We start from the raw sequence: 65700 nt of genomic DNA, 5'->3' as shown, positions 1-65700 counted from the left end.
CCACTGCACTCCAGCCTGGTGACGGAGAGAGACTCTATCTCAAAAACAAAAACAAAACAAAACAAAACAAAAAAAAAACCAAAAAAAACAAAAACACTGGTTGGCCAGGCGCAGTGGCTCACACCTGTAATCTCAGCACTTTGAGAGGCTGAGGCGGGCAGATCACAAGGTCAGGAGTTCGAGACCAGCCTGGCCAATATGGTGAAATCTCGTCTCTACTAAAAATACAAAAATTAACCAGGCGTGATGGCGGATGCCTGTAGTCCCAGCTACTCGGGAGGCTGAGGCAGGATAATTGCTTGAACCTGGGAAGCAGAGGTTACAGTGAACCACGATCATCATTGCACTCTAGCCTGGGTGAGAGAGCAAGACTCTGTCACAAAAAAAACAAAAACAAAAAAACCCACTGGCTTGTTTTGAGGGATCTGTCCTGAAGCCCATGGGAAGAAGCAAAGTCTCGGTCTTCAAGTGAAAATCAGGTAGCAGGGTTATAAAAGAAATGATTTTTAAAATATACATAAGGGCTGGGCATGGTGGCTCACACCTGTAATCACACTTTGAGAGGCCGAGATGGGTGGATCACCTGAGGTTAGGAGTTCGAGACCAGCCTGGCCAACATGGCAAAACCCTGTCTCTACTAAAAATACAAAAAAAAATTATCGGGGTGTGGTGGCAGGTGCTTGAAATCCCAGCTACTCTGGAGGCTGAGACTGGAGAATCGCTTGAACCTGGAGGCAGAGGTGGCAGTGAGCTGAGATCAGTTGCACCACTGTATTTCAGATTGGGTGACGTTGTGAAACTCTGTCTCAAAAAATAAAAAATAGAAAAATAAAGTAGACATAAGAACAATTTCCTCTTACTTTGCCTCTACCAGTCCAGAGACCATGCTGGCCTCTTTTTTTCTTTTTTTGAGATGGGGTCTTGCTCTGTCGCCCAGATTGGAGTGCAGTGGCGCAATCATGGCTCACTCCAGCCTCAATCTCCTGGGTCGGGCAATCTTCCTGTCTCAGCCTCCCCAGCAGCTGGGACGACAGGCATGCACCACTGTGCCTAGCCACTATTAGTTTTTAGTAAGTGTAGAGAGCCCAGCATGGGCCAGGCCTGGTGGCCGATGCCTGTAACCCCAGCATTTTGGGAGGCTTCAGCAGGAGGATCAGTTGAGTCTAGGAGTTTGAGACCAGCCTGGGCAACATAGTGAGATCCTGTCTTGAGTAAATAAATAAATAAATATATTAACTGGGCATGGTGGCATGCACCTGTGGTCACAGTTACTCAGGAGGCTGAGGTGGGAGGGTCCCTTGAATCCAGGAGTTCCAGGCTACAGTGAGCTATGATTATGCCTCTGCTCTCCAGCCTGGGCAACAGAGCAAGACCCTGTCTCTAAGGCAAACAAACAATTTGTGTTTAAATGGTGACAATATCCACACTGACTTAGGGTCACTATAGATGAGGCATAGTTCTGAGTCGTTCCCTCCTCTGACTGTCACTTGTTAGGGAAGAAGTAGTTATTACCTTCATTTTATTTATTTTTTATTTTTTTATTTTTTTTGAGACGGAGTCTTGCTCTGTCGCCTAGGCTGGAGTGCAGTGGCTGGATCTCAGCTCACTGCAAGCTCCCTGGGTTTACGGCATTCTCCTGCCTCAGCCTCCCGAGTAGCTGGGACTACAGGCGCCCACCACTTCGCTCGGCTAGTTTTTTGTATTTTTTTAGTAGAGACGGGGTTTCACCGTGTTAGCCAGGATGGTCTCGATCTCCTGACCTTGAGATCCGCCTGTCTCGGCCTCCCAAAGTGCTGGGATTACAGGCTTGAGCCACTGCACCTGGCTATTACCTCCATTTTATAGGTGAGAAGACTGAGGCACAGGGCAGGGAAGCCTTAATGTAAGGTCCCAGAGCTGTAGGAAGTGGAGCTGGGGTGACCCCAGGACTCCTTTTGGAGGAAGACTCAGGAAAGATGCAGAATGTGTTTTGTTTTGTTTTTTTTTTTTGAGACAGAGTCTCGCTCTGTCACCCAGGCTGGAGTGCAGTGGCGCAATCTTGGCTCACTGCAAGCTCCGCCTCCCGGGTTCCCACCATTCTCCTGCCTCAGCCTCCCAAGTAGCTGGGACTACAGGCGCCCACCACCTCGCCTGGCTAGTTTTTTCTATTTTTTAGTAGAGACAGGGTTTCACGGTGTTAGCCAGGATGGTCTCGATCTCCTGACCTTGTGATCCACCCGTCTTGGCCTCCCAAAGTGCTGGGATTACAGGCTTGAGCCACCGCGCCCAGCCTTGTTTTTTTGGTTTTTTGTTTTTTTGTTTTTTTTTGAGATAGAGTCTTAACTCTATCACCCAGGCTGGAGTGCAGTGGTGTAATCTTGGCTCACTGCACCTCCGCCTCCCGAGTTCAAACGATTGTCTCCTGCCTCAGCCTCCCAAGTAGCTGGGACCACAGGCAACTAAGTTTTGTATTTTTAGTAGAGATGAGGTCTCATCCTGTTGGCCAGGCTGGTCTCAAACTCCTGACCTCAGGTGATCCACCCACCTCGCCTCCCTAAAGTGCTGGGATTACAGTGAGCCACGGTGGCTGGCCCAGAATGCAGTTATTCTAGTAACAGCACCTACTTCTTGAGTGCTTTCTGCCTGCTGATTCTTCTACATTTAAAGGCACTTGGCATCTGTCTGCTTTCAAAGCTCAGGGCAGTCCTGAAAGGTGAGTTCTGGTGTCTCTCTCTCTCTCTCCCCCTCCCTCCCTCCCTCTCTCTCTCTCTTTCTTTATGATGGAGTCTCACTCTGTTGCCCAGGCTAGAGCACAGCGGCGCTATCTCTGCTCTCTGCAACCTCCGCCTCCCGGGTTCAAGCAATTCTCCTGTCTCAGCCTCCTGAGTAGCTGGGACTACACGCACCCACCATCATGCCTGGCTAATTTCTGTATTTTTAGTAGAGATGGGGTTTCACCATATTGACCAGGCTGGTATTGAACTCCTGACCTCAAATGATCCACCTGACTCTCAAACTGCTAGGATTACAGGCGTGAGCCACCGGGCCCAGCCTGGTGCATTTCTTATTATCCATATTTGCAGTTAGACAAACTGACCCTCAGAGTGGAGGGGCTGATTGCTCAAGGTCTGTTTTCCATATGAATCCCTGCCTGGTATGTAGCTCGCTCACAAAGGAAGAAAAACTTTCTGCCCAGACTGGAAGGGCAAGGAGAAGCCTGTGTGGCCATGGGAGTGGAGGAAACAGCACAAAGGCTCAGAGGCTGGAAACTGCTTAGCCTGTAGGAAGAGCAGCAGGGAGGAACCCCAGGGCTGGAGCAGTGTGATTGAGGGGCAGGTGGCCAGAGAAATGGCAGAGCCTCCTACGCATGGGGTGACTGATGCGCCAGTGGTCTGCAAAAACAGAGCATCACACCTGTGCGCATGAGTGCTGCTGCCCCTCAGGGGGCCTTCCCTGCCCCTGCAACTAAACTCCGTACAGCCTGACACCCATCTTTCCTCAGGCCAACTTTGGTGTTTGTTGCCCCAGGAGTTGATGTACAGATGCCTCAGGACATGCTAGGAAGAAGAGAGACCAGTGGGGTGACTCATGGCTGAAATCCCAGCACTTTGGGAGGCCAAGGCAAAAGGATTGCTTGAAGGCAGGGAGTTAGAGACCAGCCTGGCCAACATAGCGAGACCCTGTCTCTACAAAAAGAGAGAGAATCAGAGAGAGAAGGAAAACTGTTTTCTTTGCAAATCTATTCCAATACTTTCATAGAGAAGAGTTTTAGTTTGCTGTTAACCTGTCTTTAATAATCCTTTAAGGACCAGCACAGTGGCTCACGCTTGTAATCCCAGCACTGTGGGAGGCCAAGGCTGTAGGATCGCTTGAGCTCAGGAGTTCAAGACCATCCTGGGCAAAATGGCAAGATCCTATCTGTACCAAAAAATAAAAATAAAAAATTAGCCAAATGCAGTGGCGTGCACCTGCAGTCCCAGTTACTTGACAGGCTAAACGGGAGGATCGCTTGAGCTCAGGAGTTCAAGGTTGCAGTCAGCTATCATTTACAAAGGTAGATTGAAATATTATTGGTAGGCCAGGTGCAGTGACTCATGTCTGTAATCCCAGCACTTTGGGAGGCTGAGGTGGGCAGATCACCTGAGGTCAGGAGTTCGAGGCTAGCTTAGCCAACATGGCGAAACCCCATCTCTACTAAAAAATACAAAACTTAGTCAGGCGTCATAGTGTGCGCCTGTAATCCCAGCTACTTGGAAGGCTGATGCAGAAGAATCGCCTGAAACCAGGAGGTGGAGGTTGCAGTGAGCCGAGCAAGACTGTATCCAAAAAAAAAAAAAAAAGTATTATTGATAATCGCTGCATTGAAGGCTGGGCGCGGTGGCTTACGCCTATAATCCCAGCACTTTGGGAGGCTGAGGTGGGTGGATCATGAGGTCAGGGGTTTGAGACCAGCCTGACCAATATGATGAAACCTTGTCTCTACTAAAAATACAAAAGTTAGCCAGGCGTGGTGGCATGCACCTGTAATCCCAGCTACTCAGGAGGCTGAGACAGGAGAATCGCTTGAACCCAGTAGGCAGAGGTTGCAGTGAGCCGAGATTGCGCCATTGCACTCCAGCCTGGGCAACAAGTACGAAACTCTGTCTCAAAAAAAAAAAAAAAAAAAGATAATCGCTGCATCTTACTGCCCGAGTTGCCACAAGCACACATAACATCTGATGGCGCCAATTCGACTGTCTGCACTTGGAAGATGGCACATTGGAGGCTGCACAGCACCACAAAACGGAAACCACACATGCACACAAAAATAAGACCATACGGCATTATGCCTAGTACAGAATACACCCTGAATTCTGTCACAATTCATTGTATGCAACATAGCAACAGAATCCTCTCGCTCTTTATGCTTATTTTTTATTTTTTTTTTTGAGATGGAGTCTTGCTCTGTTACCAGGCTGGAGTTCAGTGGTGTAATCTCGACTCACTGCAACGTCTTCCTCATGGGTTCAAGCGATTCTCCTGCCTCAGGCTCCCCAGCAGCTGGGATTACGGGCGCCCGCCACCACGCCCAGCTAATTTTTGCATTTTTAGTAGAGACAGGGTTTCACCATGTTGGCCAGGATTGTCTTGATCTCCTGACCTAGTGATCTGCCCACCTTGGCCTCCCAAAGTGGTAGGATTACAGGCGTGAGCCGACACGCCCGGCCATTAATGTTTTTTTAAATTTTGTGTTTCTAACTTTTAGGTTTGGGGGTAAATGTGAAGGTTAAATAGGTAAACACTTGTCATGGGGGTTTGTTGTACACATTATTTCATCACTTAGTACTGGGTATTAAGCCCAGTACTCAGTAGTTATCTTTTTGTTTTTTGAGATGGAGTCTCAGTCTATCTGCCAGGCTGCAGTGCAGTGGCATGATCTCAGCTCACTGCGACCTCCGCCTCCCGGGTTCAAGCGATTCTCCTGCTTCAGCCTCCCGAGTAGCTGAGATTACAGGCGCCCGCCACCACGTCCAGCTAATTTTTGTATTTTTAGTAGAGACAGGGTTTCACCATGTTGGCCAGGCTGGTGTGGAACTCCTGACCTCAGGTGATCCGCCGCCTGGGCCTCCCAATCCCAAAGTGCTGGGATAACAGGCGTGAGCCACCGCGCCTGGCCCCATTATTAGTGAATTTTAACAGTTTTCCATTTCTTCTGGCCGAACTGTTTACAATTATAATGCGAATTACGGATAATACTCTGATATTATTCCATGCCGTTCCGTTGTTGCCTACAAAGTTCGCGCTGGAAAACCGCGCAATTGCGTTACAAAAATAAAATAAAATAAATCACACAAAAGACACAATGTTTTAAGAAAGTTTACGAATCGTGTGCCGGACCGCGGGTTGGACAAGCTTGATCTAAAACTTCCAGGAATCCCTAGACAGGATCATTACTTCCCCTCTGCTCCAGCTCTGGTTGTGACTAGGTCTAGGTGTGTGTGTGGGCGGTGGCGTGGGGAGATGCTTCCTCTATCGGACTCCGAGGACGCGCGCCCGGCACAACCAGTCAGTGCCTAACGCGAGTGTATCTTGAGAGTGAAGGGATCAACAGCTGCCGGTCTGCGCCTGCGCGCGGCGGGGGCGTGGCCCGGGGCGGGTGGGCCCAAGGAGGCAGCCGGCAGCCGCGCGCGCAAGTGCTACTGGTCGCGTCGGGTCACGTGGGCGCGCAGGCGCAGCGCGGTGCAGCCCGTTCACTCACACAAAGCCCAGACGCGGAGAAAATGGCGGCAGGGGTCGAAGCGGCGGCCGAGGTGGCGGCGACGGAGATCAAAATGGAGGAAGAGAGCGGCGCGCCCGGCGTGCCGAGCGGCAACGGGGCTCCGGGCCCTAAGGGGTAAGTATCCCATGGTCCCTTGCCCGGAGTAAGGGTTCCTCTCCGCGGCCGGCGGCTCCGTTAGGTCTGTTGGCGGCCTAGCCCCGGCGCGGCCTCGGTCCCGGCTGTTCCCATACCGCTTGCCCAGGGTGGCGGCGTCTCGGGCCGTGAGCGGGGAGCCGGGGGAGCCTCCAGAATCGTTCCCTACCCCGGGCCTTGAGCCTCGGCTCCTTCAGTCCCTCCAGGCCGGGGCCAACCCCGTCGCCGAGGCCTCAGGCCCAGCCGCTGCGCATGGTGGTTGATGGCGCGGGCCCGGACGGCAGAGCCTCCGAGGCCGGCCCGACCGCTCCCTGGGAGGGTAACCTCGGAAGCTGGGTTTCACCCCCCAACCCCCTCTCCTCCCGGGGTCTGTTTTCCGATCCGTAACGTGGGGGGAGAAGAGGGGGTGCGCACCCGGGGTCTCGCGCGCAGTCACCCCGAGTCAACGGTAACCGAGCGGGGGAGGCGTCAGGAAGGGCCGCGAGGCCGGGTCGGGGGGCTCCCCTCCTGCCCCTCCCCTCAGTCCCCGCGCGCCGATCCCGCTCCGCGGGAAGTGCCTTCCTCGGCACAGCCCCCTCGCCCCACGCTCTGGCCCTGGCTCAAGTCCCTCGCTGCTTCCCGCTCTTCCCCGGGTGCGCCGCAGGTATTAGTGGAGAGATGAGATCTGCTGCTCAACCTTCACCCTCAGAAGCAGACACGAAGTCGAGGAAGGAATCTCCTTTTTCCCGTGTTTCTGGGGAAGCTGTTCTGTCATGAGGCGGGTTCATTTCCTTCCAGGCTCCATCAGCTTTTCGAGTCCTGCTCGGTGCTGTTTCACTTCTTGGCTTTTAAAAGTTTCTTTAAAGGGGGGAAGCATCGACTTGTGCCCCGGTGAAGCTCATTCATTCTGATTACAGACACGAGCGAGAGAGAGAGATTTTGGCTCCAAGATTAGCGGCCGGGAAGGGAGGAGAAGCCTGGGTACACATTGAATTTCCCAGACATTTATTTCATTGTGATAAAATAGACATAACGTAGAGTTTGCCATTTTAACCATTTTTAAGCTTACAATTCAGGGATACTGGGTGCACTGACTCAGTATGCTGTAACAGTTACTACTTGATGTCAAGAACTTTTTCATCATCGGAAACAAAGTGTAGCCATTAAATACTCCCTCCGTTTTTCCTTTCTGTCTGTGATTTTGCTCTCCTCATATTGTAATGTGTGAAACTTAGTTTATGGAGATTAAAAGTGAATGTGGTTGAGCACTTATATATTTAATTTTTTTCTTTGAGAAAGGGTCTCCCTCTGTTGCCCAAGCTGGGATGCAGCGGCACGATCACAGGTCACTGCAGCCTGGAACTCCTGGGCTCAAGCGATCTTTCCATCTCAGCCTCCCAAGTAGCTGGGATCACAGGCTCAGCACCACTATGCCCGGCTAATTTTTTTATTTTTTGAAGAGTCGGAGTCTCCGGGTGTTGCCCAGGCTGGTCTGAAACCCCTGAGCTCAAGCCATCCTCCTGCCTAGGCCTTCCAAAGTGCTGAAATTACAGGCGTGAGCTACTGTGCCCTGCGTACTTGAGCGTTTACGTTAATTGCGTTCCTTAAGTGCTAGCTATATTGTTAGATAATAAATCTGGAGAAAATTCTAGATTCTTTCCCTCCTTAGGTAGGAAGAAGTAAAATACCATGGTTACTGGCTCTTAGAAATGAAGAGAAAAGCTTCCTCTATTCTCAGCATTTTACTATTTAAAACTCTGGGAAGGAATGTGTTAATTTTGACTTTTTCAGCATCTATCTACGGAAGCTGGTGGGGTTTCTGAGGGTGGTATTTGGAGAGCTTTAAGATAAATTTACCGTATGCAGGAAGGAGTGCTGGTAGAACCTTGCTAGGTGAGAGGGTAAATTAATAGATTATAGCATCTGGGGTGCATTTCAAATTTTCCATTTTCCCCTGTCCATTTTCAAATAGTCTTTTTGTGACTGAGTCATTTTACAAATACATGTGGACTATTGGAACCTGCAAGTTGTAGAATAAAATAGCCCTTGTGAGAAAGAGCCTCATAGTCTCAAAGTGTAGTACTGGCTTCACAGAGGATAGTTTAGGAAGCTGGCAACACTTGGATATTTTTGATAGAGCCTGTGGAAAACTTTTTTTTTTTTTTTCATCACAAGTCTTAACAAGGAAAGCTCTTTAGAAGCCTACACGTCTGCACTCCATGCAGAGTGGAGAGGCCATTAACGTATTTGTAGTAAGGTAATTATGCTGTGATAGAAGTTAGTGGAGTTGCTTGGTAGAAAGAATGGAGGAGGTGACCCCCGCCACCTGCTGGCGGCAGGGACCTGTTCCTCCATGACAGGAAGACGTGTGAAAGTGGTGTAGAAGATGGTTGAGGAGAGGCAGAGAAGAGAGTATCCAAAGAGCAGAGATTTGAGTATATGCTTTATTAAGAACTGAAGTTGTGCTGCGTGTAGTGGCTCACACCTGTAATCCCAGCACTTTGGGAGGCTGAGGTGAGAGGACTATTTGAGCTCAGGAGTTCAAGACCAGCCTGGGCAACATGGTGAAACCCTGTCTCTACCAAAACGAAACAAAAAACACTGAAGTTGCTATAGCGTTTTAAGGTTGGAGCACTGGTGGCCAGCTAATGGGCAGTGAATTTAGATTTTTATCTTGAAAGCCCTTGAGAGACAGGAGGAAAATAGAAACTTGATTCTTTGGACTTCAGTCTCTACCAGGAGTGGAGTATGCACCAAAAATGCAGTGAGCTAGCGAGCTCCATCTGGGAACCCAGGTTGGAAATCTTGTTTTGCAGTTCCTTCTCTCCTGGGTGTGAGAAGAGGATTTGCTTAATTTTGATGAGAAATCTGTTGCATTTAAAGTCAGTCAAGATTCAGCGTTAGGGTATAGTCAGGGAAAAAAAAAGTTCATTTTAGGGGAATGTATAGGTTTTTAAAAAAAATTTAAATGTTGTATCATAAATAAATTCAATGACTTAGCTTGCTCCCCTTCTTGAGTAATTTTTATTTTTATTATTTTATTTTATTTATTATTATTATTTTTTGAGACGGAGTCTCGCTCTGTCGCCCAGGCTGGAGTGCAGGGGCGCTATTTCAGTTCACTGCAAGCTCCACCTCCTGGGTTCACACCATTCTCCTGCCTCAGCCTCCCGAGTAGCTGGGACTACAGGTGCCCACTACCACGCCTGGCTAATTTTTTTGTATTTTTTTAGTAGAGACAGGATTCCACCCTGTTAGCCAGGATGGTCTTGATCTCCTAACTTCATGATCCGCCCACCTTGGCCTCCCAAAGTGCTGGGATTACAGGCGTGAGCCACCATGTCCAGCCCCTTCCTGAGTAGTTTTGTGGGTGAATCAGACACAGATGGATTGGTTATTTTTAAAAATAAAAATAAGTATTTAGGGTTAGATTCCGGAGGAGGTACTGTTAGGGTTGACTCTGTTTTTACAATCAAGAAAACTTTGTTTTAAACAGTTAAATCCAGGTTCAGGAACTTGATCTAAAGACTCCAGGGGAGGTCATCCTGACTCCCAGGCAGCTTGCTGCTTTCATAATACTACCTTGGTAACCACTCAGTAAACAGTCATTTGAATTGTTTTATTTAAATCAGATTCTCTATACAATGCATTTGAGTGTTTGCTGTACTTAAAAAAACGATTGTTTATTCGGTGAAAAGGACTTTGGAGGCATGTCAGATTGTGAGCTCAAGATTAGAAGACAGGGTTTTGGATTATTTGAATGCATGCTGCCAGGTCTTTGCTTTCACTCTGCTCTTTGATTTTTTTCTGGTTAGGGAAAGAGATACTAGCCTGCGAAGATTAGCTTGCTTGTTTTTTTTGGGAGGGGTGGTTCTCCAGTGGGCTTCTCCATTACCATATTTTGCGGTCCTAGGGTTAAAAGCTAAATTGTCCCTTTGGTAGTTTATAATGATTGTAATGCCTAGGTTTTCTCAGCTTTGGCTCTGTGGTTGGCTTGTTTTAAAAGCTGAACAGTAGAAGGCTAGGAGTAAATCAGTCCGCCTCTCTACCCTTCTCGATAAAATTATTGGTAGAAAAATACATCATTGCGGCCCGAGGTGATGTCAACCTGTAATCAGCACTTTGGGAGGCCGAGGCAGGCGGATCCCGAGTCAGTCGAGATCATCCTGGCTGCTCTGGTGAGAGCAGTCTCTACTAAAAAAATACAAAAAACTAGCCAGGCGTGATGGCGGCGCCCTGTAGTCCCAACTACTTTCGGAGGCTGAGGCCGAGGAGAATAAAGTGAACCGGGGCCCGGAGCTTGCAGTGAAGGCTGCAGGTCGGCCACTGCACCTCCCAGCCTGGGCGGCAGAAGCCGAGACTCCGTCTCAAAAAAAAAGAAAAAAAAAGAAAAGCCACGGCATCATTACCTCAGTTACTGTGTGCCAGAGTCTTTTGAACGAGTCTGGCTCTGCCGCCAGGCTGGAGTGCAGTGGCGGGATCTCAGCTCACTGCGCTCCGCTCGAGGGTTCACGCCATTCTCCTGCCTCAGCTCCCGAGTAGCTGGGACTATGAGCATGCCCCACCACCTGCAGCCAGGCTAGTTTTTTGTATTTTTTTTTAAGTAGAGGCAGGGTTTTCACCGTGTCATGCAGGATGGTCTCTTGACCTCGTGATCCGTAGTCACCGGCCTCCCAAAGTGCTGGGATTACAGGCTTGAGCCACCGCGCCCGGCCAAGAGTCTCTTTTAAAGCTGTAAGCGTGTAGGTGGTAACCTCCATAGGACCGAGGCCTAGTGATGACATGGTGACCCTAGCTCTTAGCCACATGCAGTACTACTTCCCTAGATAAGCTGCTTTTTGTTATGCCATTCTTTGTTGATTGTCACAGTGTCCCTCTGAGCTACCATGCATACAGGTTGTGCTGGTTTTGCTGGTAAAGCACTAGAGATGGAAAGAGCTTGAGTCATGTGGGTAGCTCAGTGGTGGCCTTGGAGCTGGGATGGTGCTGTGAATAGTGCTCTCCACACCTTACATGCATTAGAGCAGCACAGGACTTAAGGGATTTCTGTGATGAGTCACTTTATATAAGGGATGGTTCCCACGCGGGCAGAGGGGTCCTTGTCCCTCAGGAGATGTGATCACAATTTCAGGGTATTGGGATTGCCGTTTCAAACTGCACTCGACCCTTGATTTAGAAACTTCAAAAGTAGTGAGTGTCATGCATGGGAACGGCATGAAGACGTTAAGAGAGTGTAGGCAGTCACTATTTGGTAGTCTTTTGCAGGTTAGAGGCACAATCTTTTTATTAGTTGGTTTTTTTTTTTTTTTTTTTTTTTGAGATGGAGTTTCACTCTTGTCCCTCAGGCTGGAGTGCAGTGTACTGATCACTGATTCACTCCTAGCCTTCTGCTGTTCAGGCTTTAAAACAAGCCAGCCAGAGCCAGTGTACTCCAGCTCCTGGGCTCAAGCGATCCTTCCACCTCAGCCTTCTGAGTAAATAGGACTACAGGCAGATGGTACCATGCCTAGCTAATATTTTGTAGAGATGGGGTTATACCATGTTGCCCAGGCTGTTCTTGAACTCCTGAGCTCAAGCGATCCACCCACCTTGGCCTCCCAAAGTGCTGGGATTACAGGCATTAACTGTATTTTTAATTTATTTTTTATTTTTTGTTTTTATTTTTTGAGATGGAGTTTTGTTCTTGTTGCCCAGGCTGGAGTGCAGTGGCGTGGTCTTGGCTCACTGCAACCTCTGCCTCCCTTTCAAGTGATTCTCCTGCCTTGGCCTCCCAAGTAGCGAGTAGCTGGGATTACAGGCGCCCACCACCATGCCCGGCTAATTTTTGTTTTTGTTTTGTTTTTGAGACGGAGTTTCACTCTTGTCGCCTAGGCTGGAGTCCATTGGCACAATCTCAGCTCATTTCAACCTCCGCCTCCTGGGTTCAAGCGATTCTCCTGCCTCAGCCTCTCGAGTAGCTGGGATTACAGGCGCCTGCTACCACGCCCAGCTAATTTTTGTATTTTTAGTAGAGACAGGGTTTGATCATGTTGGCCAGGCTGGTCTCAAACTCCTGACCTAAGATAATCCATCTGCCTCGGCCTCCCAAAGTGCTGGGATTACAGATGTGAGCCACCATGCCTGGCCTAATTTTTGTATTTTTAGTAGAGACAGGTTTCTACCATGTTGGCCAGGCTGGTCTTGAACTTCTGACCTCAGGTGGTCTGCCCGTCTCAGCCTCCCAAAGTGCTGGGATTACAGGCGGGAGCCACCGCGCCCAGCCAAAAGTTAAAAAGACTTGCAGAGTTAAGTTTTTATGTATACATATACGTGGACTAGAGAAGAATATTCCCCTAATTTTATCCTGAAGATAGTGAGAAAATAGGATTGGACATGTTAAAAAAAGAGCTTTTCAGGATATTACTTTTATACCATGACATAATCTAAACTTGAATATGTCTCTCCCCTCCCCTCCCCTTCTCTTCCCCTTTCCTTGCTGAGACAGGGTCTCCCTCTGTTACCCAGGCTGGAGTGTAGTGAGTGGTGCAGTCTTGGCTCACTGTACCCTTGACCTCCTGGAGCCAGGCTGTCTTCTTTCTGCGTTGCTGGGCACAGTCGTGCACCAACATGCCTGGCTAATTTTTTGTATTTTTTTGTAGGGACACGGTTTTGCCATGTTACCCAGGCTGGTTTCAGACTCCTGGATTCAAGCACTCAACTCACCTCAGCCTCCCAAACTGCTGGGACTACAGGCATGAGCCACCGTGGCCAGTCTGCTTGAATATGTGTCTTGAATGATATTTCTTTGAAGGTCATTTTCTACGAGTCTATCAAGAATTGAGTTGGTGGTGGTAGATTTCCAAAAGGGTCAATTTTTTAAAAGCTGGAAATGACAAGAGATAGTTCTAACCTCTTTACTGAGGAAACCTCTCAGAGGGAATGATTAGCCAGGGAAGGATTTGTTTGCAGAGGTGCTGTGCCCATTAAGCATGGTGAGAGCCGCTTTCTCAATGGTGAGTCATGTGATGTGGATTAACCCCAAACCAAATACTCAGCTTCTGTGGTTACATTGGGTAGTTGATTGGTAGCCATAGTATGCACCTGTGGAATATAGGTTAGACACTTTGTTACCTGCTTTGGCTATAATTAGTTATTTATACATTTGGTAGCTTATAGGTGAGTTTAAGCAGTCTGGTGAAAACAGACTGGAAATATTCATCATGGACTCTGTGTCAGAATGTTTTTTATTGTAAATCTTAAAGTATTTGGGACTTCAAAAGTAACAATATTAAAATTCATTTCCATCTGTGAATCCTCTGGTGGACCATGATGTGTAGATTGTGTTATGTTTTATGAGTTTTTCTAACACTTTCATCATCATTTTCCAGGAAAGAGTAGGAGATGATTTGGCAGATAGTTTGTTTGGCAGACTTTGGTGAAGGACTTTTCTTTTGGAGTAGACAAGTGGCCTGGGTAACAGTTGTAGTTCTTCTGTGGGGCCTGCTTTGTGGTGTGAAGCCAGTTTTGTGTACTCAGGTAGGTTGCGTTCTAGACATCTAGGGATTGGAGCTGCCATAACATCACCTTATCTGCCAGCCCGTGGGAAGGGAAACCTATTGATTGTGTACTGGTGTAGTTGAGATCACAGAGAAAGCTGCTTTCCTTGGTTTTACCTTGTGTCAAGTTGGGTGTAGCTCACACCAGTGATACGTTTGCTGGGATACCGCTTGGCACTCTTGTGTTTGGGGACTACACAAAGTTTCTGACTTTAAAGTTTTTCCAAGTAAATACATTACTAATTTTGAGACAGAGTCTTGCTTTGTCAACGAGGCTGGAGTGCAGTGGTGCAGTCATAGTTCACTGCAACCTTGACTCCCTGGACTCGAGCCATCCTCCCAGCTCAGCCTCCTGAGTAGCTGGGACTGCAGGTACACGACACCACACTCAGATAATTATTATTATTTTAAAAAATAAAGACAGGGTCTTACTGTGTCGAACTCCTGGGCTTAAGTAAGATTCTCCTGCCTTGACCTCCCAGAGTGCTGAGATTATAGGTGTGAACCACCACACCTGGTCTCCAGTGAATCCTTTTTTGTGTTTGTTTTGAGACGGAGTCTCATTCTGTCTGTCACTCAGGCTGGAGTGCAATGGCGCGATCTCGGCTCACTGCAACCTCCGTCCCCCAGGTTCAAGCGATTCTCTTGCCTCAGCCTCCTGAGAGCTGGGACTGCAGGCATGTACTACCACGCCCAGCTAATTTTTGTATTTTTAGTAGAGATGGGGTTTCATCATGTTGGCCAGGCTGGTCTTGAACTCCTGACCTTGAGTGATCCGCCTACCTCAGCCTTCCAAAGTGCTGGGATTATAGGTGGGAACCACCGTGCCTGGCCTCAAGTAAATAACGTTTTAAAATAGTAGCTTCTCCAGCTACTATCTGGTGTTTAAACACTACCTTTCTGCCAAGGAAGAAATTTATATCCCAGAATAAAGATCAGTCCTTCAGTTAAAGATACTTTTTTAAATCGTTAATGCTGTAGTCTTGGCTTTTTTTTTGTTTCCAGTTTTATCATGGATCACAAATTCTGCAGTAGAGCCTGTGGTCTGGGAGTCACTGGATTCTCACTGGCGGGACACAGGGCTCAGGAAGCAGAAAAGTGCAAAGCTCAGTTGCTTAAGAAACTTGAGGTGGCTTCTGGCTCCTCACTTGTTCCTGGTCAGCTCTCATCGGTGCCTACCTGTAGTCAGAGGGGTTGCGCTTGAGCTGGCAGCTGAGGGAAGAGCCCTGGCAACCAGTGCCCGGGCTTCCAAGTCTGATGGCTGCTACCTAGAGATGGTTGGTGTTACAGTGTGGTGGCTCCTAACACACAAAAGTAAAGAGTGCGACGGGGGAAGGCCGGGGGAAGGCCGTGCCAGAAAAGCAGCCACCCTTCTTTGCCAAAGGCAGGATTGTTTGCATGCTGTCTTCCTCCTCCCAGAGTTGCTCAGACTCGAGTTTCCCCGCTTCAAAGTAGTAGGGTTGTATAGGGAGTGGTTTCTTTCCCACCTTTTTGGATTTTTAAAAAGTGCTTAAAATATACATAAAATAGACCTTTTTTTTTTTTTTTTTTTTTTGAGACGGAGTCTCACTCTGTCACCCAGGCTGGAGTGCAGTGGCCGGATCTCAGCTCGCTGCAAGCTCCTCCTCTCGGGTTCACGCCATTCTCCTGTCTCAGCCTCCCGAGTAGCTGGGACTACAGGCACCCACCACTTCGCCCGGCTAGTATTTTGTATTTTTTAGTAGAGACGGGGTTTCACCGTGTTAGCCAGGATGGTCTCGATCTCCTGACCTTGTGATCCGCCCGTCTCGGCCTCCCAAAGTGCTGGGATTACAGGCTTGAGCCACCGCGCCCGGCCAAAATAGACCATTTTAACCATCTTAAGTGTGCAGTGAAGTATGGTGTTTTGCAGCAATCACCTCTGCCCATTCCTAGAACTTTTATTCTCATCCCAAATGAAATTCTGTGCTCAGTGTTGAATAACTTCCCATTGCTACCTCCCCCTAGGCCCGGGTAACCTCTGTTCTACTTTCTGTGTATGGATTTGCTTATCATAGGTATCTAATAAGTGGAATCGTACAATATTTGGCCTTCAGTGACTGGCTTATTTCACTGAGCATAATGCTCTCAAGGTTCATGCATGTTGTAGCCTTTGTTAGGATTGCCTTCCTTTTTGTGGCTGAAAAATCCATCCCGTTGCATGGATATTCCATGTTTTGTTTATTCCATTCATCTTTTGGTAGACCCTTGGGTTGTTTCTACCTTTTGGCTTGTATGAATAGTGCTGCTATGAACATTGGCATACGTGTATGAGTCCCTACTTTTAATTCTTTTGGGTATATACCTAGCAGTGGAATTGCTGGGTCACAGTAATTCTGTGTTTAATTTTGAGTGACCACCTAACTGTTTTCCATGGTGGCTGCATCATTTTATGCTTCCCCCCTCTTTTTTTTTTTTTTTTTTAAACACCATGAGAGACACTTATTTGTGAAGCTAAAATTGGTTGGGCCTGTATGTACTACCTCATATTTCCATTCCATGAAGTCTTGGAAATCATCCTTCTCTTTTCCTGTTTCTGTCTTGGAATTAACACACTTTGGTCAGGGAGTTGGCCTCACCGTTGTCTCTGTTATTCTCCATAGGAGTATTTTGTAAGCCCAGGAAAGTGTACTTTTCCTTGGGAATGCTTTTTGCCCCATGGAGCCTTTAGTTTGAATGTCTTAATTCAAAATCAACATTAATCTTGTCTTTGCTTTTTTTGAGACAGTGTCTCGCTCTGTTGCCCTAGGCTGGAGTACAGTAGGATGATCATAGCTTGCTGGGGCCTGAAACTCCTGAGTTTAAGTGATCCTCCCATCTCACCCTCCCTACTAGCTGGGAGTGCAAATGCGCCACCACACCTGGCTAAGTTTTATATATATGTATTTTTTGTAGAGACAGGGTCTTGCTGTGTTGCCCAGGCTAGTCTTGAACTCCTGGCCTTAAATGATCCCCCGTTCTTGGCTCCCAAAGTGCTAGGATGGCAGGTGTGAACCACCCCATCTGTCCAGTACTAGTCTTGTGTCATATGTAACTGTGTGTGGAATTGTAAACCTGGCAAATCGAATAATTGTCTTTCACATTGTGCTGACATATAAACCCTTTACCTTTTTTTCTCTCTTTTGAATTCAGTGAAGGAGAACGACCTGCTCAGAATGAGAAGAGGAAGGAGAAAAACATAAAAAGAGGAGGCAATCGCTTTGAGCCATATGCCAATCCAACTAAAAGATACAGAGCCTTCATTACAAACATACCTTTTGACGTGAAATGGCAGTCACTTAAAGACCTGGTTAAAGAAAAAGGTAATGGTACTGGTGATTGAGTAGGGTGAGAAGGTTGGTGTGTCATCTTTTCTGTGGCTAATTCCTTGGTTATTTTTGGTCAGTGGAAGCGGCTCTGGGTAGAGCATGTTCTTTCCAGGCTTAAGCGTGAAGCCCCCTTACCCCACCTCAGTTTTTTTTGTTTTGTGGTTTTTTTTTTGTTTGTTTTGTTTTGTTTTGTTTTGTTTTGTGGTCATGCCCCTGTGTGTCAAACAGGATGGTTTATACGGTCCTTTGGCCTACAGTTGATTTTACTGGTTTAGTATGGTTAATAAGGCTTCGATTAGGCTTCCGGGGAGCCTTTTTGTGTTGAAATTTTTTGAATTTTGCACACTAGGTGGGAGAGATTTTTCCTTTCTTTCCTTTTCTTTATTTTTTTCTTTTTTCTTTTTTTTTCTTTTTTCTTTCTTTTTTTTAAGCTTTTTAAGTTTCACAGGAAGATAGCTTGTTTAAAATTTTGTGGATGTCTTCCTGGGATCAAAATTTGGTAGCTGGACCTTTTGCTCCTCAGATTCCAAACTATAAAACATTAGCCTGTATTTTAACTATTAGGCTTTTTCCCCTCTGGGAAAAAAATAGAGTAGGTTGGCCATTGGAGAGCTCAAAATAAGGTATCTGCTTTGTAACGCGGTGCCTTAGGATGTGGATTGTCATAGCCTAGGTATCCACCTTCCAGCCGAGGGCAGAGGAAGCAACCAAGCTCTGCTGCCACCAGGAGGCCCGAGGAGGCCTGCCTCTGTGATCCTCACCCCCGTGCACACTGTGGTGTCCTCTCTCTCTCTCCTCCTTCCCTCCTGTGCTGCTGTCGTCTTCCTTTCTTTACTGATTCTTGGCCCTGCTGGTGGCACTTAGGACTAAAGAGACTGCTCAGCCCTGGTTTAGACAACACCGTGGTAGAGAACAATTTGTATATTGCCTTGAGACCCCCACCCCGACCTAGACTCAAACTACCCTTCATGGAGTCTTTGCATGACTGAAAGGTATTGGTTTTCTGGAGCATTCATTATGAAAAGAGATGTGAGCTTGATTTGTCAAATGATTTAACATTTCAGTGACTGAGATGCCCCGTGGATAGGCCATTTTGGTATGTGTACTGGTGCTCCCTGCATTGGGTTTTGAAATTATGAATGGCACTGCCATCATTGTCCCATCACTTATTTTGACCATGACATGCAAGAAGCACTAGGCACTGTGAACCTCTCCAGACAGTCACGCGTGCTGCTCCCACGTGGTATTTCTCCAGATAACACAGATGGAAAAACGTTTTGGTGTGAGATTGATGTGCCTGCCTTGATCGGCCAAATCATTCCTGCCATTGCTCCTAGGGCAAGAGTGCAGTTTCTTCTTTTTGTCTGAGGGCGTGTCATGCTGCATCCCAGATGCAGTGTTCTTGGTTTTTGGGACTGCTGCTTCAATAGAAGCTTAGAATTTCTGTACAGTACAGTTGGGCCTCATTCGAATTAGCTTTTGGAATAACCTCCAAATTTGTGTTCTCGTGATTTGGTTGAACCGCTGAATTGCTATTTCCATTGATAATAAGGTATAGTAGTTCCAAGAACCAGGAATGTGGCTTTGAAAATGTAATTGTTAGAATTTTGTAAGAGATTGCAGGCCAAATTATTTTTTCATTTTTAGGAGTGTGTGAACCAGTTTTGGGACATGCTGGATAAAGTAGGTGACATTTTTACTGCTTTACCATTCAGTAATTCGGTTTGGGAAACCTTCAAGCTGGTAGTAGCAGCAGCAGCCATGGTGTTTCTGGATGTAGAAGCAGTTCACCTCAATTCACTATTTTGCACTCTTAAGTGTGGAGCCAGCCTGGTGGTTGATTTGGATACTTCCAAACTGGTTCTCATATTCCCTTGGCATACTGCTACGAATGCCCGGGCTCAGCCCTCTCAGTGTATTTTTGGTGGTGTAATTTAGAATTACAGGTGTGCAGTAAATCAGTTATTTTTAATGAGCCTTAAAATGTTCTTGTTTAGAGCTCCCCTGTACTGGTTAAATTAATTACTTTGCTATTTAATTAAATTATTAGCAGTATAGGATTGTGGGTAAAGTGACTCATAAGAGAAAGGTAATCTTTTTATGGTAATGCTTATATTCAGTATGTGAGGTCTAAAGAAATTTACTGTGTTTACATACATATGAGTCCTTAAGAAATACTCTTCTTATTATGTGCTTTTAAAAAGACATTTTTATTCGCGTTTTGGTATACAAAAAATGTTTAAGTGGTTAGTTTACATCTGAAATATTTACTTGAAATCTGTTGCCGATAAGTTCTAAGTGTTTTGAAGACTATACACAGGAAGAACTAGCAGATAGAGGCACTTACAACCCTAAAAGTATTAGTCTCAAAATAATTCCAAAACACAGAGATTTGGGCTGTCGTAATCTAAGCACTCTTTATCAGTCTACATTTTAAGGTCTGATGAATCTTAGCCTTGTTTCAGGAAATGAGTAGAACAGAACTAGAATTAGTTGTCCTCAACTGAAATTTTCTGTCGTCGTAGCACTGTCTAATTGCAGCCTCTCGGAACTAAAGTAGTTAGCTTTGAGAGGCCAAGAGGGGAGCTTTTTTTTCTAAGGATACTCCTGGGGAAGATTGTCTCACATGTTCCTCCGTCCCTCTTGATCCTTTTGCCATCTTTCATACCAGCTGCATATTCTCCAGCTTTAGTTTTAGCATTTAGCAGCATTCTAGGATTTCCTATTAAAAATCCACATAGGAAGTGAACTGGTCATTTATGCCTTTGAAAGTGACTTAACAGGCTACAGCTCCCCAGTTTGTATCCTGACAGGTAAAGGGATATGCACTTAAAGTGATTGACCATAAGGACTGGGTGGAAAAAATAAAGATTTCTGTGAGAAAAGGCGATCTTAGGCTTTTAAACTTAGTGTTGTGCTACATTTGTTTGAGACCATCAAGTCCTGTGTGAGTGGTGGAAGCTCCTTGCTGGGCTGCTTCTCCTGGCCTCACCAGGCAGCCGGCAGCACCCAGGTGGGGCAGTGCCACCAGAGCAGGACTGAGCTGCACCTGCAATGAGTAAACAGAGCCCAGGTTGAGGAAGGAAGGTCGGGGATGTAGTTTACCCTCAGTCAATCCCAAGTTTAGCAGCAGTCAGTTTAACTTGTGTAAGCAAAGATTTCTTTTAAGCACTTAATCCTTCTGTTAGTATTTAATGCACCACGTTAAGTAAATTTCAAATTGCAGCTGACAGAAAACTAAGGCCCAGAGGGCAAGTGTAGTCCAATAGAAAGCCTCCATCTTGGCTCCTGGAGATAATTTGCATTGTGGGTCTATTAGGCAGACCTGTATTTTCAGTTTAAATGAAATCCCTACCCAGTCTACTTGCTCCTTCATATTTTCCTTTGTTGGAAATGCAGCCTGCATTTTATTTATGTTGTTTTTGAGATGGAGTCTTGCTCTTTCTCCCAGGATGGAATGAAGTGGCGTGATCTCGGCTCACTGCAACCTCCGTCCCCTGGGTTCAAGCGGTTCTCCTGTGCCAGCCTGCCAAGTAGCTGGGATTATAGGCACCTACCACCACAATTTTTGTATTTTTTTTGTATTTTTAATTAATTTTTGTATTTTTAGTAGAGACTGGGTTTCACCATGTTGGCCAGGCTGGTCTTGAACTCCTGACCCCAGGTAATCCTCTTGCCTTGGCCTCCCAAAGTGCTAGGATTACAGGCCCGGCCACAGCCTGGATTTTAGAAAGGCCTGTTATGCTAAAGCATTCATATGTGTGAATATTTACGTTGAGCCCCAGCAGTGCAGCCTGTCTGACTTACCCTGTGTGGTCTCTAGTGTTAGGGAAGCAATACCGTTCTGTTGTTGCCACGCAATTAAGGAGGAGCATGGGCTCTGTCATTTCCTAACATGTCCGTAAGCCAAGTCGTTGTGTAGAATAATTATTTTGACATGTTTCAAGGTGTCTTTGTATTAAAGAGTGTGCATGTGTTCTGTGCACTCCGCTCCCCCGATAGAGTGGCAGCCTGAGAATTGACCGTTATGAACGGAAGAATGTTTGACAACATGCCTGACTTGCAAGCCCTGCCAACCCCTGTTTAAAAAGAAAAAAAAATTATAGGCCTTATCACATATGAATTCTCTTCAGTGAAGCTTCGGCCTCTGCATTCCCTCTTTTTTTTTTTTCAGACTTGAACAGTAAATGGGAACACAAAAACAAATACTCACTTTGCTAAAGGTTTGTGCAGGAGAGTGAGGTCACAGTAGCTGCAACGGACCACCTCAGTTCTTTTTGGGTTGCTTATCTGCTTATCCTCCTACTGCGTTTTAAGAATGAGGCAGTGTTGGCTGGGCGCGGTGGCTCACACCTGTAATCCCAGCACTTTGGGAGGCCGAGGCGGGCGGATCACGAGGTCAGGAGATCGAGACCATCCTGGCTAACACGGTGAAACCCCGTCTCTACTAAAAATGCAAAAAATTAGCCGGGCAAGGCGGCGGGCGCCTGTAGTCCCAGCTACTTGGGAGGCTGAGGCAGGAGAATGGCGTGAACCCGGGAGGCGGAGCTTGCAGTGAGCCGAGATCGCGCCACTGCACTCCAGCCTGGGCGACTAAGCAAGACTCTGTCTCAAAAAAAAAAAAAAAAAAAAAAAAGAATGAGGCAGTGTTTTTAATACTTCACTTAAATGTTGGTCAAAAATGATTTCTTAGAGCATATTAAATAGAGATAGATAACATTTGGTGTTAGATTTTTTAATGTGTTAGTTTTTTCATTTCGATATTTTGATGTTTTGGGCTGCAGTAGAATTTGTCTTAGCAGCCTACTCTTAGGATTCCGTGAAATCCATCCATGTTTACACAGGGAGAGGAGCAACCATATTTTTTATTAATAACTGCGAGTGCCGTTTCTGTAAGACTACTGCTACTGCCAAGCTGTCACCTCTGCCCCTGAGTCCTGACTGTGTGATCTGCTCTGGATGGTTTGCTTGTTAAACTTCACTTCATGGAATGTGACCAGACTGTGTTTACTTGGCAAATTTTGCCCTCCCATTCTTGCTGATAGTTGTGCTGACTACATGAGACAAATCTTTGCTTTGCTATTGTAGAACCAAAAGGGAGGTGGTCTTTTAAAGGCTTCATTTTCCTGTAGGAAAGTATGAATTAGCAGCTGTTGCAGATCCCTTAACACTTAATTGGTGGTCTCTCAGGGTAGAGGTTGGAATTTTATGAGTTTGTGAGGAGCATAATCATTACTGATTATCTCGGGAACAGCACTACTCATGCTGGACCCTTGGGTGACTGCTAAACAATGATACCATTTGAGGTAAAAAGAGGGAGAACGTTTTAAGCAAATTTTTAATACAAAGGATTGAAGTCAGGTGTGTTATTACTAGACTAGACTGTTACGTGGAAAAAGCCCTAATTTCTAAACCTCTCTTTTTGTTAAAGTGGTTATGGCCATGGGAAAAAGTTTGGTTTGGATTTGCTTGGTTTCTGGGTTGCACTTACAGCTTTTTGATCACATGTCTTATGGACACAGACTAGAAACTTCCCATGCAACAGGATTTGAATTTCGACCACATGGTTGCAGCTCTCTTGAATTAATTATTGTGAGTCTTTTATTTTTTTAAAGGTTACTAGGTGGTAGTCATAGCTGGTAGGGAATAAACTTGGGGCCTCTTCAGTCACTATTTTGACATTATGTGGCATTTTCATCAAAGTGGAGACAAGGGTTGGTGGTCCTTGAATGGCTGCTGCTCTTGAAACAAATGGCTTTTAACATGGCCTCAGGGCGGCCGCATTTTTGGAACTGCTTTGGTTTTTAAGGGTTAAATAAAGCTGCCTTGTACAGCTGTCCCTTGGCTGTGATCATTTTTCAGTTTGCCCCACAGGAGTGCATACTCCAAAAGTAAATTGTACTGATCCCTCCTATTTCCTTCTTCATTTCTTTGCATTGATGATTCTCTCCTGTTTTGTGCAAAGTGTGTGTTTAGTTCTGAAACATGTCAGGAGAGGACAAAGAGGGTGAGGCTCTACATGTAAACTTTGAACACTTGGCTTTCTTGCATTCAACCAGTGTGCAGAGCCATTAATAAATATGTCCTTCAGATCTTTAAATTTTTTGTAAAGTAATTTTATCTTGTTTTTCATTACAATTTTTTCTTCCTATAGCCTCATAATTTTAATATCCTTTGAACAAAAGAGTTGGAATAGGCAGGACTTGTTGAGGCCGTTAAGCAGGTTATTTTTACCCTTTTACTGCTAAACCAAACCGATCCAGAGGACAACAAAAGCCCAGTTTTTGACTTTGGAGAGTCTGGTTAGAGATAGTTTTCTCCAGGGTAACACTTCACATTTGTTTTCTGTGTGCCATCTTCAAGTTCAGCAGCCATTTTGGTGGTTGTCTTGATGGATTCTAACATCTGGTCATGGTGGTCATGAATTGGCAATCCAAACCTTGAGGAAAATCTGCAGAAACTTTCGAAATGCTTTGTTTTCCCTTTTGTGTAGATTAGAATCATGTGAGTCTGTTTAACTGTTTAAATACAAAATCTGAGCCCTAAATTTGAATTTATTTGTGTCCTTTAATGGGGAGGTTTAGAAAGCAGCAAGAATGAAGCCTGGCCTAATTCACTGAAGAGAATCCAGATGCTGCTCTGGTTTTGTGATCTTATTATATTCAAACATTCTGCCTCTGCAGATGCGGAGCCTACTGCTGTGTGCAGGACCAGCTATAAAATTTGTGGGGCCCAACACAAAACGAAAACAAGGGCCCTCTTGTTAAAAAAACTAAGAATGTCATAGCAGCAATAACAGCCTTAAACCAAGCTCAGGGCGCCCGAGTGCGGGGCTCTGTACGATTGCACGGGTTGCTCACCCGTGAAGCTGGCCCTGCGTCCGTGTGTGCCTGTGAGCTTATACCTTCGCATACGTGGGTCCTTGTATTTATAGCATGTGAGCTCAGCCCGATGGCATCGCAATTTGTATGCATTTCACCTACTTGCCACCAATGAGAGTGTATGTGTAAAACTTCCTCCCTTCCCCAGAAAAGTAAATCACGCAGACTTCTTTCCTATAGATTTGGATTGCCTCTAGTCATGAATGAGTCTTCCAGACAGGGAAATTGATATGGAAATCTGTGGAATAGCTTGTTTGTGGTGGGAGGAAAATCAAGGACATATTGTTAACGTGTTTTCACCTACTTTTACTGCACACCTGTAATGCCTAGTTCGGTGGTTTAGAGAATATGGAGTGTTTCTGGGCTTTCTTATAAGGCAGAGGCTCCATACAAGGTTGCTGATGATTGTTCTAAATTCCCATTGTTTTCTTGGCTTTTCTCCCTTGGTTTATGTGTCGTCTGGAAACTGATTTGTAGTTGGTGAGGTAACATACGTGGAGCTCTTAATGGACGCTGAAGGAAAGTCAAGGGTAAGTGTCTGAGAGAATTTCTTCTGTGGATTTACTACATGAAAAATGTAACTGTATGGTGGCGTGGAATCGAATGAAATCAGGAAGGCAGTGAGTGCTCATGTTACAGTAGCTATGTTTGATTTTGCCAAACATTTGAGTGGGGTGGGAGGGGATTTGCAAACGGGAGTCCCGCTTTTCCAAATGGCTGGCCAAAGAGCTTTTTGGTATTCTGTTTGGATGCCCAATTTGGATAACTGGGGACCAATAGCAGCATTGTCTCTTTGTTAACAGAGGAATTGGCTGTGTGTGAATTATGCATGGAATTTTAGCGGTGGTATAATTAATGTAAAACGTGTGTTCTTGTCTAGAAAATGTTACTCTTGGTTGTTTGCTGAATTTGAAAGTTGTGTGAACCAAAGATTCCGAAAAGTTGCCTTTGTGCCAGTAAATTGTAAACCAAATATTAAAAACCTGAATGTTCAAAATTGGCCTAGTTTAAAGAGAACATAAACTATTTTCTGTCGTGCAATAGAATGGCTTAGAATAATCAAAAGGTTGAACTTAACTTATGGAAGGGATGGATTTAGGAGGAATATGGTAAGGACTCGATTGAGTACAGAGGAAAGCAGATCTAAAGTTGGTGTGATTTCTTGGAGACCCTGAATTTAGGTCTGCTTATTAAACGTCAGCAGCTCTAGTGCAATGCTGGTAATGCGTAGGAGAAGGAGATATTAAGGAGCCCAGCTTTTAACAAGGAAGGCGAGGCGAGGCACTTCTGTCAGCTTCCCCTTAGAAGGGTTCATTTTAAAAGACTTTGTGACATAAATCATATTTTTAATTGGTTTGTAACTGTCATTGGTATTTACTATTTTTTCTCTTCTTTTTCCCCTTCCTTGCTCTTCTGACTGGTCTCTGGCTTCCTCCAAAGGGATGTGCGTAAGTATCGTCTAGTTACTTACTGGTATTTGAGCCTTCTAACTTGTAGGACTGGTTTCACTCGACTCGTTTCCTTTTAACTCTATAGTGTTGTTGAATTCAAGATGGAAGAGAGCATGAAAAAAGCTGCGGAAGTCCTAAACAAGCATAGTCTGAGTGGAAGACCACTGAAAGTCAAAGAAGTAAGCTCTTAACACTGTGAATACTGTGTGTAATTGTTGAGTGATCCCACTTTGGAACAGGGAAAGACGGTCATGGTCCCAGACGGCATTTTACAAAGCAAGTGCCAGCCTGTTGTTTCTAATGAAGAGTGTCGGTCACAGCCTACAGCGGCCATTCCCTGCAAGGACTTTGGGGTGGTGGCCAAGCAGATCCTGGGTGGCTGCTGACCGCCTTCTAACATCTGTGATTTGTCTGAGGCCTTGTTGTCTCAGGGACTCTTAAACTGTGAGCCCGTGGGTTTGTGCCATTAAGTTTTACTCCGTCTAAACTTTCTTGTTGGCCCATCTTGTTTCTTTTTTTTAAAGTGAGTTTGTTCCAGCCTGGGCAACATGGTGAAACCTCATCTCTACAAAAGATACAAAAATTCGCCAGGCATGGTGGCGCATGCCTGTAGTCCTAGCTACTTGGGAGGCTGAGGCAGGAGGATCGTTTGAGCCCAGGATATGGAGGTTGCAGTGAGCTGAAATCACACCATTGCACTCCAGCCTGGGTGACAGAGTGAGACCCTGTCTAAAAAATAAAAAATAAAGTGAGTTTGTTATTCCTCAAACCTGCTTTCACATCTCATCTGAATCAAATATATTCCTCGAGGAAGAAGGTTTTTTGTTGATTAAATTCCTCTTGGCCGGGCGCAGTGGCTCACGCCTGTAATCCCCAGCACTTTGGGAGACCGAGCTGGGTGGATCATCTGAGGTCATGAGTTCGAGACCAGTCTGACCAACATGGTGAAACACCGTCTCTACTAAAAATACAAAAAATTAGCTGGGCGTGGTGGTGGGTGCCTGTAATCCATCTACTTGGGAGGCTGAGGCAGGAGAATCGCTGGAACCCAGGAGGCGGAGGTTGCAGTGAGCCGAGATTGCGCCATTGAACTCCAGCCTGGGCAACAAGAGCAAAGCTCCGTCTCAAAAAAAACATCCCTCTTGATTTCTTTTCACCTCTTCTCTTGGGGAGGAAGATGAGTAGATTGAGAGGGAAGCGTCGTAGGGTCTAAGGTCTCTCACATGTTACGGTGTCTTTTTTAGTGCTGATGGTGGTAAATGACAGGACAGAGAGTTGAAGAAGAGAGTCAGTACAGAGCTTCACAGACCTTCCCAGATGTTGTTTCACTGTGCAGCCCTCACACACATGCCTCCAACACCTGAAGGACTTGAAGGATGGGGGCGCTTGTGTGGTCTAGAACTGTTTCTCAAACTTCTGGAAGCCATTGACGGGGTTTGCAAAAATTACAAAGCCCCACTGATGAATTAGTAAGATTCAGCTATACCACGCCCATGAAGCTCTAATTTCAGTCTGGCAGTTCTACATATATCAGCTAATCATGTTTCCTTCCCTACCCTGCTTTTCTTTTTTACTTAGTTCAGTTGAGAGCTGTGTTTTTAGTGCTATATTTCATGCTTTTTCTTCCTTTCCTGTTCCTTTAGCTGGACTCTTCTAAGCTGGTAGTTGAGTTCATTTGACTTTCTTGTTAATAGATTTAAGAGATGCTTTCCAAACAACCTTTCAGTTTCTAAGTCTTGAGAATATCATTTACTGTGCAAGCATGGTTTGCGTTGTCACTGGGTCAAACGTAACACCATTTGTGCTTGTTTTAGGATCCTGATGGTGAACATGCCAGGAGAGCAATGCAAAAGGTGATGGCTACGACTGGTGGGATGGGTATGGGACCAGGTGGCCCAGGAATGATTACTATCCCACCCAGTATCCTAAATAATCCCAACATCCCAAATGAGATTATCCATGCATTACAGGCTGGAAGACTTGGAAGCACAGTATTTGTAGCAAATGTAAGTAAACAGAACCATCATCTAAAGTAGAAAATAACTTTATGAAATGACCTTGTCAATATGTTATAAAAGTAATTCTGACATTTGAGAAGAAAAATATAAAGAAGGGTTGTGTTCTTGATTTCTTTAAAAATCAGCCGTATAGGTAGACTTTGTCTGCATTCCTAAGTCACAAGCTTGACCATGGTCTCACTGGGGCTGTGATTCCTGAGTTTTGCAGGTGTTTCCACAAGCAGTAACCGAGTCTGCATTCTCCGTTGGTTTATTTTGTGCAGTTTTGGTGCAGAGTAAGAGTGTACGAGCAGAAGTGCACTGACACCTTCCTCTTATTGTGTCTGGGGTGAATGATATCTCCACCATTGCAAGGGGAGATACTTTTAGAAGAAAGTAGCTTGGGTGGGGTGGGGTATGGTAAAGCTTATCAGGGAAACAATTTTTTAAAAATGTTCAGAAAATGAGTATTAATTTGAAGTATGAGGTGACTTAAGTTTCTGAGAAAAGAAACCATATATTTAAATACAGTCTACTTACAGTGAAGGCCAGGCTTTATAATCCTATTTTAAAATTTCCATTGCAGTTGATTAGTTTTTGTGACATTATTTCCTAATACTTTTTCCAACCGAAGCATGTCTCATTCACGTAGTAAAAATGTGTTTCTTAAGACGTTTACATTGAGGTTTTTACCCCGTTCTTTCTCGATTAGCTGGATTATAAAGTTGGCTGGAAGAAACTGAAGGAAGTATTTAGTATGGCTGGTGTGGTGGTCCGAGCAGACATTCTTGAAGATAAAGATGGAAAAAGTCGTGGAATAGGCACTGTAACTTTTGAACAGTCCATTGAAGCTGTGCAAGCTATATGTATCCTTCTGCAGGAATTCAGCTTGTGAACAATTTGACCTAAATTGCTGTGTTAGTAATGTAGGTTTGTGTGAGGAAGAGGTGACTGTGTATTAATGTTTTTTATGTGACTAGGGAGAATGCATTACGGTGGAATTAAAAGGTTCTCTGGGCCGGACCGGGCATGGTGGCTCAAACCTGTAATCCCAGCACTTTGGGAGACCGAGGCGGGCAGATCACTTGAGGTCAGGAGTTCGAGACCAGCCTGGCCAACATGGTGAAACCCTACCTCTACTAAAAATACAAAAATTAGCTGGGTGCAGTGGTGGATGCCTGTAATCCCAGCTACTCAGGAGGCTGAGGCACAAGAGTCGCTTGAACCCAGGAGGTGGAGGTTGCAGTGAGCCGAGATCGCGCCACTGCACACCACCAGCCTGGGTGATAGAGTGAGACTCAGTCTCAAAAAAAAAAAAAAAAAGGTTCTTTGGGGGTGGAGTTGATTCAATACAGTGTGGATAGAGGGGATGGTTAGAACATGGGCATATGCCCATGTTCTAAGTGGTCTTTCTACTGTTTTCAGAAGAGTCTAGGTTTGAAGGAGGAAGCCCAAAGAATGCACCACTAGAGAGAAACTGGGTTGTTATTTCATGTGTAATACATCCTTATAGGATTACTCACTCTCTCCAGTGAGTAGACATCATTTTGGAAGAGGACACTTCTCCTTGACCCTAGGCTTAGCCTAGAGTTTTAATCCCGTGGAGAGTACCCCACAGGAGCACATTCATGCAACTCAGACGAGACCGTCTTGGCATGTCTTATCCAGAAAGCATGGTCCTTCAGTTTAGATAGTGGTAGATGCCTGGCCCATTGGCCACATTCAGAGAACCTTGATGCCACTGTTTAAGAGGATGGTTTGGTGAAATTATAAGGTTACAAATGAAGCTTCACACCTGAGGAATAAGCGGAAGTTGTCTTGTCCTCCCCGCCGGCTTTATTTATTGTTCCTTTTATGTTTATTGTTCAAAGTATAATGAAGAATTGAAATTGCTCATAAATTCATCACTTAGAGGAACTGGTAGCAGTTGGAGTATTTTTCTTTCTTTCTTTCTCTCTCTTTTTTTTTTTTGTATTTCTCTTGTGCACATTTTTAGAATTGCAAGAAATAGCCTTAATTGTAATACCAGCTATGTTCAATGGCCAACTGCTATTTGATAGACCAATGCACGTCAAGATGGTAAGTCAGTAGGATCTTTCTGTGTGATATACTCAAGGCTAGCAAAAACATGGAATTAATAAGAATGTACACATATCCACTATAAAATATTTATGGATTAGTCTAAGTTAAATAAGGTGCAGTATGTTGAGTGAATTTGTGAGAGAAATAACATTTTGCTGGTCGGGCATGGTGGTTCATGCCTGTAATCCCAGCACTTTGGGAGGCTGAGGCGGGCGGATCATGAGGTCAGGAGTTTGAGACCAGCCTGACTAACATGGTGGAACTCCGTCTCTACTGAAAATACAAAAATTAGCTGGGCGTGGTGGCACGCACCTGTAGTCCCAGCTACTTGGGAGGCTGAGGCAGGAGAATCACTTGAATCTGGGAGGAGGAGGTTGCAGTGAGCCAAGATCGTGCTACTGCACTCCAGCCTGGGCAACAGAGTGAGATTCAGTCTCAAAAAAAAAAAAAAAACATTTTGCTCATGGCAACTCTTGACTGCATTAGATATTTTTCCTTTTGCACAGTTGACTGTTCATGGCACATACAGGTAGTCACCTGGGTATCCTGGTTGAGCAAGTGATCTGTTTCAAAGAATAGTTATGTATGTGGGGTTCCAGTTTTTCAGAGTATTACAGTATAATGTTTGGTTAGCATCAAATCTTTTGTGAACATAATTAAGTCATTGATTCAGACAGCTCTTAAAGGTCTGTTGGAGCATTTCAGTCTTAATAAACATTTGCTCTACCGTGGCTGTGCCAAAGATAATAATTACTACAGGCATGACTGGAACATGCTGGGGGCAATCTAGTCGGGGCTCAAATTCAGGAAAAAGATAAAAGAAACTATAAAACAATTTTGTCATTACTGTAAATAGAGTAGTTAAGTTTTTTGAATAGATGATAGATTCATGTGACTCAAAAGTCAAAAAGCATGAAAAGATAGCGTGAAGATAGTGTGAGTCCTACTTGGACTTCTTGCCCAGGTCCCCATTATCCCCCACGATAATATCCATATGTCTTTTGATCCTTCACCTTGACATAAAATAGGAAGCACGCTCCACATACCTTTCCTCCCTTGCATATTACTCCATGACGTGGATAATGTGTTTAGCCAGTCCTCTCTTGATGGGGGGCCATTTCAGTCTTTGGCTGTGGCAAACACTGCTGCACTGGATACTGAGATTTATTCGTTTTCTTTCTCTTTCAGGATGAGAGGGCCTTACCAAAAGGAGATTTCTTCCCTCCTGAGCGTCCACAACAACTTCCCCGTAAGTGTTTCAGTGATTAGGGCTGAGAGTTTGATTTTGAGTTATACTAAGAAACAGAAAATTATCATAAAGTTTCACTTGAACCTGTGCCAGGTTAGCCCTCAGTTCTCTTGGCCAATTCTTTTCTATAGATTTTTCAGGGCGAGAAATGAGCAGAGATTCACAATTTGAGGATATTGTTAGGATTACCTCGTGTTAATCCTAGGATTGTAATACCACAATGTAGAGGATGTGGTTAGGCATTTTGAAAGTGTCCTGGGGAGGGAAGAATCAGAACCTGTGAAGGGAATGAAAACCAGGCTGCACTCTAATTCAGAAGATATTGGTTAGTCCCATGTGCACTAGCAGTGCACACTAGACATCTACACAGAAATTCGTACACAGTTGTTTGCAGCAGGATGACAGACACATGCTGCGGTGTGGATGAACCTTGATTTCATCTACAGGAAATGCTCCACATAGATAAATGCATAAAGGCAGAAAGTAGATTAGTGGTTACCTGTGGCCAGGAAGGAGTAAGTGGGGACGGGACTGCTAATAAGGTTGGATTTCTTTTTTGGGTGATGAAAATATTCTGGAATTAAATGGTAGTGATAGTTGCCTATCTCAATATACTAAAAACCACTGAATACTTTGAGTGAGTTTTATGGTATGTGAAGTGTCTTGAACAAATAATTTCTATGCAGAGGGGAAAGGGATCGGCTATTTGTGAGACCCAGGTGAAAATCTGTCTTGTGACAGGGAAGGCTAGTTGATGGGCCACCACATAGGTAGAAGTGGCAAATATTAGTGCAGAGTCCTATGTAAGCCGGAGACGGGAAGCCAGAACCTGAGTGCAGACAGCAGTGGGACATTTCAGGGAGTCACTGGCACAGGTAAAGCCCTCCTGGAGAAGGAAGATGGGTGAGGGTGAGAGGCCTGTGTGTGCTGTGCTGCGGGGACCTCCACCAGGTGGGTTGAGGGGGCCTGGTCTGGAGCAGCAGCTCAAGCTGGAGGGCCCTACTCACTCACTGAGTTGGATGGGAGCCCAGGCCAGAGCACCTTTGCAGCGTAGCATTAAGGCAGCATGACAGATTTATCTTGAAGGGAGATCTGTGGCTTCATGAGAAGGCTCATCTGTTGAAAGTCAACATTAGTTAGAGAAGGATTACATTTCCTGGACATAACATACTCATTTCCCAAATAAATTGTCTGTGTGCTCATCTGAGCAGCGGTCACCCTGGACCGTGGTAGTGGCTCTTGTTGACTCTTGTTTTGGATCAGGAGGTGGAGCACACTGCTCCAGGGAGCCATGGCTCTTGGTCTCCCAGCCATTTCAGAGGCTTGATTTCAAAGCAAGCCTTCAGTGTTTTGGGGAGTAAGTAACCTTGGTGATCTCTTGCTGCTGTTGCTATGCAATTAAAGATGGAATGTTAATCAGGTTAAACGCCTGGGAAGTAGTGGCAGGTTTTATTTACTTTTTAAATGAATTTTGTTTTCTTTCTTTCCTTTCTTTCCTTCCTTTCCTTCCTTCCTTCTTTTTCTTTTTCTTTCTTTCTTTTTGATGGAGTTTCACTCTGTCACCCAGGCTGGAGTGCAGTGGCGTGGTCTTGGCTCGCTGCAACCTCCATTTCCTGGGTTCTAGTGATTCTCCTGTCAGCCTCCCGAGTAGCTGCGATTATGGGTGTGCGCCACCATGCCAGGCTAATTTTTGTATTTTTAGTAGAGATGGGGTTTCGCCATGTTGGCCAGGATGGTCTCGAACTCCTCACCTCAGGTGATCCACCTGCCTTGGCCTCCCAAGGTGCTGGGATTTCAGGCGTGAGCCATCGCGCCTGGCCTTGTTATAATTTTTGAAACCTTACCTGGTTGTAGTTTAAGCCTCAGATGGTGGTTACCCCAAATATTGCAAGTGTCAGCTCTTTTGGCTGTTTCCAGAGACCAGCCTGTATTTCTGTGTCCCTGTTTGTGTTGGTAGAGCATGGAGTTGAGTGTGGGCTGGGTATCCAGTTGTGGGTTAGGAAGCTTTGGGGGAAGGAAGATAGGTTCTTTGAATACATACATTAGGTTCATTGTTACTAAAACCACCCAGATTTAGAGAGTAGCATACATCCAGGATGTTGATTGGCTGGTTTGTAACGTGTTTTTTCATGAGAAACGTCCTTTGGGCTACTAGGGATTGGGCACATTTGTGCTGCTTGCCATCTGATGTCTTGAGTCACCTTTTTTGATCAGTTCTCAGTCCATGGGTTAGTGAAACAAATAGGCTGTCAAGAATGTTAGTGTGGGGGTTGTTAACTTTCCCCTGTGTTGGTTTTCAGCCGCCTTTGTTGTATACACACATATCCCAAACGCCAGAACAAGGTTCTGTTTCCAAATGTGGTGATGTTGAATTTTGCATTGGGCCCTGGGGTCACTGGTGGGTGGGGGTGGGTAGGCTGGAGTGGATAGCTGCAACTCACTAAACAAAGACTCTTTTCCTTTGAGGGTCAAGGTTTGCTAAATAGGGGAAAACTAAACTTCTTTCTCTTTTCCTTCCAGATGGCCTTGGTGGTATTGGCATGGGGTTAGGACCAGGAGGGCAACCCATTGATGCCAATCACCTGAATAAAGGCATCGGAATGGGAAACATAGGTCCCGCAGGTGAGAATGACAGTGCACCTTGCTTGGGGTTTTGGGGAAGTGAAAATTACTAATTACTGGGGCAACTGGACTTTGAGTAGTTTAAATGGAATAAATAGTTAACTGGGACAAAATTCCCTCCTTATTCATCTCTGCCTCATTTTTAATAAAGGCAGTATTTTGTATTTTTATCAAGTTGAATCCTTGTTTAAAGTCATTATACTTTTTCATTGTAACCTCACGACAACCTTCTAAGCTGAAATAGTTGTGCCATTTGATAAGAGGAGGCAAGCCAGAGAGTTGCTCTTGCTCAAGGTCACACTGTCAGTTAGTGACAGGCTGCAGGTCTCCTGACCACAAGACCATAGCACTGCTGCAGTACCCTGAAAAGTGTCTTACCAAGACCCCCGTGGGCCCTCCTGGTGTTTGCACAGCTGCTGCTAGAGAGCTAGGGGCATTGATAGATGCAAAAAAGGTGGAGAGGCCAGGCACGCTGGCTCATGCCTGTAATCCCAGCACTTTGGGAGGCCGAGGTAGGCAGATCACAAGGTCAGGATTTGAGACCATCCTGGCCAACATGGTGAAACCCCATCTACTACAAATGCAAAAATTAGCTGGGTATGATGGCATACGCCTGTAATCCCAGCTACTTGAGAGGCTGAGGCAGGAGAATTGCTTGAACCCAGGAGGCGGAGGCTGCAGTGAGCCAAAATCGCGCCACTGCACTCCAGCCTGGGTGACAGAGCGAGACTCCGTCTCAAAAAAAAACGGTGGAGAGGGCCTCACTCTGTGACAATGTGGCCGTCACAGGAAACATGGTGGACAGTGTTGTCTTTAAGAAGACAGGGATCCCAGCACTTTGGGAGGCCGAGGTGGGCAGATCACCCGAGGTCAGGAATTTGAGACCAGCTTGGCCCACATGGCAAAACTCCATCTCTACTAAAAATACAAAAATTAGCCGGGCGTGGTGGCTTGCACCTGTAATCCCAGCTACTCGGGAGGCTGAGGCAGGAGAATCACTTGAACCCGGGAGGTGGAGATTGCAGTGAGCTGAGATGACATGACTGCAGTTCAGCCTGGCAACAGAGCGAGACTCTGTCTCGGAAAAAAAAAAAAAAAAAAAAAGCAACTGCATGAAAGCTTCAATGTGTAGAATAAACTCAGGCTTTGCTGTTTAGCATTTTCATTTCTGTATAATGATGTATTTTGATTCTGTTAAGGAATATTTCATTTTAATGACTTCAGACTTTGGTCTTCGTTAGAATCCTTTGAAATTGGAATATGGAAGCCCCTCTATCCCACCATTGTCAGTGTTGCATATCGCTAGACTCTTCCAGGGTCACCCTGGGGCTGACTTAAGTTCTGGGCCACGACTTCAAATGGCTCTAACGTTTCCCCCTGACCCAAAACACACACACCCCATGTCTGACATCTAAACAGAAAGACTGGGGGTTGGAGAGGAAGTCTTGGTGTTTTTAGGAACTGGTTTTTATTTTGAAGATTTTACCTTTAACAGGGACTTTTTAAAAATCTATTTCTGTTCCCTAAAATTTTCTAAAAAGTTTATGTTCTGTAGAATGTGTCTTACAATTGTTTCCATTTCATGTTTAATACTGCCTAGCTTGAGGCCTGTGTGTGTGTGTGTGTGTGTGTGTGTGTGTGTGTGGTGTGGTGGCTCACGCCTGTAATCCCAGCAATTTGGAGGCCAAGAGTTTGAGACTAGTCTAGGCAACATAGTGAGACCCCACCTCTACAAAATATAAAAAAAATTAGCGGCCGGGCGCGGTGGCTCAAGCCTGTAATCCCAGCACTTTGGGAGGCCGAGACGGGCGGATCACAAGGTCAGGAGATCGAGACCATCCTGGCTAACCCGGTGAAACCCCGTCTCTACTAAAAAATACAAAAAACTAGCCGGGCTAGGTGGCGGGCGCCTGTAGTCGCAGCTACACGGGAGGCTGAGGCAGGAGAATGGCGGGAACCCGGGAGGCGGAGCTTGCAGTGAGCTGAGATCCAGCCACAGCACTCCAGCCTGGGCGACAGAGCAAGACTCCGTCTCAAAAAAAAAAAAAAAAAAATTAGCCAGATGTGGTGGCATACACCTGTAGTTCCAGCTACTTGGGAGGCTTAGGCAAGAGGATCACATGAGGCTGCAGGGAGCTGTGACCATGCCACTACATTCCAGCCTCAGTGACAGAAGGAGACCCTGTCTCAAAAAAAAAAAACACAACCCTGCCCGACTGGGTCATTAAACTGTGTAGATCCCATAGAAAAAAATTAGCTAGGCATGGTGGCAGGCGCCTGTAATCTCAGCTAGTCGGGAGGGTGAGGCAGAAGAATTGCTTGAACCTGGGAGGTGGAGGTTGCAGTGAGCCAAGATTGTGCCATTGCATTCCAGCCTGGGTGGCAATACTGTGTCTAAAAAAAAAAAAAATTTTTTTTTTTTAGCTATATATATATATTTTTTTGAGTGGGAGTCTCGCTCTGTCGCCCAGGCTGGAGTGCAGTGGCTGGATCTCAGCTCACTGCAAGCTCCGCCTCCCGGGTTTACGCCATTCTCCTGCCTCAGCCTCCCGAGTAGCTGGGACTACAGGTGCCCGCCACCTCGCCTGGCTAGTTTTTTGTATTTTTTTTTTTTAGTAGAGACGGGGTTCACCGTGTTAGCCAGGATGGTCTCGATCTCCTGACCTCGTGATCCGCCCATCTTGGCCTCCCAAAGTGCTGGGATTATAGGCTTGAGCCTCCGCGCCCGGCCCAGCTATATGATATTTGACAGTTGAAATGGTAGGGGCTTTTTTTCTTGCTAATTGAAATATATAAAATATACTTGTCATCAGGGATTTTCTTTTGAGTTCTTTTGCTGGTTTGGAATTATGCTTTTTAAGTTCAAATGTTATTTACTGCTTTGACATAATTTTAGTTTGCATTGACTTTTTCTTTTTAAGGAATGGGAATGGAAGGCATAGGATTTGGAATAAATAAGATGGGAGGTAAGAAATTTAAAATGAAGTACAAGCATAATCACTTTTAGGCATGGTTTTCTCTCTTTCCTCTTTTCTTTCTTGTTTAAACCCTGCATGAAATTCTCTTTGGTTTCAGTTTGAGTCTAGAAATGACTTCCTCCTGCCTGTCCATCCTTCCAGCGGGTGTCTTGGCTTTTGGTTCTGGCTGTCTCACTAACTAGCTCTGTGACCTTGGGCAGACCACTCCATCTCTGTGCCTCTTTTTGCTTGTCTGTTCATTGAGGGGGTTGGATCAGACCAGCTTTTTGAAGGTGGTGATTTTTAAACAAGGGTGCTAGCATTTTTTTGTTTTTCAGAAGCCCTTAAACTTGATAGATAAGTTCTTGGCAGAAGATACCCCAGTTGAAACGTGATATAATTTTTCTTTCCCTGCTCAGTCTAAGCAGTCTTGTTGGATGATGCTGAAATGTGAACATCTCTTGCAGGAATGGAGGGGCCCTTTGGTGGTGGTATGGAAAACATGGGTCGATTTGGATCTGGGATGAACATGGGCAGGATAAATGGTAAGCATCGTGTTTTCTTCCTGCTTTCACCCACCCTTTGTCGGCTGTTGCCTCTCAGGTGACCTTAGGCTACAGACCCACTGAATAAGTGATTTCTCACTTCTGCTTTTCAACCGAATCAAATGTCTTTTGAATTGCCTTAAATTTTTTTTTTTTTTTTTTTGAGACGGAGTCTCGCTCTGTCGCCCAGGCTGGAGTGCAGTGGCCGGATCTCAGCTCACTGCAAGCTCCGCCCCCCGGGTTCACGCCATTCTCCTGCCTCAGCCTCCCGAGTAGCTGGGACTACAGGCGCCCGCCACCTCGCCCGGCTAGTTTTTTGTATTTTTTTAGTAGAGACGGGGTTTCATCGTGTTAGCCAGGACGGTCTCGATCTCCTGGCCTCGTGATCCGCCCGTCTCGGCCTCCCAAAGTGCTGGGATTACAGGCTTGAGCCACCGCGCCCGGCCTTTGCCTTAAATATTTCAAGAACTAGACATAATAGTCGACTTACTTCACTTGGTCGCTAGTCTTTGAGCTGTCCTGTGTTCCCAAGCTCTGCAGTAATTTTTGATTACAGTGTTAAAAGCATGTACATGTTTGTGGTTATGGTCTCTTGAGTATGAGGGATTCTTTAAAGTTTGTGATCAAGTTTGTCTGTCTCTAGGAGTGCTGGAAGGGGTAGTTCTTGGTCATCTGCCCCAGCTGCAAGTTGTCCATAGAGGTGTTAATAAAAAAAGAGCGTTGTCCACAGGCTCTTTTAATTTAGTATTTGCATTATGCAAATTCTGGTTTAGTGTAATTCAAATCCGCCACCAAGTTTTCTTTCTTTTTTTTTTTGAGGCGGAGTCTCTCTCTGTCACCCAGGCTGGAGTGCAGTGGCACCATCTCGGCTCACTGCAAGCTCCGCCTCCTGGGTTCGCACCATTCTCCTGCCTCAGCCTCCGGAGTAGCTGGGACTACAGGCACCTGCCACCGTGCCCGGCTAATTTTTTGTATTTTAGTAGAGACGGGGTTTCACCGTGTTAGCCAGGGATGGTCTCGATCTCCTGACCTCGTGATCCGCCCGCCTCAGCCTCCCAAAGTGCAGGGATTACAGGCGTGAGCCACCGCGCCCGGCCTTCTTTTTTTTTTAACGAGACAGGGTCTCACTCTTTTACCCAGACTAGAGTGCAATGGTGCGGTCTTGGCTCACACTGCAAGCTCCACCTCCCAGGTTCAAGTGATTCTCCTGCCCCAGCCTCCTGAGTAGCTGGGGTTACAGGTGTACGCCACCACGCCTGGCTAATTTTTATATGTTTAGTAGAAACGGAGTTTCACCATGTTGGCCAGGCTGGCCTCGAACTCCTGACTTCAGGTGATCTGCCCACCTCAGCCTCCCAAAGTGGTGGGATTACAGGCGTGAACCACCATGCTCGGCCCCCACCCCCAACTTTTTGACAGAAATATAATGATAATATAATAACAATGTAGTATTGCATTTATTCCTTGTGAGAACCACATGATATGTACATACTGGTATCCCCGTTTCATCCAAAACTGAGGCACAGAGAGTGACATGCCTAAGTCACGTGACTGGTAAACGGTGGTGCCTGCATGTGAACCCAGGCTGTCTGGCTCCAGAGCCTGGCACTTCATCATGTGGGAATCCTGCCTTCTAGAAGTGCCTCCAGCACAGTACTTAGCCCACGGCACCAGCAGGGCTACAGAGTGTGCATGATAAATTGGAAATCTTCCTTTTTGAAATCCTCTATGTGTTGGTGACCCTTTGACCTTCCCCTTCACCACAGGAAAGCTGCTGCTTTTTTACACAGAAACTTTCTTGGAATGGGAAGTCATTAGGAATTTGGGTATAAACCTTCCTTTGCGGGTCTGTCATAACAGAGAATGTGAAAATGGTACAAGGACAGACATCACTGTCAGGCTTGAAAGGCGGCTGTCCCCGGTGATCAGGCCCTTCTTCCAGTGCACAGGGAGCAGTGGGGCATGATGTGTGTTGCCCTCTTCATGGGTGCCTTGTTCTAGAAGCTAGTAAAAGGATGTAGGAAAGTCGTCACCATTAGTTAGTAATAAAGCAACAAAGGTCTCTGTTTCCAGCGTACATTCAAGCTTGCCTGTAACTTGTGTGTGCTTGGGATTTTATTTATTTATTTAATTTTATTTGGTGTTTTTTTGTTGTTTGTTTTTTTTTTTTTTTTTTGAGACGGAGTCTCGCTCTTGTCTCCCAGGCTGGAGTGCAGTGGCATTATCTCGGCTCAATGCAAGCTCTGCCTCCCGGGTTCACGCCATTCTCCTGCTTCAGCCTCCCGAGTAGCTGGGACTACAGGCCCCCGCCACCTCGCCCGGCTAATTTTTCGTATTTTTAGTAGAGACGGGGTTTCACTGTGTTAGCCAGGATGGTCTTGATCTCCTGACCTCGTGATCCGCCCGCCTTGGCCTCCCAAAGTGTTGGGATTACAGGCGTGAACCACCGCGGCCAGCCGGAATTTTAATTTTTAAAAAAAGTTTCATAAATCTGGCTTGGTAAAATGTTACTCAGAGCAGATTAGTCTGGGTGTGCTGGCTTACGCCTATAATCCCAACACTTTGGGAGGTCGGGATAAGAGGATTGCTTGAGCTCAGGAGTTCAAGATCAGCCTAGGCAACATGGCGAAACTGCATTTCTCTCTTTTTTTTTTTTAAAAAAAAGAACAGATTAGTCATTAAAAGGGAATTTTGAGTCGTTGCTGTGAGGAGCAGAGTGGTGCAGTTTAGAAGTAGATGGAAACCAGGATGGGTTGGCCTGGGAGCTGTGCTGAGCTGTGTGACACAGTTGGTGGTGAACTGGCAGATGTAATCTCGCAATCAGGATTCAGAGCCTGGGGTAGGCAGTGGCAAAGGATTCCAAGTGCCGATTCTCTGGAGAACCACAAATGGAGTGTGTGTTCCTAGACTGTTCTTAGATGTTCTGAGATATGGCACTCAGAGTGCTCCCCGTGCCCTCTACAGCTGAGAACAGAGACTCCCTCCCACTTGATTGGCGTTCTTCGGTTTGGGTGGGATGAGCTCTAGAGCCCTTGGGCACTGCAAGGAAACTGTTCATCACACTGGAGGAAGAATTGAAGCAGACGTTTGGGTTTAATGAAATGTTAGTTCATGACTAGAGTGTAGCCATTATGGTCATGGGTGCTCCCATCAGACTGCTGGTCATGCAGGTTCCCAGGGCCCACACTCAGCATGAGTCAAATCTTGATAGAGTGGCTATAAAAATGTAAATCAAAAGATCGTTAAATGTCGGCCAAGCACGGTGGCTCACGCCTGTAATCCCAGCACTTTGAGATTAACGTTGGGAAAAAAAAAAAAAAAGAGGGCCGGGCGCGGTGGCTCAAGCCTATAATCCCAGCACTTTGGGAGGCCGAGATGGGCGGATCACAAGGTCAGGAGATCGAGACCATCCTGGCTAACACGGTGAGACCCCGTCTCTAGTAAAAAATACAAAAAACTAGCCAGGCGAGGTGGCGGGCGCCTGTACTCCCAGCTACTCCGGAGGCTGAGGCAGGAGAATGGCATGAACCCGGGTGGCGGAGCTTGCAGTGACCTGAGATCCGGCCACAGCACTCCAGCCTGGGCGACAGAGCAAGACTCCGTCTCAAAAAAAAAAAAAAAGAGAGATTGTTAAATGTCAAAAACTGACTGTTGTGAGGCAGTATTTGACAGTAAAAATGCTACCCTTTGTGGGTGTAAATTGGAGTTCACAGTGCTCCCTGAGCTCTGGGGCCCTGTTGACAGCCAGCAAGATGAGTTGTGAGGCCCTTGCCAACATGCTGATGCCAGCCTGTGGCATGCTCGTCTGGAGTAGGGTGCTGCCTTCTTGCAGAGAGGTGGCAGGATGGAAGGAGAGCAGCAGAGCTCCATGAGGATGCCACTGCAGGGCTGCAGGGTTCTGTCGCCCTGCCCTCCCACCCCCGCCACTGACTCCTGGACTCTGCTGTCCAGCAGATAGCACCCATGAGGACCATGCTGAACCATGAGGTCACTTGGGTTAATTGAGACTGGGAATGTTAAGCCCACCATTGGCAGCCAGTCCTTGTTAATTCATAATGTGCTCCTACTGCCACATCTCTAACGGAGTTGCTTATTTTATTGAAAGATAGGGACTCAAGGTGTTCATTACATTGCACCTGACATTTCTCAGGAGTGAGATTAATAATAACTAGATTCTTCAAGGCCCTCTCAGCATGGGAGGGAGAGATTCTTCAAGGACCTCGCAGCATGAAAAGTGTGATCCCCATTTCAGCCTGTATGAGATGAACACACAAGGAAAGAAGTGGCCAGCGGTAGGAATCATGAAAGGCCTTCTCAAGCAAGTGACCACTGTGGTGGGCCTTTCCCCAGAGAAGCTAGGACCTTTGTTTTAAAAGACATTGTAAGGCTGGGTGTAGTGGCTCACACCTGTTATCCCAACACATTGGGAGGCTGAAGCAGGAGGATCACTTGAGCTCAGGAGTTCAAGACCAGCCAGGGCAACATAGTGAGACCTCCTTTCTACAAAAAATAAACAAAATTAGCCGGGCATGGTGCCGCACACCTGTCCTAGTTGCCTGGGAAACTGAGGTGGGAGGAGGACTTGAGCCCAGGAGGTCAAGACTGCAGTGAGGGCCGGGCGCGGTGGCTCAAGCCTGTAATCCCAGCACTTTGGGAGGCCGAGGCGGGTGGATCACGAGGTCAGGAGATCGAGACCATCCTGGCTAACATAGTGAAACCCCGTCTCTACTAAAAATACAAAAAAGTAGCCGGGCGAGGTGGCGGGCGCCTGTAGTCCCAGCTACTCGGAGGCTGAGGCAGGAGAATGGCGTGAACCTGGGAGGTGGAGCTTGCAGTGAGCCGAGATCGCGCCACTGTACTCCAGCCTGGGTGACACAGCGCGAGACTCCATCTCAAAAAAAAAAAAAAAAAAAAAAGACTGCAGTGAAGCATGATCACACCACTGCATCCAGCTTGGGAGCTTGGGTTGAGAGTGAGACCCTGTCTCAAAAAAAAAAAAAAAAAAAAAAACCTTGTAAAAGATGAGAAGGTTGTGACCCAAACAAACCCCATTATGTAGATGCAGCCACTGCTGTTGTCAGCAGAGAAGTCTTTCTGTGCAGACATACTTCTCGCCGTGCACACACACTTCTGTATTAGAGGATGGGCTTTTTGCTTCAAAAAATTTGGATGGGTCTGTGGTCTTTGACCTTCAAGGATGAGGTGCAGCTGAGGCGATACTAAGGGTGGCTTCGGACAGCGCCAGAGGTCTGTGCATCCAAGTGGCCTAGTGAGGACGCTGGTGGAGACATGGGTTGCCAGACGCTACTCTAGCTGCTGCTGCTCAGAGCACTGGTTCTGCTAGGGGGCCGAGCGGGCTTGGCACAGGCAGCAGGTGTATGCAGATAGAGCGGCTGGTGGCATCGGGTGCAGAGGTTGAAGGTGCAGGTCTATGTGAGGCAGGGGAGGAGCATGGGCAGAACAGGCTGCAGCTGTGGTCAGTGCAGGGAGGCCTGTGAATGCCGATGGGAGAATTCCGCCGTTCTCTTCAAATCAGTGGCGTGCTGGTTGAAAGCTTGTGCAGGTGTCTTGCAGGTGTGTTAGTTGAAAGCTTGATCTAGGTCAGGGATGTGCATGGGAGAATACAGTCACGGTTTCTCAGTTGGTTTCTGTTTGGGTCAGTAAAGCCCCTTCCTCATCCCTCTTTTCCGCTTATCACTAGAGACAGAAACTTAAAAACCATGGTTTCAGGCTGCCAAAAACCCCAAAACAGAACAACAGCAAAGTAAGACATGTTGGACAAGTTTGGTCTAGGTGCTGTAAAGCCAGCCTCGGCTTAGGCAGTCTGGGCAGGATCGCAGGCATCCTGGCAGAATGAACTGTACCTGCTGGTAGACTGAAGTCTGTGTCTCTTGGTGAACTTTCCCGCCTCGTCCCATGGCAGTTAGTTGGGATATAAGAAGCAGCTGTGTGGGGGACAGGCGCTTTTTCTGTTGTTGTTTGGGTTTTTTTTTTTGTTTTTTTCTTTGAGACAGAGTCTCACTCTGTTGCCCAGGCTGGAGTGCAGTGGCGCGATCTCAGCTCATGCAACCTCCACCACAGGGGTTCAAGTAATTCTCCCACCTCAGCCTCCTGAGTAGCTGGGATTACAGGCACCCGCCATGATGCCCGGCTAATTTTTGTATTTTTAATAGAGACGTGGTGTCACCATGTTGGCCAGGCTGATCCTGACCTCAGGTGATCCACCCGCTTTGGCCTCCCAAAGTGCTGGGATTACAGGCATCAGCCACTGCACGGCGGGGGGACAGGTTTTAATGGCTTTGTGGCCATAATCATAAAGTGAAATGTGCCTCGTGGCTCATGTCCGAGTTGCTGAGCATATACTTTGAGACCAGAGTGGGTGGGTACAAGTGTCTTCTACATAGCAAAAGACGGACCAGAAGCTTGGAAAGGTAATGCTATGATAGCATCAGACAAACCTTAAGGAGGTGTGGGTGAGCCGTGGGCAAGTGAGCAGCAGCACTGTGTTTGGGACACTTGGCGGGGGGTGCATTTAGGTATTTTCCTGAAACCTTATCTGTTGCCTAGTCACAGCACACCGAGCTCATTTCAGGCAGGACTGGCATGTTCAGGATTTTCACGCAGAGCTCATTCGTTAGCATCGAGGCTGTCCGTGGAGCTGCAGCTTTAATTTGCTCTATGATAACGAGAGGTGCCTCTGGGTGGATAAATGTGGGCTCCAAGTGGGTGCTGCTGGGCGGTCTTCTGAACAAGAAGTTGGCTGGGGTGGGGGTGGGGGCTTAGTTTCCAGCTCAGGTGAGGCAAGGAAGCCTCAGTTCTGAGAACCTGGACCAACTGTAGAAAACTGCCGCTGAGCAAGACCCGATGGCCCCCTTCTTGCTCTGGCTCTCGGTTCATGAATGCACTGGCTCCTGTCTCTGGTGGGTGCATTGGCAGGTGACCCCGCACGCTGGGCCTCAGACTCTGGAGCTGCGTGGGGTCTTGGCATCGGAACCCAGCATCAAGGACTCTCCTAGTTCTCTGTAAAATGATCTTGTCTGTGCGTGTGTTTCTCAAACCCCTTTCCCTTTTTCTTTTTCTTGTCATTGTTATTAGTATTTCTACTCTGGAATCTGTAATGAGCACATTTGTATTGCCATAGAGAAATTTGGCTAATTTTTTTTTCTTCTTGATTTCCTTAGAAATCCTAAGTAATGCACTGAAGAGAGGAGAAATCATTGCAAAGCAGGGAGGAGGTAGGAACCACTTAGTTTGATGTTTTGTTATTTTAGAACAGGCCGTTATCACGGGGGACCGTAGAGCTTAGTGGTGAGAAGTGCGGGCTCTGACACAGACTGCCCGGGGTGGGAGAAGCTCTGCCTCTTTCTAGCTGTGTGACTTTTGGCAAGTCACCGAACCTCTCTGTTTCTCGTAGCACTCATTTGTAAAATGGGGGATTCCTCGGGGATGCCGTGGAGAGCGAATACATGTGAGAGTGCTTCCGCATGTGCTGTGTACAGGCCGGCCATCCTCACTGTTAGAGTACCTCTCATTTGGGGGTTTTGTTTTCCACATTATAAATTCCTGAAAGTAAGTATTTTTTCCTTAGACTTGATAAGACTGAAAGTACACCACCCAACATATAATGTACTCAACAGGAAATAGATACAGGTACTCAATAGGAAAATATGAAGAAAGTATGGTCTGAAGCCCCATCGCCCAGTGATGACTGCTAGAAACATTTTGTTCTGAATCTTTCTTTCATACACAGTTTTATGAATACTGAGAACAAAATGTACTTTTTGAGTATTTTTGAAGACAGAGTTTCGCTCTGTCGCCCAGGCTGGAGTGCCGTGGCGCAGTCTCGGCTCACTGCAGCCTTGACTTCCCAGGCCTAAGCGATTCTCCCACTTTAGCCTCCCAAGTAGCTGGCACTACAGGCGCATGCCACTTGGCTTGGCTGATTTTTTGATTTTTTGTAGAGATGGCATTTTGACAGGTTATCCAGGCTTATCTCAAACTCCTGGCCTCAGTTGAACTGCACACCTCCAGAGTGCTGGGATGACAGATGTGAGCCGCCACACCCGGCCCGAATGTACTTTTTCAGCCTGATTTTCCCTCTGAGTGTCTTGGCATCTCACCTCCTGACATCTGTGTTGGGCTGGCTCTGGAGCTCCACACCGGCACCATTTCCTCCCAGTCTTTTGCTTCTGTTGGCATTGGGAGTTGCCCTGCCTCATTTCTTTCTTTTTTTTTTTTTTTTGGAGACAGAGTCTCACCCTGTCGCCCAGGCTAGAGTGCAGTGGCACGATCTCAGCTCACTCTAACCTCCGTCTCCCGGGTTCAAGCGATTCTCCTGCCTCAGCCTTCTGACTAGCTGGGACTAAGGCGCTCGCCACCATGCCCAGCTAATTTTTGCAGTTTTAGTAGAGATTGGGTTTCACCATGTTGGCCAGGCTGGTCTCGATCTCCTCACCTTGTTCCGCCCGCCTCAGCCTCCCAAAGTGCTGGGATTACAGGCATGAGCCACCACATCCAGCCGCCCCACCTCATTTCTGATGCCTTTGGGCAAAGTGCCCATTCTCGCTAGGTTCCTTATACTGTGGGGAAGTTCTGAGACGTCTCCCCTCTGAAAGTCACACATTCTTAAAGTTGGGCCTGCTTTTTGTCTCTCAGTGTGCTGCTCTGCAGCTAAGGAAGCAGGCACGGAGCAACAGAGAGACTTGTCTGTGGTCAGTTATAGAGCCAATTAGAGAAACTGCTGAGTTTCCTCTTGAATTGGTATTTTTGACTAGGCTGCTTGGATTAGTCACAGGCTGGCTCTGGGCTGATGGCCACTCTCAGAGGCAAATGACAGGGTTTCGGGGAGGAGCCCCAAGCTAGGCATGTGGAAAGGGGTGGCCTTGCTGATGGAGCCAGACCCTTGCTTTCCAGAGTTGCAAGCGCTACGGGTGGGGGGTCCCTTTGTTCTGCTGGCTGACCCCCAGCTGCCACCAGAGCCCACTCTGCAGTTCCATCAACATCTTCTTTCCAAAGCCGGCAGATCATTTGGTTTCCCTAATAATAAGGTCCCCAGAAGTGGCCAGTTGTGTGCATTTGTACACAGAGGATCTCTCGGTGTGTGTTTTTTGACCTCTGCTTGATGGTGTGGCCGAAAATCCTTCTCTGTGCCCTGGAAGCGCTGAGGAAACGCAGCCAGAGTGGCCCCCAGCAGAGCATCCGAGAGGGACAGGCTGGGAGGGGAAGGTGGGAGTAACTTGGACTTGTCTCCACGTAACTCCTGTTCATTACCCTGGGTGGCCTTCTGAGTAGGGGGTGTCCTTGCCTCCCCCTGGAGCGTTTCTCAGTGTCTGCTGATGGAGAAACCTCAGAGGTCTCAGGAATTGACATCCATGGTTCACAAAGCTTGTCACAGACACTAGCACCTCACAGACACACATACAGGGGTGTTCTTTAGAAGTTGTGTTACGGAAATCTCACCTGTGGCATAGAGCAGAGAGAATGCTGGGAGGCCCTCATGAGTCCATCACCCAGCTGTAGCTGTTGTCAACATTTGAGGGGTGTCTTAACGGTAAATTATGGTGGGCCTTTACCCCGATCCATGCCCATGAGCTGAAGTGGTCTGGCGTGTTGTGCACACGCATACTTAAGTTCTTGACACCAACCTGTGTTTTGTGTCCCTGTTTCAGGTGGAGGTGGAGGAAGCGTCCCTGGGATCGAGAGGATGGGTCCTGGCATTGACCGCCTCGGGGGTGCCGGCATGGAGCGCATGGGCGCAGGCCTGGGCCACGGCATGGATCGCGTGGGCTCCGAGATCGAGCGCATGGGCCTGGTCATGGACCGCATGGGCTCTGTGGAGCGCATGGGCTCCGGCATTGAGCGCATGGGCCCGCTGGGCCTTGACCACATGGCGTCCAGCATCGAGCGCATGGGCCAGACGATGGAGCGCATCGGCTCAGGCGTGGAGCGCATGGGTGCCGGCATGGGCTTCGGCCTTGAGCGCATGGCCGCTCCCATCGACCGTGTGGGCCAGACCATTGAGCGCATGGGCTCTGGCGTGGAGCGCATGGGCCCTGCCATTGAGCGCATGGGCCTGAGCATGGAGCGCATGGTGCCCGCAGGTATGGGGGCTGGCCTGGAGCGCATGGGCCCCGTGATGGATCGCATGGCCACCGGCCTGGAGCGCATGGGCGCCAACAACCTGGAGCGGATGGGCCTGGAGCGCATGGGCGCCAACAGCCTCGAGCGCATGGGCCTGGAGCGCATGGGTGCCAACAGCCTCGAGCGCATGGGCCCCGCCATGGGCCCGGCCCTGGGCGCTGGCATTGAGCGCATGGGCCTGGCCATGGGTGGCGGTGGCGGTGCCAGCTTTGACCGTGCCATCGAGATGGAGCGTGGCAACTTTGGAGGAAGCTTCGCAGGCTCCTTTGGTGGAGCTGGAGGCCATGCTCCTGGGGTGGCCAGGAAGGCCTGCCAGATATTTGTGAGAAATGTAAGTGGCTCTTGGGGGAACTTCTTGGTGGTGGTGAGCATGAGGGGACAGGGGAGACAAAGATCAGCAGGATGAAGTCAGAGGTGGCGCCCTCCAAAGAGGACCACATCTCCTTGCTCCTGTCCCAAACGTTTTATGCTAGTGGGACAAGTAAGGAATGTGAGAACTGTAGGTTCTGGAAGAGCCTGGGCTTCTCCACTGTGCTAGAATATGGAGCAGACTCTGAGCTCAGAGACTGCAGTTTCTGATTGCTTGGCTTGAAGAGGCACTGTGTCTTGCACAATGATCCAGGGAAAGAAGTGGCTGTAACGGAATTATTTTCCCCAGCTCAGCCACTCTTAGCCACTATTTAGTGACTGTGGGCTGCGCACCACAGGCCCAAGCGTCCCATCCTGCACAGTGCTCCCACAGTCTGAGCCCCAGGGAGGGAGCTGGCTGTGCCACTTCACAGCCTTGTCCCACGTGGACCTATTAGTTCCCTGCTGATCGTCTCAGTCTGAAGAGCAGCCAGCTTCTTGGTGTAGTAAGAAATCTAGCGTAGCCCTCAGAGTCAGCTGCAAGGCGTGCCTTAGGATTTGGTTTAATCACACATCAGTCTCCCTTTTTTCCTTCCTCCTTAGCTCCCATTCGATTTCACATGGAAGATGCTGAAGGACAAATTCAACGAGTGTGGTAAGTGTTGGGAACGGCTTTCTAGGTGCCTCCCTCATGCTTACTGGTGATGCAGCCAAGTCAGCAGCAAAGCCTCCCTCCCAGCCCCTCCATCGGCTCAGGACCCATGGCCTTGCCATTGTTCTGCCCACGCCAGTGCTCAGGCAGGTTGTTGAGTGTCCTGTGATGTGTCGCACGTTTTTCACCTGTGTTCTCATTTCATCCTAATTTCCTTTTTTCTTCCTTTTTGAGGCTTTTGAAACAAGGTAGTAGTGTCCCCATTTCACAGATGAGTCAGTCTTCTCAGGTCACCTGGCTTCTAGGTGGCAACGCTAAATAAAAACATCCTAGACGAGGTCGCTTTCCCCTTAGCACAGCTGGTTCAGGGCCTCGGAGAGAACACCTAGCCCAGCAGGTGCCATGGGGAGGCGCTGCAGGCTCTGGGCACACAGCAGCTCCTGTGAGGATGAGGCTAAGGTCTCCTGGTTTCCTGGCACATCCTGCTGCTCTTCTGGAGGGCTCCCTCTGTGGCTGAAAGCAAGTTGTCTTCCTTCCCTGCCCTCCAGAGTGAGCCTCCGCCCCTCATGCACCACCTCTGTTCTTTTTAGCTAGAGGGGCCTGAGCTAGAGGACCGGGCGGCTGCTTCCGCACTGCCCTCCCACTTCCTGTTTCAGCAGTGGCTCTGATTTCACCACCATTGCTGCTTCTCCATGGTTCTTGGGGCAAGCCGTTGAGTCACGACATGCCTCTTTGCCCCGTTCTTTACCTCTTTCCCCACTCCTGAGTTTCTACGTTGTAGCTAGGCCAGTGGGATCACAGCATCCCCAACCCCCACTTTTGCAATGCCTGGAGGCGCCCTGTACCTTCAAGAGGAAGTCCAGACTCACAAGCCTCTTGAAGATTTGGTCCCATCCTCCTCCATCTCCCTCCTGTCCCAGAACCTGAGCGGCAAGTGCTGCACGTGTCCCGCAGTGCTCTTGTGTGAGCCATTACTGGCAAGTCTTTCTGGTGAATTTCTGTGTAAGAACTTTCCCCTGAGGACCCCTCCACCCAACCTGCCCTGGGCCCTCTCAGGCAGAGTTCCTGCCTCTGGCATTGTGGCCCTAGCACCTTTGGCACTCCTGGAGTAGAGCCTTTGTCCTCTAGGGCTCTGACCTGTTTCCGCAGAGTTGACACATATCTGGATGCTTAACAGGTGCTCAGATGAATAAGTGAAACCTGCTGGCTTTCATTTGGACAGTACAGACGTGTCCATTGGATTGCGGATGGCTTTGTAACCAGGGGCGGTGGCGTATCAGAAATGAACACTTTGTAAAATATATAGCCAACTTTCTGCCTAGAAAGCTGGCTTTACTCGGCGCCCTCTTCTTTGAACTTTGTGAAGCATCAAGGCGTGCATTGAATCCTCTAGGAAGGCTTTTCATGGGGCAGGGGCAGGCTCTGTTAGCAGAAGAATGGCAGTGTGGCCAAGGGCCTAGTCACTGGTTCCCACCGTTGTATTCTGAGCCTTTGTGCTCCAGATATCAGGTCGTCTCTGGTTCTTGGGGGCAAGCCGTTGAGGCGGATTTTTTACTCTGTCCACCAAAATCTAACAATCGGGACTGAATGGAGCCCAGACAGGCTGAGCTCTGGGTTTGCCTGACAAGTGTGGTCTCTTCCCTCCCTGTCCCAGGCCACGTGCTGTATGCCGACATCAAGATGGAGAATGGGAAGTCCAAGGGGTGTGGTGTGGTTAAGTTCGAGTCGCCAGAGGTGGCCGAGAGAGCCTGCCGGATGATGAACGGCATGAAGCTGAGTGGCCGAGAGATTGACGTTCGAATTGATAGAAACGCTTAAGCAGTTGCCTTTTTTAAACATCGATACGAGACCTCTGAATTTGTATTTTTTCTTGTTAACCATTTTAATTTGTTGGCTGGATGTATAAAGATGTTTAAAAAATTCAGTTGCTTTTTGGGGTAATTTGAATTACTTTTTTAATGACTGGGGTTCCATTTGACTGTTTGCATTGAGATTGCAATGTGCGCAATTTTTTTTGTAGTTGTGGCATCTTGTTGACATCGAATATGACTTTGATAATAAATACCGGTTCCTGAAAACAGCCTGCTTGTGTGTGCTGTGTGGGCAACCACCCGAGGTGTGGGGAGCTGGGGTCACTCGAGCTTCCAGTCCAAGGAACAGGGATCTCATCCCCTCTCCTGCTTGTCTGAGGCCCCAGGGGTGAGTGCCTGCCCACAGACTGGGGGAGACTCTTCCCTGGAAACTGCCTTCCTGTGGGCTGTAATCCGTGGGCTGATAATGGAGCATTTGGTTGTTTAGAGCCTCCCGAGGCCAGGCGCAGTGGTTCGTGCCTGTAATCTGGGAGGAGGGCACCTGTAGTCCCAGCTACTCAGGAGGCTGAGGCAGGAGAATTGCTTGAACCCAGGAGGCAGAGGTTGCAGTGAGCGAGATCTCGCCACTGCACTCCAGCATGGGCAAGAGTGAGACTCTGTCTCAAAAATGAAGAAAAGCCTCCTGAAAGCCATCCTGTCTCCCTGTTACGAGGTTAACACCCTGGGGCACAGACCCTGCCTCAGTCGGGCTTGTTCTCTGGCATATTTTTCCCCTGCTGAAACAGACCAAACTGTGTGCCACCTTCCACCCATGTTCAGTCCTACCAGAGGGTCAAGCCAAATCTGATATCTGGGCTCTGTCAGAATTGGGTATAGGCCCCACCCTTTACCCCCGTGAAGCACCCTCAGGATCCGCTCAGGCCAAGCAGGTGTGCGTCCCCGGCAAAGAGGCCTGCCTGCTGCTCGTCTGTTGCCTGTGGAGGGACACGTCCTGCCTGGCTGCCCTGGCTGGCAGCACATGGGGTTCTGATCACCAGGAGCCCCCCTTGCTCACCAGCTTCTTGCCACCCTTTTCTCCCTTGCTTTTATCCCTGAGGTGTGAGACTGTGGCAGGGTGACCCCAGACACACCCCCTTTTCTGTTTGGTCAGGGGGTTCCCGTGCCTTTGCTCCACTCTGCCAATCAGGAGGGAAGGAAAAGACAAGAAGCAGGGACTGCTTTAAACGGACTTTATGTGGCCAGGCACAAGCCCGGGCAGCTCTGTGACTCTCCCGCGCTGGGTTCCAGGGCTCCTGGGTGAGCGGGCGCTGGGCTGGCCGGCTGTCCTTGCCCCATGCCTACTGGCCTTACCGTCCCAGGGGAAGTGGCTGGTTTTCCAGGGGGTCTGCCGAGGAAGCGTGACTTCCATGGACCCCTCTCCCCAGATGCCCAATAGTGAGCAGCTCCCCAGGGGAATCGCCAGGGTCCCTCCAGCCCACCCAGAGTGTCCACGTACCGCAGAAGTCGACATCATCATACACCTCCGTCTCCCTGGCAGAGCACAGCTGGGTCAGCAAGGGGCACTGTGGCTCATTCCCCGTACCCCACCCTTCCCCCCACAGTCAGGGCTGGTACTTACAGGGGCAGGAGCGCTATTCTCGGCACGTAGCCATCTGTGAAGAGAGTGGGCATGGTGGGTTCTGAGGCCCAGGGTGGTGGGGGTGCCTCCTGGGGCTGCGGGGCCAGGCGCACTCACATTTGCCCTTGGGGTCCCGGCACAGCATCTCCTCATTGCTGGTGAACTCGATCACCTCCAGGATCTCCCCGCGCCGGATCCCGAGGTGCTTGCCGCCCCCACGGCGCGTCTTGGCATTGGGGTCAATCATCATCTTCGTGTGAACCACGATCTCCCCTTCAAACTGGGGCGCGAGATGTTATGGCCTCTGCTCGTGCTGCTGCCCTCGGGCCCCTGTCTTCTTTCTGAGCCTGGGATCTGTGGGGCCCGGGTCTCCACCCTGCCAGGACTCCTGCTTAACTCGGAGGCCTCACCTTGAACTTCTTCCGGAACTCCCTCTCGGCCTTCTCTGCTTTCCTCAGCTGCTTCTGCAACTTTGGGTCCATGGGTGGCAACTGCTGTGGCTGGGGATCCTTCTTCCTGATACCCCCCACCAAGGAATTGTGTGCTCGTGAGCAAGGTGTGCTCCTCTGGGGGTTCCTGGAGCTTGCCCCCCCATCCGCCCGCCCCCTCTGCCCATGGTACCTGAGTGCTGAGTCTTGTGGTGGCCTCCTGGTGACTTGCTGAACTGAGGGTGCTTCATCTGGGGACAGTCAGGACTCCGAGTCAAGGCAGGGCCCGCCAGCTCAGCCTTTACCCTGGTAGCTGTTTTTTGTTTTTGTGTTTTTGCTTGAGATGAAGTCTCGCTCTGTCACCCAGGCTGGAGTGCAATGGCACGCTCTCAGCCCACTGCAACCTCTGCCTCCTGGGTTCAAGCGATTCTCCTACCCCAGCCTCCTGAGTAGCGGGGATTACAGGTGCCCATCACCACAGCTGGCTGATTTTTGTATTTTTAATACAGACAGGTTTCACTATGTTGGCCAGGCTGGTCTTGAACTCCTGGCCTCAAGCAGTCTGCGGGTCTTGGCCTCCTAAAAGTGCTGGGATTATAGGCGTGAGCCACTGCACCTGGCTGGTGGCTGGATCTTGAGTGAGGCCTCCCTGTGTCAGTTCCAAGGACTCCCCAGATCCCACCAGGTCCCCCCCCAAACCTCTCCCTGCCCACCTTCCGCAAGCTTTTCTCAGGGGTCACGAGTTTTTCTGGATTGCCTTCCATTCCCTTAACTCCTACATGCTCAGCATGGTGGGAACTGCTGGGCCATGCTCCTCATGTCAGTCCTCTCAGCAACCTTGTTCATGCCAGTAGACGCCACTGTCATGCCCAACTTGTCCGTGAGGAAATAAAGGCTCAGAGAGGTCAAGCAAACTGCCCAAGGTCACCCAGCTTGTAAATGGCAGAGGCAGGATTTATGCGTAGGCTTCGAGGCCATTTCACTTCTGCCTCCTAGGTCAAATTGGGTCTAGGGTTCTTTTTTATTTTTTGAGACAGAGTTTTGCTCTTGTTGCCCAGGCTAGAGTGTGCAATGGCGTGATCTCAGCTCACTGCAACCTCCACCTCCTGGGTTCCAGCGATTCTCCTGTCTCAGCATCCTGAGTAGCTGGGATTACAAGCACCCACTGCCACGCCCAGCTGATTTTTGTATTTTTAGTAGAGATGAGGTTTCGTCATGTGGGCCAGGCTGGTCTCTAACTCCTGACCTCAGGTGATGCCCCTGCCTTGGCCTCCCAAAGTGCTGGGATTACGGCCTGAGCCACTGCGCCCAGTGGGTTCTAGGGTCCTACTGTAATGAGATTTGGGTGAAAAACTAAGGAGAAAGGAGGATGAGGAGAGGCTGGCCCATGAGTACAAAGTTACACTTAGGAGAAAGAAATCGGGTGTTCCATTGCACAGTAGGGCAATGATAGTTGACAGTAAAATATTGTGGCTGGGTACGGTGGCTCACGCCTGTAATCCCAGCACTTTGGGATGCCAAGGCGGGCAGATCACTTGAGGTCAGGAGTTCAACAGCAACCTGGCCAACATGGTGAAACCCCGTCTCTACAAAAAATACAAAAATTAGATGGGCATGGTGGTGGGCACCTATAATCCCAGCTACTCAGGAGGCTGAGGCAGGAGAATCGCTGGAACCCAGGAGGCGGAGGTTGCAGTGAGCCAAGATGGTGCCGCTGCACTCCAGCCTGGGCGACAGACCAGGACCCTGTCTCAAAATAATAAATAAAAATAATTTTTAAAAGATGCTGCAAGGCCGGGCGCGGTGGCTCAAGCCTGTAATCCCAGCACTTTGGGAGGCCGAGACGGGCGGATCACGAGGTCAGGAGATCGAGACCATCCTGGCGAACACGGTGAAACCCCATCTCTACTAAAAAATACAAAAAAACTAGCCGGGCGAGGCGGCGGGCGCCTGTGGTCCCAGCTACTCGGGAGGCTGAGGCAGGAGAATGGCGTAAACCCGGGGGGCGGAGCTTGCAGTGAGCTGAGATCCGGCCACTGCACTCCAGCCCGGGCACAGAGCCAGACTCCGTCTCAAAAAAAAAAAAAAAAGATGCTGCTGGGGTGAGCGTCCTGGACTAGTGACTCATGGACTGAGGGGTCTCCCATGGTGCCAGCCTCCCTGTGCCACTTCCTGGCAAATGACCAGGTTCCCAAGTCAGAGCCCTGCTGGCCAAGGGATTGGCTTCAGGCGGGAGCCGCAGGGACCCCGGTGAGTGAAAGATCTAGAACCCAGAGTCCCAGTGTGTCCTTTCCAAATGGCTCAAAGCATCCCTCCGGACATTGCAGGCCTGTAGTCCCTCCAGGCAGCCCAAGGAGCGGCACCTGGATTGTGCCCGCCAGATACCAGGCGTGGCCATCCACAGTCTCACCCGGAACACACAGCCCCTCCAGCTGCTCCTGCCTCTCAGAGGCTTCCCTGGCCATGAGCAGTCACTCCACCAGGAGCGAACCTGATCTTGGCACTCCAGGTTTCTGCAAACCCGCCACATCAGAGCACCTCTTGGCACCACCATGCAGGCAGCCCCGGTTCATCCACAGCTGACCCTGAGCAGGCCTCTGCCCACGTTCCCCGCATGGCCTGCTCAGATCCTGGGAAAGGCCAGGCTCTCCCCACCTGCAGAGGAGCCGCCACCTCTGCAGTGGAGCTGCCACTGCTCCAAGTAAGGCAGACAGTGGGAGAGGAGAGTCCAGAGTCCTGGCCCCAAGAGATCTAAGTTGCCTTTGAGAAGCTGCACCCACAGGGAGAAGCCCACGCCACTCCTGAGAAGCGGGAGATCGAGGGAAGTGGGACCTTTTTTTCTTTTTCTTGAGACAGGGTCTCATTCTGTTGTTGCCCAGGCTGGAGTGCAGAGATGCAATCTCGGCTCACTGCATCTTAGAAAACGGATGATGCGAGGCCGGGCAGGGTGGCTCACGCCTGTAATCCCAGCATTTCAGGAGGCCAGGGTGGGAGGATCACCTGAGGTTGGGAGTTCCAGACAAGCCTAACCAACATGGAGAAACCCTGTCTCTACTAAAAATACAAAGTTAGCCAGGCGTGGTGGTGCATGCCTGTAGTCCCAGCTACTCGGGAGGCAGAGGCAGGAGAATCGCTTGAATCCAGGAGGCGGAGATTGCAGTGAACCGAGATTGCACCACTGCACTGCAGCCTGGGCAAGAAGAACCAAACTCTGCCTCAAAAAGAAAAACAAAAAAAACCAAAATGGGTGATGCGGCCAGGCACGGTGGCTCATGCCTATAATCCCTCCATCTCCTGGGTTCAAGCGATCCTCCCACCTCAGCCTCTCCAGTAGCTGGGACAACAGGCATGCAACACCACACCCAGCTAATTTTTGTATTTTTAGTAGAGATGGGGTTTCACCATGTTGGCCAGGCTGGTCTCGAACTCGCAACTTCAACTGATCCACCCGCCTCCGCCTCCCAGAGTGCTGGGATTACAGGCGTGAGCCACTGCGCCCAGCCCCTTTTTTCTTTTTTCATATCAGAATCTCGAATGACTGGCAAGGAAAGGGAAGAAGGTTGTCTGGTGACAGGAACAATGGGCCAAGGGTGGGGATTGTATGAAATTTGGGGAGAGGGAGATGCTCCTAGCCTCAGAAGAGGTGGGGCATTCCAGCAGGGCTGCTGGGAGTGGCCGGAGGCAGGCTGTCACTAGCCCAGGCTCTCAGCAGCCCTCCTCCTGACCATCTGCATCCCCAAGGGTGGCCCCCAGACCCAAGCCACAGAGCCTCCCCTGGAACGGAAGCAGGAGGGGCCCCATCAGGAAGCTGTGTGCTCACAGGAAGGTGTTGCAAACAGCTCCGGGAGAAAGCCCAGGAGAAGCAGAGGGAGCCTCTCTGCCCCAGGCCCTCTGAGGCTGCAGGGAGAGCAGGAGCATCTTAGAGGCTCAGGCTCAGGCTCCTGCTGAAAGCCCTGCCACAGATCCAGCTCGTGGACCGGCTGTGCAAGCCAGGGCAAGCCCCTTCCCAGAACCTCAACCTTGCGTATCTATTTTTCTTTTTTTTTTTTTTTTATTGAGACGGAGTCTCGCTCTGTCACCAGGCTGGAGTGCAGTGGCGGATCTCAGCTCACTGCAAGCTCCGCCTCCCGGGTTACGCCATTTCCTGCTTCAGCCTCCCGAGTAGCTGGAACTACAGGCCCGCCACCTCGCACAGCTAGTTTTTTTGTATTTTTAGTAGAGACGGGGTTTCTGGGTTAGCCAAGTGGTCTCGATCTCCTGACCTCGTGATCTGCCCGTCTCGGCCTCCCAAAGTGCTGGGATTACAGGCAGGCTTCCTCGCCCGGCCTCTTTTTCAATTGAGACAGCCCGCGAGGTCTCACTCCTGTCACCAGGCTTAGTGCGAGGTGGTGCCATGTTGGCTCACTGCAACCTCCGCCTCCCGGGTTCAAGGAATTCTCCAACCTCAGCCTCCTGAGTAGCTGGGATTACAGGTGTGTGGCACCATGCCCGACTAATTTTTTTTTTTTTTTTTGAGATGGAGTCTCACTCTGTTGCCCAGGCTGGAGTCCAGTGGCGTGATCTTGGCTCACTGCAACCCTTTCTTCCCAGGTTCATGTGATTCTCCTGCCTCACCCTCCCAAGTAGCTGGGACTACAAGCGTGCACCACCACGCCCAGCTAATTTTTGTATTTTTAGTAGAGATGGGGTTTCTCCATGTTGTCCAGGCTGGTCTTGAACTCCTGACCTCAGGTGGTCCACCCGCCTTGGCCTCCCAAAGTGCTGGGATTACAGCCATGAGCCACCATGACTGGCCCCGGCTAATTTTTGTATTTTTAGTAGAGACAGGTTTTTGCCATGTTGGCCAGGCTGGTCTGGAACTCCTGACCTCAAGTCATCTGCCTGCCTGGAACTCCCAAAGTGCTGGGATTATAGGTGTGAGCCGCCACGCCCAGCCAACCTTGTGCATCTGTGAAATAGGGATGCATTGCCTTGCTGCCTTATGGGGATTTGGGAGTGGAGGATACAGATTTAGGGACATGCAGGCAAGGTGCTTGCCTGGAAGCTGCTTGTGTTTTCACGAAGGCATTAACTTTGGAGCTGGGCAGGAGGTACGGGCCTGCTCCCTACTCACCCAGCACAGACTTCTTTTTTTTTTTTTTTTTTTTTTTGAGACTGAGTCTGGCTCTGCCGCCCAGGCTGGAGTGCAGTGGCCGGATCTCAGCTCACTGCAAGCTCCGCCTCCCGGGTTTACGCCATTTTCCTGCTTCAGCCTCCCGAGTAGCTGGAACTACAGGCACCCGCCACCTCGCCCGGCTAGTTTTTTGTATTTTTTAGTAGAGACGGGGTTTCACCGTGTTAGCCAGGATGGTCTTGATCTCCTGACCTTGTGATCCGCCCGTCTCAGCCTCCCAAAGTGCTGGGATTACAGGCTTGAGCCACCGCGCCCGGCCTCCAGCACAGATTTCTAAGAAACCCTCGGCAGCCTCCCTCCCCTGCCACTGCCACACCTGCCTCCAGGCCACACGTCCCTCCTGAGTTTCAGGCCCAAGTTCTGCCTGGACATCCCCTCAGCTACCTTGAACACAACAGGTCTAAATGAATCAGGCCGGATGTCGTGGCTCATGCCTGTAATCCCAGCACTTTGTCAGGAGTTCAAGGCCAGCCTGGCCAATGTGGTGAAACCCCAGCTCTACTAAAAATACAAAAATTAAGCCGGGTGCGGTGGCTCAAGCCTGTAATCCCAGCACTTTGGGAGGCCGAGGCGGGTGGATCACGAGGTCAGGAGATCGAGACCATCCTGGCTAACATGGTGAAACCCCGTCTCTATTAAAAATACAAAAAACTAGCCGGGCGTGGTGGCGGGCGCCTGTAGTCCCAGCTACTCGGGAGGCTGAGGCAGGAGAATGGCGTAAACTCGGGAGGCGGAGCTTGCAGTGAGCCGAGATCGGGCCACTGCACCCCAGCCTGGGTGACACAGCGAGACTCTGTCTCAAAAAAAAAAAAAAAAAAAAATACAAAAATTAACTAGGCGTGGTGGTGGGCGCCTGTAATCCCAGCTACTTGAGAGGCTGAGGCAGGAGAATCGCTTGAATCCAAGAGGCAGAGGTTGCAGTGAGCCGAGATGGCACCACTGCACTCCAGCCTGGGCAAGATTATGTCTCCAAAAAATAAAAAAAAAATAAGGCCAGGCGCGGTGGCTCATGACTGTAACCCCAGCACTTTGGGAGGTTAAGGTGGAAGGATCATTTGAGGTCAGGAGCTCGAGACTGGCCTGGCCAACATGGTGAAACCCCATCACTACTAAAAATACAAAAATTAGCTGGGCTTAGTGGCGCGTGCCTGTAATCCCAGCTACTCCAGAGGGTGGGACAGGAGAATCTCTTGAACATGGAAGGTGGAGGTTGCAGTTAGCCAAGATCGCAGCACTGCGGTCCAGTCTGGGCGACAGAGTGAGCCTCCATCATAAACAAAAAAACAAATACATAAATCAATTAATTAAATAAATAAGGGCTGGGCGCGGTGGCTCATGCCTGTAATCCCAGCACTTTGGGGGGCCAAGGTGGACAGATCACGAGGTTAGGAGATCGAGACCACGGTGAAACCCCGTCTCTACTAAAAATACAAAAAATTAGCCTGGCGTGGTGGTGGGCACCTGTAGACCCAGCTACTTGGGAAGCTGACACAGGAGAATGGCATGAACCTGGGAGGTGGAGGTTGCAGTGAGCTGAGATCGCACCACTACACTCCAGCCTGGGTGACAGAGTAAGACTCCGTCTCAAATAAATAAATAAATGGATGGGCCGGGCGCGGTGGCTCAACCCTGTAATCCCAGCACTTTGGGAGGCCGAGGCGGGTGGATCACGAGGTCAGGAGATCGAGACCATCCTGGCTAACATGGTGAAACCCCGTCTCTACTAAAAATACAAAAAACTAGCCGGGCGTGGTGGCGGGCGCCTGTAGTCCCAGCTACTCGGAGGCTGAGGCAGGAGAATGGCGTAAACCCGGGAGGTGGAGCTTGCAGTGAGCCGAGATCGTGCCACTGCACTCCAGCCTGGGTGACACAGCGAGACTCCGTCTCAAAAAAAAAAAAAATAAAATAAAAAATAAATAAATGGATGGATGGATGGATGGATGGATGGATGAATGGAACCTAACATCTTGTCGTCAACCCAGGAGCGGCTCTGTCATGACCTTGGATACTAGGCTTGAAACTTCCCTGCTTTATATACCACCAAGTCCTGGTTTGTTTTTTTTTTTTTTTTTTTGAGACAGGGTGTCTGCTGCCCAGGCTGGAGTACAGTGGTGCAGTCACAGCCTCACTGCAATCTTGACCTCCTGGACCTAAGCAATCCTCTTGTCTCAGCATCCCAAATAGCTGGGACTACAGATGCTTGTCACCACGCCTGGCTGATTTTTAAATTTTTTTGTAGAGATGAGGTCTTGCTCTGTGGCCCAGGCTGGTCTGGAATCTTGGGCTTATGGGATCCTCCTGCCTTGGCCTCCCAAAGCCCTGGGATTGGCTCAAATGATCTTCCTGCCTCGGGATCCCAATGTGCTGGGATTATAGGCATCAGCCACCGCACCCGGCCTGATGCTTGCTTTTGATTACTGGATTCGCCCACTGCTCCCACGCCTCCTGCTGCCAGCCTGGGCCACACCTTTGCCTACAACAGCCTTCTCAGTGGCCCTTGGCCTCTGGGCTCCCCTCATGTAGTTCCACCCAGCAGGAGCCAGCAGGTCCTAAAATGTTACTTGCTCTTACACCAGGAGCATGGCAGAAAATGCCCTTGCCCCGAATGTTTTGCAGGGACTCGGGCAGGCCACCAACAAACCTCTGCCCTTGGGGCTGGGGCTGGAGTCATCTCTGGGTTCCACGTCGTCATACAGCTCGTAGATCTCATCTGGGATCCTGCGGGGATACCTGAGATGAGGCCTCTTTTTTTTTTTTTTTTTTTTTTTTTTGAGATGGAGTTTTGCTCTGTCACCCAGGCTGGAGTGCAGGGGCGTGATCTTGGCTCACAGCAGCCTCCGCCTCCCAGGTTCAAGCGATTCTCCTGCCTCAGCCTCCCGAGTAGGTGGGATTACAGGTGCCCCCCACCACGCCTAGCTAATTTTTTTTTTTTCTTCTGAGATGGAGTTTTGCTCTTGCTGCCCAGGCTGGAATGCAATGGCATGATCTTGGCTCACTGCAACCTCCGCCTCCCAGGTTCAAGCAATTCTCCTGCCTCAGCCTCCCGAGCAGCTGGGATTACAGGCATGCGCCAGCACGCCCAGCTAATTTTGTATTTTTAGTAGAGACGGGGTTTCACCATGTAGCCCAGGCTGGTCTTGACCTCTGACCTTAGGTGATTGGCCTGCCTCGGCCTCCCAAAGTGCTGGGATTACAGGCGTGAGTCACTGCTCCCGGCCGAGATGAGGCCCCTTTGAGCCCCACAATCTGCACCCACCCCAGCTTCCTCCCCACACTCACGGCGGGATGTCTTCAGGCTGTCGGGCCTGGAAGTGGAGCGCAGCGGCCGAGCGGGTCCTCCGTAGATCTGTGGGGTAGAGAGTGCAGCAGGGAGGCCGGTAGTGCCTGGGATCTCAGCCCCGCCTCCTGCCGGTGTCGCCCGCCCTCACCCACCTGTGGATGCTGCAGAGCGTCTCCGAAAGCTCTGCATATCCACGGGGCCCGGGGGCAGCGGAGGCTTGGCTGGAGGGGGTCCCAGGCTGCTGACAGCGGGCAGAGGCCTCCGCCGGGGTGGATGGCTGGGTCTGAGGCCTGGCCTGGCCCCTCCACTGTGAATAAGGCCTCCTGACCTCCAGCGGGGTGTCCCAGCAAGTCCAAACCCAGGGCTGAGCGGGTGCCGGGAGCTGGAGCCGGCCACAGCCGCAGGCAGTGAGCTCTCGGAAGCGGAGCTGGGGAGTAGAGGCTTTCGAGGGAGATCACCGAAGAACTCAGGCTGCGGGTGTCTCTTGAGGACAGCGTTGGGTTCAGGCTGTGAGAACTTGCGGGGTGGCCCCCGGCGGTCCGGCTGCAGCAACTTCCTGGGGAGGGAGTTGAACTCGGGCTCCGAGGAGGTCCTGGGGAGGCCGCCCAGCTCGGGCTGCGGGGGCTTCTTGGAGAGCGCTTTGAATTCGGCGGGCCGCGGCCTCTTGGGAAGCACGCTGACTTCGGGCTCTGAGGAGGTCCTGGTGAGGTCCCCAAGCTCCGGCTGCGGAGGCTTCTTGGGAAAGTCACTCAGCGGAGGCTGGGAGGCCTTTTTGGGAAAGGCGCTGGAGTCGTGCTTCGGCTCAGCGGACTGAGGCTTCCAGAGAGGAGTCTGAGCCGCCTCGCTGAACTCGGGCTGCGGCACGGACTTCTTAGGGAGGCCATCCGCCTGAGGCTGTGGGGGCTTTCTGGGGTGCACACTGAACTCGGGCTGCACCGGCTTCTTGGGAATGCTACTGAAGTTGGGCTTCGGGGAGTGGGGGAGGGACTCAGTGGCCTCAGGCTTCCAGGGCGGTGTCTGAGGGACGTCACTGGACTCAGGCTGCGGCAGGGACGTCTTAGGGAGGCTACCGACCTGAGGCTGTGGGGGCTTTTTGGGGTGCATGTTGACCTCAGGCTGCGCGGGCTTCTTGGGAAAGGTACTGAACTCAGGCTGCGGGGGCTTTGGGGTAGCCTCACTGGCCTCGGGCTGCCAGAGCTTCCTGGGGAATGCATTGGATTTGGGTTCAGATGGGGGTCCGGCGGGGTGACTGAGCTCGTCGGACTGCTGGGGTTTCCGGACAGGTGTGGCTGGGCCCGCAGCCAGGCTCCTCTCACAGGCCTCACCGCATCTCAGGCTGCGGGGGCTTCCTTGGAAATGGAGTGGCCTCCAGCTGGGGGAACTTCTTGGAGACCTCACTGAACTCCAGTTTGGATGGCTTCTTGGGGAGGTCAGCAGTATGCATGGAGGCTTCTTGGGGAGGTCAGTGAACCTGTATGCATGGAGGCTTCTTGGGAGGTCAGTGAACTCATAGGGCGTATGGAGGCTTCTTGGGGAGGTCAGTGAACTCAGGTGGCGGAGGCTTCTTGGGGAGGTCAGTGAACTCAGGCGGCGGAGGCTTCTTGGGGAGGTCAGTGAACTCAGGTGGCGGAGGCTCTTGGGGAGGTCAGTGAACTCAGGCGGCGGGGGTTTCTTGGGAAGATCAGTGACCTCAGGCGGCGGGGGTTTCTTGAGGTGCTGGCTTAGCTCGGGCTGGGGGAACTTCTTGAGTCTACTGAACTCAGGCTTTGGGGGTTTTTTGGGCAGGTCGCTGGGCTCCGGCTGAGAGGCCTGGAATTTTGCTTTGATGCTCCGGAAGTCCTGATGGCTCTCCTAGGAGACACACAGCCAATGGGGCAGGGGCTCAAACACACAGAAGGGGCATGGAAGGGAGGGACTGGGGACCCTCAGGCACAGCCCACAACCACCACCCCTGCACCCAGGCCCCATCAGCCCTCGGCTCTCTTTCTGAGGAGCCCCCATTGATCCTAGGATCCTGGAGCCCACACCCCTCCCTACTTCTCCATTTAGTGCTGATTCCACACCCAACCTCCTCTAGCAGGAGTGGAACTCCTGACATCCCTCCTGCAGCCTCCAGTCCCACAGCCCTCCCCGCATGGGTGGTACCCCAACCCCCCAGCATCCTTGACCCCCTCGTTCTTTCACCCCCACACTGCATGTCTCCAGTCTCATTCCATTGCCCAGGCTGGAGTGCAGTGGTGTAATCACAGCTCACTGCAGCCTCCAACTCTTGGGCTCCAATGATCCCCCAGCCTCCCGAGTAGCTGGGATTACAGGCTTGAGCCGCCACGCCCAGGCCTGGAGTCCCTTCTGTGCTAATTTCAAAACACATCCGGAATCCAACCACTTCTCACTGCCTTCACCGTTGTCACCCCAGGAGGTAGTGGGAGGCAGCGTCTGCCCTCCCCCAACCAACTGCCTGGATTATTCTAACAAGCCCTTCCCCAGTCACTGCCTACCCCCCTCCCTGGTCAGTTCCCCCCATGGCAGCGGGAGGGAGAAGCCTGTTGAGCCCTGCGTCTGTTTGTGTCTCTCTGCTCAAAACCCAGCAATGCTTCCTCATGTCCCTGTAGTTCAAGCTAAATGCCTCATAAAGGCCTGGGCGAACCAGCCTCCCCACCTAGCCACCTCCTCCTCCCTGCACCCTGAACACTTCCCTCTGACCTCGGGGCCTCTGCCCTGTCCCTGACCCAGGACATGTCCCTGCACTACCTGGTTCTCTCCTCTTCCTCCTCCCAGTCTCTGTTCTCATATTTCCTTATTAGAGAGGCTGTCTGAGGCCACCCTATTTTATTTGTTTATTTTTACTTTTTTGAGATGGAGTCTTGCTCTGTCACCCAGACTGGAGTGCAATCCGTGATCTTGGCTCACTGCAATCTCCGCTTCCCAGGTTCAAATGATTCTCATGCCTCAACCGTCTGAGTATCTGGGATGACAGGCACCCGCCACCACGCCTGGCTAACTTTGTATTTTTACTAGAGACAGGGTTTCACCATGTTGGCCAGGCTTGTCTCAAACTCCTGACCTCAGGTGACCACCCGCCTTGGCCTCCCAAAGTACTGGGATTACAGGTGTGAGCCACTGTGCCCGGCCTGGATCACCCTATTTTTCTTTCTTTTTTCTTTTCTTTTTTTTTTTTTTTGAGATGGAGTCTCACTCTGTCCCCAGGTTGGAGTGCAGTGGCGAAATCTCAACTCACTGCAACCTCCGCCTCCTGGGTTCAAGCGATTCTCCTGCCTCAGTGTCCTGAGTAGCTGGGATCACAGGTGTCTGCCACGACGCCCGGCTAATATTTTTTGTATTTTTAATGGAGACGGGGTTTTACCATGTTGGCCAGGCTGGTCTCAAACTCCTGACCTCAAGTGATCCGCCCACCTCAGCCTCCCAAAGTGCTGGGATTGCAAGGCATGAGACATCACACCTGGCCTAGACCACCTTATTTTAAAGGGATCACCCCATCCCACTACTGCCCTGTGCAGTCAGCATACATGATTTTCCCCATCGTACCCACCCCATGTATCATACTATTTTACATTGCTTTTAATGTGTCTTGAAAAATTTTTTTTTTTTTGTCTCTCTATACTGCAACTTCCCCCAGTTCCTCAGCCTCTGCAACGCAGAGACTTGGCTCATTCATTCATTGCTATCTTCCCAGGGCCTGGAACATAGTAGGTGCTCAGTAAATATTTGCTGAACTAAACAATATTTAGGCGGCACAAAGACAGTCATGTACTCAGACTGACCATCAGGAAAACACAGAGACGCCTGGAGACGGCTATGCAGTCCCTCTCACACCGTCTCCGACATGCGGGCTGATGGTCAGGAATGCGCACAGTTGACAGTGCCTGAGAGGACCGGTGCGGACACCATTGGCACATGTGCCATCTCCTGCACACCCAGCTGTCCCAGCTGCCCTCCTAGCTGGCCCGGCAACCACTGCCCACAGATGTAGGCAGATTCACAAGGAGGCCAGGCCTCCTTGGCCCTACAAACGCCCCCTTCACCTGTGGTCGAGGAGACTGGGGGAGGGCAAGGGCAGAAGCGTGTGGCCTTTACCTCCTGTGTGTACCTCACTTTCCCCATCCAGAGGACCAGAGACCAGGAGTGCTCCTTGAAAAGGCAGCGATTCCCACCTGGGGCCTGAAGTGCCCCTGCCGAAGCCCCCAGTGGTTTGAAGGAAGTGCTCCCGGGTGACCACAAGGCTAGATAAGTCAGGGTTAGCAGGTCACAACTTGGGTGACTGGTCGGGGGAGGGCCATGACCCACTTTGTCACCCCACAGGAAAGCACTGCTCTCACCCCAGCTGCCCGTTCCCACATTGCTGCTCATGTTGACCTAGGGAGACGGGAGACGTCCCCCCGGGTAGTCCCATCTGTCCCCCTCGCAGTCCCAATCTGAGCCTGAGCCCCCAGGAGCCCGCGCTGTCCTGGGGTGTGCCTGGCGGCCTCCTACCTCGGGTCCTTTTTGCTGACCCTTCCCGTTTCCCAGATGTCTTTCGCAGCGCCCCCTGCCCCTCCACAGGTGGATCCTATCCTCCAGGGAACACCTGGGTCCCTTGCTTCCCGGCTATCGAGGCACAGGCCTCTCTCCGTACTCACCATGGCTGCAGGCAGGTGATGGGCCACGGGATGAGTGGGACCCGAGCTGGGGCCGCTGCCTTCAGGAAGTGACTGTGGCTTCTGCTCCACGGCCAGCACACAGGGTGGGGGCTGCTGGAGGTGGGGCGGGGGAGGGCAGAGGAGGAAGGGAAGGAGGTGGGGAGGCTCCAATCTGTCTCCAGATCCTGCCAGCCACTTCTTTTTTTTTGAGACTGAGTCTTGCTCTGTCGCCCAGGCTGGAGTGCCATGGTGCCATCTCGGCTCACTGCAACTTCTGCCTCCCGGGTTCAGGCAATTCTCTTGTATCAACCTCCTGAGTAGCTGCGATTATAGGCACGCACCACCACTCCTGGCTATGTTTTGTATCTTTAGTAGAGAAGAGGTTTCACTGTGTTGGGCAGGCTGGTCTCAAACTCCTGAGCTCAAGGGATCAGTCCGCCTTGGCCTCCCAAAGTGCTGGGATTACAGGCGTGAGCCACTGCGCCTGGCCCCTCCCGGGCACTTCTATTTCCCTTGAATTCCTGGCCTGCCTGCTACTGTCCCAAGCTTGGGGCATTGGTTGCCTGCATGTTCCTAACGTGGTCACTAGTTTCTTTTTTTTTTTTTTTTATTTGAGACA

At 49.3% G+C, this 65700-nt stretch overlaps 2 protein-coding genes across 11 annotated transcripts; one reads left to right on the top strand and one right to left on the bottom strand.

Annotated features, from left to right (window-relative positions):
• The first annotated feature begins 5822 nt into the window (after nucleotides 1–5822).
• On the top strand, nucleotides 5823–50212 carry HNRNPM (heterogeneous nuclear ribonucleoprotein M). Of its 10 annotated transcripts, XM_009193378.4 has the most exons (17): nucleotides 6014–6352; nucleotides 17035–17204; nucleotides 24569–24621; nucleotides 25532–25539; nucleotides 25628–25721; nucleotides 27357–27395; nucleotides 27513–27548; nucleotides 28252–28405; nucleotides 29569–29618; nucleotides 30810–30870; nucleotides 33391–33492; nucleotides 36414–36458; nucleotides 36917–36994; nucleotides 44176–44229; nucleotides 46663–47465; nucleotides 48086–48137; nucleotides 49789–50212. In XM_009193378.4, the coding sequence occupies exons 1-17, from the start codon at nucleotides 6240–6242 to the stop codon at nucleotides 49950–49952; spliced, it is 2076 nt and encodes a 691-aa protein (XP_009191642.2). In that variant the 5' UTR covers nucleotides 6014–6239; the 3' UTR covers nucleotides 49953–50212. The 10 variants fall into 10 exon arrangements, with proteins under 10 accessions (XP_009191638.2, XP_009191640.2, XP_009191641.2 ...); XM_009193374.4 differs by lacking the exon at nucleotides 36414–36458 and having other exon boundaries at nucleotides 5823–6352; XM_009193376.4 differs by lacking the exon at nucleotides 44176–44229 and having other exon boundaries at nucleotides 5823–6352.
• A 948-nt stretch (nucleotides 50213–51160) lies between these two features.
• PRAM1 (PML-RARA regulated adaptor molecule 1) lies at nucleotides 51161–65369 on the bottom strand (the record flags this gene model as incomplete). Its single annotated transcript, XM_031659992.1, is given in 14 exon segments — nucleotides 51161–51329; nucleotides 51441–51475; nucleotides 51564–51597; nucleotides 51681–51843; nucleotides 51974–52079; nucleotides 52185–52242; nucleotides 59806–59882; nucleotides 60444–60510; nucleotides 60597–61770; nucleotides 61772–61887; nucleotides 61890–61962; nucleotides 61964–62079; nucleotides 62082–62295; nucleotides 65082–65369. Coding segments are annotated over 14 exon segments (2559 nt in total), but the record flags the coding sequence as incomplete, so codon positions are not given.
• Nucleotides 65370–65700: the final 331 nt, after the last annotated feature.

The sequence above is a fragment of the Papio anubis genome, chromosome 20 (assembly GCF_008728515.1).
Source record: "Papio anubis isolate 15944 chromosome 20, Panubis1.0, whole genome shotgun sequence".
Taxonomy (NCBI): Eukaryota; Metazoa; Chordata; class Mammalia; order Primates; family Cercopithecidae; genus Papio; species Papio anubis.
Note: the sequence above shows the minus strand (reverse complement) of the source record. Positions and strands in the feature narration are given on the sequence as shown.

Excerpts from the sequence above, each read along its gene's own strand:
- HNRNPM (XM_009193377.4), top strand. The coding sequence starts at position 6,240 with ATGGCGGCAGGGGTCGAAGCGGCGGCCGAGGTGGCGGCGACGGAGATC. Across the intron at positions 6,353-17,034 it reads GGGGCTCCGGGCCCTAAGGG|TGAAGGAGAACGACCTGCTC; the intron begins GTAAGTATCCCA and ends TTTTGAATTCAG. Across the intron at positions 48,138-49,788 it reads GGACAAATTCAACGAGTGTG|GCCACGTGCTGTATGCCGAC; the intron begins GTAAGTGTTGGG and ends TCCCTGTCCCAG.